Genomic DNA, 72089 nt, shown 5'->3' with positions numbered 1-72089 from the left:
ATTTGCCTATATGACAGGTCTATATCTATTGAAATTTTGACAAAACAACATTTTAACTTAATTTTTAGTTACCAGTTGCCTTATCTCTGCCTTTAGTTCTAAAAATGCAACTCCAGTTATTTGAGTAGAATTCTGAGCCATAGGCTATAAATGTTTTTTTTTCTTCAAAATTTAGGAAATGTATTTGCATATCTTTAAAAACTTATAAATTGGGATTGAGCAAAGTTGTGAAGCTGAAAACAATTTTGTCATACTTCCTTCAAGCAGAATATCTATTTTGCAAGGTTTCACTTTTATAAAACACATATTTTTAAAGGCCATCAAAGGTCAGGGCCCTCTAGAGGGAGAAGAAGTAGAGGTGGGTACTTCAAAATACCTTCCCAGGACATACTTTAGCCTTTAGACTCATCCTTGAAAGTTTCATTTTCTTAACCTAACCCCTTTCCTAGATAGCCAAAAGTCAATCAACTAGAATTTCACCAAATTTGATAACAAAAAGTTCTGAAAAGTGTGGGAAAGTATTAGTGAAAAAACCATCTGGGAGCTCTTTTTTTTTTTAACTGGCTTCACTATCCAGAAAGCCCAGAATCTGGAACTTCCATTAGGTGCAGCCCTAGCTTTAGATTATGTGTTCTTGTTTGCAGAGACAATCCAACAATTTTTATGATAAAAAAAATTGAACAGTTTATTACATTGACAACAACTTTTTCATTTCAGATATTCCTTTATTATAAAGGGAATTAATTAATAATAACGATGATAAAAAGGAAAAGAGGAGGAATTAGAGAAAGGGACGGATTTTATGTTTTTCACAGAATACTATTTGAAGGAAGATGTTTGTGTTGTGGAAAGTACAACACATTGAAATTTCTGTGTCTGGTACAATTTTTCCTGGAAAGCACATTTTTTGAACTTTTTTTGGTACAAATCTAAGTTTTAATGGTGTAATGCTGCGTAACTTCAAAATCTAAAAACATAGCATCTTGGTAAGCCACTTGAATTGTTACTTCCAATAAACTTGCCTCACTGGGTAAAAAAGTAAAGGTAAAGGATACGGCATTAGACTTTACAGTCCGTACCGGCGGTGCTGATCTCTGTTTCTTGGCCCTTCAGCCAGGAAGTGCAATGGGGGGTTGGGGGCCTTCCATCCTGTGCTTTCACACACCCCTCCTGTTTACCTTCCCCAGATTTCTCCGCGTACCCATTTAGAGCTGGGTCAACTCTGGCTAAGCATACAGAGTCACGCCACTGACCCCCGTCCCAAACTGAAGAATTGGGTACACTGGGATTCGAACCCACGTCCTCTCAGACAAGGGATCCCGAATCCAGCGCACCAACTCACTCGGCCTGGACGGCTCAAAACTGCTGCTGAGATCTTGAAGAGAGTACTTCCAACTCATACAGAACATGTCCCCATACATACATACTCTTACATACATACTCTTTCCCTCCACTGACTCCTAATGAGCCTTCAGTTGAGGAATTCAACATGAAGTATATGACCATGATTGAAGGTGTTGCAAAGCAGATATCTGATCTAGCTCAGGCTATAGCATCTATTTGCAAACTGCCTCCAAAGTTAGCACCAAAACATTCTCAAGATGCAGTCTGTAGCCTAAATAACTCAGTTAAAAAGCTAAATAGAGAAGGTTTAAGCCTTCCCATAATGTCAGCAGCTTCCAATAGTCTTGGCAAAGTAGAAAGAAAGTGCAAAGGAAATGAGTGTTATAACTAGGCTACAGAGACCTAGCTAGGTTAGTCTCTTCTTAGACAAATAACTAGTTGTAGTTATTTTCTAGTTCTAGTTTAAAAAAAAACAAAAATTCTAGTTTTGGGTGCATCTTGCTATCTTGAAATGTAGTGGACCTACAGAAGTGAAAGTTTTAGTAGTTAATACAAGGTCAAAGATATACTCTAGGAAGGTATTCCCAAGCTACTATGTCCACTCTTTTCTGATTTTTAAGTCTTTGAAATTTGCCACCTTGACTGGTCTGTGCGTATTGTATTAAAAAAAACAAAACAACAACAATGTAGTACCTTAATTTTAGTTTTCAGTCTCTTTCCCTTGATTCCCACTGATGCACTATTTTTATTTAATGCCAAACAGTTCACTGCTAGAAGACGATAGAAAATCACAAAAATATTCATAGAGAAAGAGTTCCTTGCAGCCATTGAAATGCAGAAAAGTAAAATGATATGTTTAAACAGTAAATGTATAAGAAAAGGCTAAATCAAGTTCTAGAAGCCAAGAATAATATTCTAGGAGTTCCAGAAAATCAGGTTGTAGAAGCTATGAATAATATTCAACCCTGTATTAGGCAAGGATATTTATACCTATTAACAAATACAATTCTTATCTTGTATGTTCATTTCTCTGGAAATATTCCTTCAGGTTCTAATCATTGAAAGAACATAACCTGCATGCTCTTCGCCAAAGACAAAGAGGGTGTAAGGAAGCACTCCACTTTTTGGCATTCTTGTTTAAAATGATATAATTGTTTTTGTTAATGTAAGGTAATTTAAAAAGAAACAAGTATCAAGGCACTCAAGATACTAATTATACTCTTAATAAAGCAGATGAACTGCGCTTTTTTTGAAAATATAATATTGTAAATCATTAACTATTTATATTCTAGAAATTTCTAATCGCCTAGAGTAGTCACGAGAAGCTGACTGTATTTGACTGAGTTGAGAAAACATGGAAACATCCGAGCTCTTTGGTATTACTGCTGTTAAAAAAGGTAATTGGTATTATTAGTGGTTCAGCTAAATGGTGCTTATTTGTGATGATTTAGCTTAAAAAAAGAGTATGTATTATGATTCTCCAATGATTTCTGCTACTTTTATGTAAAAAAAGAATAAAACAAACTATGAAACCTATATATTTTTATTTAAGAAAAGCTTTCAACAACGAAATTGTTCAAACTAATGTTCTGATTAGCTTGTGCTTTATTGTCTCAATTGATATGTGATTATTTACAAATTAGTGAAAAAAATGCTGCCTAAGTTAAGATTAAATTGGGGAAAATATTTTTATTTCACCATGGCTTTTTCTATTGAAAGAGTGTTTATAGAAACTTTGGAAGGAGCTCATTTGATTTTATGTTGAATGTTCTTGAGCTCTTTTTAAGAGTCAAAAGTGGTTGGAGGGCAACCAGCTTATCTCCCATGCCCATCAATTCTCCAAACACATCCAATCAGTATTTTGAAATACCTATTTTGTTCAGCATAGTTGAATGGTCCAGTAACAATTTTAATGGGAATCTCAACCCGCCAAAGATGTAGTTTCCACACTGTAGCGATCCATTCAAAGAATGTTTGGGGAATATTGAAATAAATAAAAACACTCCTGCCTAAGGCTGAGGATATTGAGATGAAAATTTGATGAAATGTTAAACATGAAGTTGAACTAATACAAACATACTATGTACATATATTTTTTTCAAAAGGGCGTATCAGCAATATCTTTAGAACAGCTTACCATATCAAGCATAAGTGTTCAACTGACCAAAAGTGAACATGTGCATATTACTACTACTCTCATTACTACGGCTTCTGCTGTTACAAATCACTAAGGCTACTACTGTGGCTTTCTACTTATACAATACTTCTACTTCTACTCCTCCAACTGTGATGCTAGTACTTTTAAAGCTAAGCTTATGAAGGTAATAATTTATAATTTGAGAGGGTGTATAGGTTAAATTACATTAAAACAAAAAACACGATTTTACATGATTGTCAAAAGGGTGTATCTCAGGAATGTATTAGGCCCTTATGTTTAAAGGAATGCTTAAACAGAAAGATCAATTGACAAAAAGGTAAAGTGTGTGTACATCTACTAGTACTACCAGGGTCATCATGTATGGGGAGGAGGAGGACGCCCCCCAATGTCTTTGGGCACTGGTTAAAAATGAGTTGGTATAATCATGGCGCAGAGTGCCATAATTTTTCTGACGCCACCATTTTTATGGCACTGCTAGTACTTTTAAAGCTAAGCTTATGAAGGTATTAATTTATAATTTAACCATTATAATTTAAACAATAATATATAATTAACCAAGTGACATATAGCAATGGTAATTCCTGTTGGTCTGTTTCTGGTTTTGCTACTTTAGGCACTTCCAGGTAAGCTAGGACGATGAAATTTGGCAGGCGTATCAGGGACAGGACCAGATTAAATTAGAAATAGTATTTTTTCCCGATTTGACCATCTGGGGGGGGGGAGTGGGGGGCCGTTTAATTCGGAAAAAATAGAAAAAGTGAAGTATTTTTAACTTACGAACAGTTGATCAGATCTTAATGAAATTTGATGTTTGGAAGGATATCGTATCTCAGAGCTCTTATTTTAAATCCCCGACCGGATCTGGTGACATTGGGGGGGGGGGGGTTGGGAGGGGAAACCTAAAATCTTGGAAAACACAGAGTGGAGGAATTAGGATGAAACTTGGTGGGAAGAATAAGCACAAGTCCTAGACACATCATTGATGTAACCGGAACGGATCCGCTCTCTTTGGGTTAGCTGGGGGGGGGGGGTTAATTCGGAAAAATTAGAAAAAATGAGGTATTTTTAACTTACGAATGGGTGATCGGATCTCAATGAAATTTGATATTTAGAAAGATATCGTATCTCAAAGCTCTTATTTTGAATTTCGACCAGATCTGGTGAAATTGGGTGGAGTTTGGGGAGGGGGAACCTAAAATCATGGAAAACTCTTAGGGTGGAGGGATCGGGATGAAACTTGGTGGGTAAAATAAGCCGAAGTCTTAGAAACATTATTGACATAATTGGAACGGATCCGCTCTATTTGGGGAATTGGGGGGAGGGTTAATTCTGAAAAATTAGAAAAAATGATGTATTTTTAACTTAAAAAAGAGTGATCGGATCTTCATGAAACTTCATATTTAGAAGGACCTCGTAACTCAGATCTCTTATTTTAAATCTCAACCGGATCCAGCGTCCTTGGGGAGGGGGGGACAGTAAATCTTAGAAAATACCTAAAACAGAGAGATCAGGATGAAACTGGATGGGAAGGATAAAAACAAGTCTAAGATACGTGACTGACATAATCGGATCTGCTCTCTTTGGTGGAGTTGGGGGGGGGGGGTAATTCCGAAAAATGAGGTATTATTAACTTACGAACAGGTGATCAGATCTTAATGAAATTTGATATTAAGAAAGATCCTGTGCTTTAAAGCTCTTATTCTAAATTCTGACCAGATCCTGTGACATTGGGGGGGGGGGGGTTGGAGGGGGAAACCGGAACTCTTGGAAAACGTGAAAATTGGGGTATTTTTATCTTACGAATAGGTGATCGGATCTTCATGAAACCTGATATATAGAAGGATCTATATAGATCCTTTTCAGCAATTTCGGCAATTTTTTCAATTATTCAGTATTTGGTAATAAAGATCACCAAAATACTGACATGTCGTCTACAGGGATCCTTTAATTTTTTCAGTAAGCACAGCAGTTTTACCAACCCCTGCTCTGTTTTTACCAATGGTGCCAAAGTTTTCTTATTGGACCAGTAAATAGCAGGAAAATAGTGACATGACATATACCAAAATCTCAATCTTGCCTGGTAAATGCAGCGGTTTGCCCAACTTGTGTAGTGATTTTCTGTTTAGTATTCAAAATGGACATTACACTAATTATTTGTAAAAAAAAGCAGTCAGTAAAAATGACAAGCCAGTTGGTAAAATTCCTTGCTCCCCCTCCAAACATTTTGGCTAGTAATGACCCTGGATTCTAGTACTTTTATTACTGCTATTTGTACCACCACTTCAATTGCAACCACTGCTAAGCCTAAGAGTATTAAAATGAAAATTTCAGGAAATGTCAAGGAGGAAGTTGAACTAAATTAAAACATACAATGAACACATAGGTAATCTAACAGCTTATTGTTTTGAATTTAAACTTCCAATGCTTGACGAGGGGAATGTTTAACTGACCAAAAGGCAATATTTGCATGCTGCTACTAGTACTAGTACTACTTCTGGTCCTACAGCTAGTACTATTTGCACTTCTATTACAATTATATTGAAGGGGAAGTTGAACTGAATCACAACATGTCGTCTGTATACAGGTTTTCAAAAGAGTATATCAGCAATTGCTTGGCGTGTGAAATTGAAATTTACAGGCTTTGTTGCAGGGGAAGGGATGTTGAACTAACCAAAAGGCAGTATTTGCATCTTACTATTACTAGTGCTGATATTACTACTGCTAATACTTCTAAAGCTTGGGTACTATTAACACTGCTACTAAAGCTACTAGTGTTAAGTCAAAAATTTCAAGGAATGTTTAAACAGTCTTGAACTAAATCAAAACACACTAAAACCTACACAAGGTGTCAAGAAGACTTATCAGCAGTGCATCAGGTACTGTTTACGGTATTAAGTTGAACCTTACGGTGTCTGTTGAGGGGAATATTGAATAAAAACCAAGATGGTATGTGCACACTGCTGCTAATGCTACTACTACTGCTACATATATACATATATACATGCTACATATATACATATATAGCTACTATCAAAGCTAAGCGTGTTAAGCTGGAGCTTCCAGGCAATGTTTTGTCAGATGTTGGACTAAATCAAAACAAACTATAAGTAAGTACATGGTCAAAAGGGTGTAGCTGGAATATATCAGGAATAGCTTACATTATTGAATTGGTACTTTTAGGGTATGTTCTGACAAATTTTGAACTAACCATAATTTACTGTGTGTATACTACCAATACTGCTACTGAGATTAGTGTAACTAGTGGGGAAAGTAGCGGGAATATATCCGGAACAGCTTACATTATTAAATTGGTACTTTTAGGGTATGTTGTGGCAAATTTTGAACTAACCATAATTTGCTATGTGTATACTACCAATACTGCTACTGATATTACTGTAAGTGGTGGGGCAAGTAGCTGGAATATATCCGGAACAGCTTACATTATTAAATTGGTACTTTTAGGGTATGTTGTGGCAAATTTTGAACTAACCATAATTTGCTATGTGTATACTACCAATACTGCTACTGATATTACTGTAAGTGGTGGGGCAAGTAGCTGGAATATATCCAGAACAGCTTACATTATTAAATTGGTACTTTTAGGGTATGTTGTGGCAAATTTTGAACTAACCATGATTTACTATGTGTATACTACCAATACTGCTACTGAGATTACTGTAACTAGTGGGGAAAGTAGCTGGAATATGTCCGGAACAGCTTACATTATTAAATTGGTACTTTTAGGGTATGTTGTGGCAAATTTTGAACTAACCATAATTTACTATGTGTATACTACCAATACTGCTAGTGAGATTACTGTAACTAGTGGGGCTATGTGGTATTATGGTGAATATTTCAGCAAACGTTTAAGAGGAGTCTAAAAAAAAAAATATTTGTAGGTTTGTACAAATATATTCAATCGACATTTTGTGGTAGCCATTTTGTTCAGCGTTGTTGAAAGGTCTAGTAACTATGTTTCTGGGGATGTGTATCCCCCAAATGCCTTTTGGCAAGTTCTATAAGTTTTGCAATTTGCCGATTGTTTACATGTAGTAAATGTTATTTGGAAAAAGGTCGTGTTTGACTTTTAGTGTTCAAAAAGAACAGGGACATTCAGGTAAAGCTTTCGGAGAACATCGAGGGGAGTTTCGAACTAAATAAAAACACGTTATATTCTTACAGATTGTCAAAAGGGGGAAATTGAGGAATGACTGAGGGTATTAAGTTGGAACTTTTTACGGAATCATGAGGGGGGATGATCAGTTGACCGAGGTTATAATGGGGGACGATCAGTTGACCAAGGTTATAAAGGGGGGTGGGGGTTTTGAACTAACTAAAAGCCATTTTGCGTATGCTACAACTCACTGTTGAAAAAAACCATAAAACAGAATTCTAATAAATAAAATTGTGTAAAATAAGGTAATCACTGGGAAATAAAGAATAATATGGCTGTTTTAGAGTTGCCCTGTAGCTAGAAGACCAGTTGAGCATTTTTATTTCGTTTATCATTTTTTTCGGTATTGAATCAAAATTTCTGATGATTTTGATTTTACTACGGTTAAATGGTAATACCCCTAGGGTTTTGGTTTAGGGTTTTAATATCTCAGGGCTTTGACAATGCCTAAATTTGGTATATCTACTAGTATATCTCATGAAGGAATTTTTTTTACCAAAAATAAATGTCATATTCTTTGATCAGCTCATCAAGAGCTATCGATTGCCGTCGAAAAAAAATTCTTTCTGTCTTAGTTCAAAAGTTGATTTTTTTTTTGCCGTAGGCCAACTTTCTAACGTCACCACTTAGAAAGGAGAGAAGGATAAGCTCCAATTTCTTTAGCAATGATAGAACTTTTAAAGTTTAAGAGGTACATCTAATAACATTTCTCAATCCCAATCTTAAATCCGAAAAAAAAAAAAAATGATAAACCCAGCCGAAATCACGGCAGCACTTTCGGACCCGTGGGAAAATGCCGCTTTTTTGCTTCTGTAAATTTTTCTATTTATCACTCAAAGAAGATATATTTGCTGTGGGACCGGATAACTGCCTCATATATGTAACACTTATAGATTGTAGTCCATCTTCAATTTGAAAGTGGTGCCTGTCTGCTTGACTGCTAGAACGGAGCTTTCAACTCCAAAGCAGAAACATGGTTTGATGAAACGGAGGCTTGGCTGCACAACTTCAGATACTCCTCTCTGACATAGGCTACACAACTCCACTTCACTTCGCAACCATAGGCTCTGGCTCGTGGACACGCAAAAACCATCCTTTTTGGCCCCAGGCAAGAGTTCTTGAGAGCTTTCCAAAATGTAATGCCATATTCATCAATCCGGCCTGAGGTCCACACATTTTCGTAAACTCCACACAGGTTAAACCCTCACCAGTTTCCAGGAATAAGCCGACATCGGCGGAATAGAAAAAAAAAGAAAAAAACGGGATAAAACCAAATTGTTGCTCTCGCAACACAATACACACTTTTTTTCACTCCCAACATTAATTTTGGCTTCATATATACCCCAACATAGAGCAATACTTTTCAAAAGGCTTTATTATATTATTTCGGAACAAGTTCCTTTTTTAATATTCCTCCTAATCCCATAATGTCAGGTTAGAGTACTAATCTTTTTTCAACCCCAACATTACTTTATGCAAAGTTCTTTTCTTAATATTCATCCTAATCCCATAATTTTCAAGTTGGAGTACCATTTTTTTTCGCTCCCAACGTTATTTTTTTACTTTATGCATACCCCAACACCGAGCAATACTTTTCAAAAGGCTTTGTTATATCATTTCATAACAATTTTTTTTAATATTCCTCTTAAGACCGTTTCTTCAAGTTGGAGCACACATGTTTTCTTTGAAAGCCAACGTTACATTTCGACTTTATGCATACACTAACCCCAAGCAGTACTTTTCAAATAGTTATGTATATTGATTTTGTCTTACACCTTCAGTAAACCTAGGTTAAGGATATAAGCATGCATTTCCCTATACAAATTGCTCAGGATCTTCAATATATACTAGACAACACGGCAGCCAGGGGACTTGAGGTGCTAGTGTCAATATAACAGGTACTTTTTATAGATTTCTTGTCACTAGGGGCATTTCTCAAGCCCTTTGTCCAGAAAGTGCAATAGATGAATTGAAGAGAAGCAAGACTAGAGCCTCGAATCCTCTAGAGGCTGTGTTTTCCATTATATGTTGAAGATCCCGAGCTATTTGTTTACAGAAATTCCTGCTTGTATCCTTAACCTAGGTTTATCGAAGGTGTAAGACAAAATTAATATGTAAAACAAATTTATTATAAGATTATAGTACAAAACCTATTAAGCATATCTATAATGAGATTTATCGTAAAATGACATATGGGAGCTCTTACAGGACGAATTCTGATGTTTAAAATCCCTTCCCTAGAAGGATCCCTTTTTTTCTCTCTTGAAGGGGCACTTTTTCAATTCTCTTAGTTCGTATTCATTGTTATAATAGTATTCATTGTTATAATTTATTTATATGCACAGACAATGGGACAGCGAAGAATGTTGTATATTTGCAAGTTTTACGTAGTTAACACACATATATATATATATATATATATATATATATATATATATATATATATATATATATATATATATATATATATATATATATATATATATATATATATATATATATATATATATATATATATATATATATATATATATATATATATATATATATATATATATATATATACTAGCTGTTGGGGTGGGGTGCACCCCAACACCTAGTTGGCGGGAGTGCTTCGTGCAGGGAATCGAACATTCCCTGTGTCCCCGTCGTCATTTATATATCCCCCCTGTTCCCCCCGGCATCCCCGTTGTAGTTGTGTCCCTGTGTCCTGGTCGTCATTTATATTTCCTGTGTCCGGGTCGTCATTTGTGTCCCGATCGTCATATATATTCCTGGTGTCCCGGTCGTCATTTGTGTCCCGGTCTGTAATTTCGTCAGTCGACAAACATGACGTCAGTCGACAAACAACAACATAATGACGTCGGTCGACAAACATGACGTCAGTCGAAAGACACACGAACAAACAACTTATATATATATATATATATATATATATATATATATATATATATATATATATATATATATATATATATATATATATATATATATATATATATACATATATATATATATTCACAGGTCTATATTCACAGGTGGGACACCAGGACACAATTACAACGGCGCGTAACGACTTATGTGCGCGGGGGGGGGGCTTGGGGGGCGCGAAGTTCCCCCACCAACAAGGTGTTAATGTGGCGCTTCGCGCCACACCAACAGCTAGTAGATAAATAAAAATATAAAAAATAATACTAACAAATCAATATTATAATAAAAATAATAACAGATAAATAAAAATCTAAAAGAAAAATTATAATATAGATGCAATATTATAATATCTCATATAATAATTGATTAATTAGTGAAAAATGAAAACTCGTTATGGTGAAACACTAAAAGTTGACTTCATTAGACAAGGCAGTGCTGCCAGAAGGTACAAGAAATAAGTCAGAACCTTGAAAAACTATTTTTACAGTGCCAAACGTAATCTCCGAGAACATAACCTCAAATATATTAAAAGAATTGACGAACAAAGACCTTTAGTTGCCAAAAAAGACCTTTAGTTGCCAAAAAATAAGCCAGATGACAATAAAACTGGCTAAGATTTAAGCCAGTGGATAATTAAAAAAAAATTATCACTAATCACCATCTAGGTAAGCCAGTCTGGGGAGAAATAAGCCAATATGGTAACAGTGTGAAGAGAGTTAATACTACGCTATTTCACATTACAGTCATTGTTATTGAATCATTGTCTCGCTGAAGCCGTGTGCGCGCATTTCAACCTTTTTTTGTGTGTGTGCAGTTTTGTGAGAGTAACTCTGAAAAATTCACATCTAGATGTTATAAAATCGTCATTTTAAATATTTAACCTTGAAATCTCTCGTGACCCCATTTGGAGTCACGACCCTTAGTTTACGAAAAATTAAGCAAAGAGAAAACAGGTTTTAATTTCGACAAAGCAGTGAACAAAAAATAAAATATAAAAACAAAACTACACTTTAACTAAAAAAAAAAAATACTAATTCGAATATTTCAGCCCCATGTCCGGGAGCCTTTCTTAACGGAAAAAAAAAAATTTACAGGCGACAAAAAAGAAGAAAAATGTTTTTTTTTTAAAACAACACAAAAAAAACCACGACAACTAAACACACGAAAAAAAAGAACAACTCACTTTAAAAACAAAACTCCCAGAAGTGATGGTAATAATTTAAGACATCACCAAAGCAAATGTTTATAATGAAACCCTTAGTTTAGGAAGGTCTGGCTTAAAGTTTGAAGCTAGAACCATCAGGACATGAGATGGTTGTTTTCACAAGACCGAAAAGAACGAATATAAATACTACTTTGTATAAAATAATAAATATTACTACTGTAAATATTGTTATTTACAGTAGTGCCATCTCTAATACTACTCCCATTGGCCATACTATTGCTTCTGCTGCAATGTCTACTGCTATTGCTAATTCTAAGCATATTAATTAAACTTTCTGAAAATGGTGAGGACGGGATTGAACTGAATGGAGACACGGTATTTACATATGGGTTATCAATGGGGTGTGTAGTGTATCTGAAACTCTCAAGGCTTGAGACTTTTACCATCAATTTTACCACTACTTCTGCCTCAACAGTGGAACTAAATCAAAGTAGCTTAAGTGCGTCTAGGTCGTCAATATATTCTGGCTGGATATCTTATATCTTAGGAATCTAATTTCCTAAATCAAATAATATCTTAATAATAATAATATTGTAATAATAATTATAAAAATAATATAAATATAATATTTGTTATTACATAAAATATAATAATATAAATAATATAATAATTAATAATAATATCTTATATCTAATATCTTAGGAATACAACAAGGTATAAAGTAAAAACTTACACGGAAAAGTTATATGTTAGTTAGAGTTAGTTAAAGTTAAAGTTAGTTATGTTGCTTCAAAACTAAATCATACGGCAATATGTGTATGCTGGTTGTCAATAAGACCCCTCATCAATACCTCAAGGCCAACTGAGAGTTTTAAGTTGAAATTTTCAAGGCTGATACTGTTAATAATTCTGCTCTTATAGTTGAAATAAATCAAAAGAGTAATTAAATCCAGTTTTTCAAAATAGAAAAGATACAATGTTTTAGGAATGGTAATTAAGTGCAAATTATGTTATGGTATTCAGAAACATTGAGAGTGTCAGTACTATCTTGCTTCAAATGATGGAACTGCTCTCTTTAACTTATTACTTATAGTTTTTTTTAAACTTCTAGTATTTTTCTTATATGTTTTCACTTTTGCTCGAGGAATAGGTTTCGAGAAGAGGCATAAATTAAAAAAAGGTTAAAAAAGTATTGATATTTGAAAGTAGGTCAAGTTGTCTTTGGTCAAAAGATAAGTATATGAAGAAAAAGAAGATATATTGCCTAAGGAGTGTTTTGATAAACTTTTCAAGGAGTCCAGCTATAAAATAAAAAAGGAGTGTTTTGATAAACTTTTCAAGGAGTCCAGCTATAAAATAAAGATGACAAATTGACTCAGAGCAAAACTAAAAGATCATAAAATACCAAAAAAAGAACAAATCAACACTAAAATAAAAATGATTTTCTTGTTGGTAAGGGGGGGGGGCATGAAATCTCTAATCATTTCAACGTTGAAGATTTCAATTGTATGTTTTTTGTTTTCTATTTTTGTTTATGTTTCACCCAAGGGGTGAGTCACCCATCCATTTTTTTCCGGTCATGTCCTAAGCTTCTTCCTACTATGGGTTGGGATTTGTTTTTTATGGGTAGCTATTACTTCAAGTATAGTGAATAAACGTTTTGACAGAACTTACTATAATCGGTCGTTATTTTCGCAACATTTTTTAGTTTTAAATTTACTTCTCTTTGAAACCCTTCTTGTTCTTATATTTACAAGGTCTTTAGATGCCAGAAGGCCCAGTTCATCTTTACTCATCCATAGAGTACCCTATTAAAATTGTGGCATATTAAATATTTATAATGCGTTTCAACGCATTATAAGAAACAAACGTGTTATGTGTTTTTATATTATGTTTACTCTGATTTTTTTTGTAGAAGCTGAAGATACATCCTCAAATGATGACAAAGATATTTTTGGAAGCACATATTCTATGTTATTAATGAAACATGAAACCAGTCTTTTTGCTGTTGCCCCTGACATTTCTACAGATTGTAAACTTAGTGCTGACCAGCTTAAACGGGAAACAAATATTGACGAGGATAAAGGTATGCTTCAGATATGATGATCAAATGCTATATTTATTAATTTATTTTATTTATTTTCTTTATTTCCTTCAAAAAATGAGGAGTACGCTACAATATAATATTAAAAAAAAACAAATGATAACACTTACAATCAAAACCTATCAAATATTGATCAAATACTTAAAAAAACAAAACAAAAACAAAAACACTTGCTAAATAGTTTAGCCTATAAATCATGAAGAGCCGGAACTGTTACTAAAAAACGGAAATAAATTGTGGCCTAAAAGGTAAATTTTCGCCTTATCTACGAATGTTTTATATTTTTTCTTTATACAGACTACAGGATCCTTCACATTAAGCTTTAAAACAATCTCAGTGTTACTAAAAGAAAGGGGAAAACCAAGTAAAAATTTACAAAATTTAAAATAAGACACTTTAATGGGCGAAAGATCAGAAGGTCTGAAATTTCCTAATAGGAGGGACGGGAACAATACGTGAGGCAGGGCAACAGTGCTATACATACGACCAAGGACGTCCCGACGGTAAAGACCCCGAAAACGAATTAAAAGTCCAAATACCTTGCGTAGTTTCATCTGAACTTGCTGAACCAGGACTGGTTTAAAATCTCTTTTCGAAGCAGCATAAGGTAATCCCAAATAAGTGACTATTGGCGACGACTGAAAAATAACACCATTGCCGCAATCGAGAGTCGCCCTGACATTATCCTCTAAACAATTTACAACAAAAATTGACATTTTTCAAAACTGATAGAAAGGCCCAAACCTTTTAAACAATTAATTAAAATATTGAAATTAGAAACAAGACTAGACTTAGACCGGCTTAGAAGGATAATGTCATCAGCATATGCAATGTAAGACAGATTTCGAGATAATGAAACAAAAGAGGAGGAAAGAGAACTAAGGGCAGTAGCTAAACAAGAATTGAATATATAAGGAGAAATAATTTCTCCTTGTCTAATTCCTCTACCCACTTGAATTAATTTGGACTGAGATGAAGACAAACTCGGACAGATACGGATCTTTAAATCACAAATACCAAGAGCGAAGGACTCGCATGACAGCTAGGGGCAATCCAGCATGGATTAAAATGAGCAGAGCAGATGCATGAGAAATGTTATCAAAGGCCCCTTTGATATCAATCAAGAGGGCGTATAGCGGTTGACCAGAAATTCTCGCCTCTTCGATAACTTTGCTGAAAGATGCATGGGCGTGGTCACATCCCAAACCTCTCTTGAAACCAACTTGATTAGAACCAGTGTCAAGAATTTCAAGAAGATCCTTCAAACACAACTCAAACACTTTCCCAATCATAGAACCCCTAGTAGTAAAGTGGATTACGATCTTTATTAGTTCTTTATTAGTTGAATAAAATTCTTTGAGATTTTATTCGTTTTTTTGCTGCTAATATAGCATTTTTTATTAGCTTTTTTATCATAATAAAGTTGAAGATTTGTTAAAATCTCCATTTTTTAGAATTTATAAATACCAAACAAAAAAAAGGAATAAAGAATATGCACTGTAATAGGAATGATACCTCAAATTGGATTTTATAAATTTGTAACCAAGGTAAGAGTAATTAAATTTTTAGTAGCCGTGTAAGGTTTGAACTGTTAAAAGCTGAGTTTCATACCATATAAAATAATGGCTAAAAAAGTATAAGAATTGGTGATTTTTTTTTGTGAATTTTATATTATTTTAGTTTTCCCAGCTACAACGCTCTATGATAATGGTATCAACAAAGAAGGTTGTGAATTATCCAGCATGCCAGGTCTTAAAAGAAGAAATGAAGAAATGTCTAAGTGTCTAAATGACGAAACGAATTTGAATTATCAACATCAGAGGCCAAACAGCACTTATGTATTTACTGAAAATGATGTGGAAAAACAGGAGGTTTCTCATACTAAGAAAAAACCTTTCGAATGTGATAGATGTGACAAAAAATTCAGCACAAGATCTAACCTATCTAAACATCAAAGGACTCACACTGGAGAAAAACCTTTTGAATGTGATATATGTGAGCGAAAATTCAGCCGAAGAGACCACCTATCTGATCATCAAAGGACTCACACTGGAGATAAACCTTTCGAATGTCATAGATGTGAGCAAAAATTCAGCCTAAGATCCACCCTATCTCGTCATCAAAAGACTCACACTGGAGAAAAATCTTTCGAATGTGATAGATGTGATAAAAGATTTAGCCGACGATCCCACCTATCTAATCATCAAAAGACTCACACTGGAGATAGACCTTTCGAATGTGATAGATGTGGGAAAAAATTCAGCGAAAAGCAGAGTCTATCCAGTCACCAAAGAACTCATACTGGAGAAAAACCTTTCGAATGTGATATATGTAAAAGATGGTTTTCTCATAGATCCACTTTGTCTCATCATCAAAGAACTCATACTGGAGAAAAACCTTTCGAATGTGATATATATGAGCAAAAATTCCGCCAAAGATCCGCCCTATCTTGTCATCAAAAGACTCACACTGGAGAAAAACCTTTCGAATGTGATATATGTGAGCAAAAATTCCGCCAAAGATCCGCCCTATCTTGTCATCAAAAGACTCACACTGGAGAAAAACCTTTCGAATGTGATATATGTGAGCAAAAATTCCGCCAAAGATACGCCCTATCTTGTCATCAAAAGACTCACACTGGAGAAAAACCTTTCGAATGTGATATATGTGAGCAAAACTTCAGCCTAAGATCCACCCTATCTCGTCATCAAAAGACTCACACTGGAGAAAAACCTTTCGAATGTGATAGATGTGACAAAAGATTTAGTCGAAGATCCCACCTATCTAATCATCAAAGGACTCACATTGGAGAAAAACCTCTCGAATGTGATAGATGTGAGAAAAAATTCAACCGCTGATCCGTTCTATATCTTCATCAAAAAACTCATGATGGAGAAAAACTCTTCGAATGTGAAATATGTAAAAGATGGTTTTCTCATAGTTCCGCTATGTCTCGTCATCAGAGAACTCATACTGGAGAAAAACCTTTCGAATGTGATAGATGTGAAAAAATATTCACCCGAAGATCCCACCATCTATTTCCAACCTATCTAATCATCAAAGAACTCTCACTGTCGCAAAACCCTTTTTGTATTTCAGTGTGTAAGGGTTTTGTATGTCCAGGAAACTTTCTTAATACAAATTATCAAAGAATTCAGTTTAGAGCAAAATTTTTTTGTATATTTACAATTTTGTTTCATCTGGAAAGTTTTGTCAACAATATATGTGAAAACACTTTTTTAAATGTCAGCAATGCATAATTATCAGCTTTTTAACATGTTTCTAATTACATTTGTAAAATATTTGCCTTTTTTAAAGCATTTTTATTAAATATAGTGCTATTTTTTGAAAGTTTCTTTTCTTAAGCATAGGAAAAATCACGCAAGAAGTCTACTATTCGCGTGAAATCGCACATTAGAGCACAAGATAACTGGAGTTGAATTTGACAGCTAACTCGATACTAGATGACGCTTACAAACTATTTTCTCTAAATTATCTTGTTTCCCACAATTTTTTCTTTAATTTCATTTCTGATATCTCCTTAGAATCTATACCTAATCCTTGTTTTAAAAGAAGTTGTGTTTTTAACCACAATTATATTCGATACATTTGAAGTTTGATGTGTTTTTGAAGAGTTGTTTACATCTGTCTTTTCTCATGGGGCTTGCAGAACAAAAGTCCGTAAATGTAAATTTTTTTAGTTCAACTTAGGTTTTGTTTATTCAGTGCCTAGCGATGCTTTAATGAGAAAGAATGAAGATCTACATGGTGTCCAAACTAAAATGTGATAAGCTAATACAAAGTTATATCAATATTAATTATAAGTTTTGCGATTATCTACATAAGGTCATACTAAGCTGCATTAGAACGAACATCGCAAATTCAGAACTTAAAAAACAATCATCTCTCCACTTTCTAAAAAACAGCAGGAAAAAAACACAAACTTGGACTACTCTCCTTTCTTTACCAGATCATTATACTTTTTTTTATTATTTTCTTTCTCCTTTCTTTATATTTACAATCTGAAAGATTGTCTTTTTTAAAGCCATCTATAGGATCCCCAGGAACTTCAGGGTTTCACCATAAAAAAAAAATAGTAAAAGAAAAAGCTGCTTGCACTGCGGTATTATATTTGCCACATTTTTCTACTCCTAGATTACATCTATGGTAAGAAAAGGCGAAATCCAAGACCAGCCTTTTTCAGTGAATACTTTATTTCTGAAACAAAAATAAAGAGAGAAGAAAAAACGAAAATAGTGCCAGTAGAAGGAAAAGACAAACTAGAACGATAAAAAGACAAAAACTTTCTTTTAGTCTTACCCATCAAGGCCACACCTCCTGCTTTTTAATTAATAATTTTTGATCAAGGAAGTTTTTTGGGCATCCTCCTGTTATCACCACTTAAATCATGGAAATTTAGCCACTTTGCCTTAAAGACCAACATTTTTTTATAACTTCAAACCCTTCCCCCAAGAAAGCCTCTTTCCACTTTCCAAAACGGAATCCCTCCAGTTTCCAAAAAACAGCAGGAAAAAAACACAAGCTTGGACTACTCTCCTTTCTTTACCAGATCATTGTCCTTTTTCTTTATTATTTTCTTTCTCCTTTCTTTATCTTTATCAATATGAAAGATTGGCTTTTTTAAAGCTGTCTCTAGGATCCTCGGGAACTCCAGGGTTTCACCATAAAAAATATAGGGAAAATAGGAAATCGGTTGCACCTAGGAATAATATTTGTCACATATTCAACTCCTAGATTACATCTATGGTAAGAAAAAGCTGAATCCAAGACCAGCCCTTTACAGTCAAACTCATTATTTCTGAAACAAAGAGAAAGAGAGAAGAAGAAAAAACGAAAATAGTGCCAGTAGAAGGAAAAGACAAGCTGAAACGACGGGGATATTTCGCCTTTATAAAACGAAATGTTTTCAACGCTAAGAAACAAAGCTAAAATCTAAACTAGTCTAAAATTAAGCAAAAATAAAAATAATATCTATTTGTACAGTTGTTGCTGCTGTGATCGAGAATTGAGTTGTATCAATGAGAACACTGCAACGACTAGATAAAATAATATTGATATAAAATTAATAATTCTGAAATTATTAATTATTGGATTAAATAATAATTCATGAATAAATAATTAAATATAAATAATAATAAATTGGATAAATTAAAAATCTATAGGCTTATAAAACTTATAAAACTGGATTATAGAATTAATAATTTAGTTGAGAAACAATCTTCTTACTTGCTTGTAATGGTGAAATTCTCGATATCGAAGTTTAGATATCTCTTGCAGCCTCTTTGTGGAATTTATTGAAATGTTTGGAATACAGGGTTTTTTACTTTCTTCTTATTTTCGGGGTAGATTCATTGACTATGTAGATTTTATTTGGAAGCATGGATTTGAGTCCTTCAATTATTATCTTGAACATTCAAATAGCTTTGATAAAACATTAAATTTACAGTTGAGTTTGAAGAAAATAACCGGCCTAGCGTTTCTTAATATTTTGTTAATTGAAATAGATAACCATTCGCTTTTCTCAATATATAGAACACCTACACATAGCGACAGATATTCAAATTTTTAATCGTGCCACCCAGTTTCAGTGAAAAGAGAAGTTGTAATTTCATTTGTTGATAGGGTTCTTGCATTTTTTACCAGGAATATCGTGATTAAGAATTACTATATTTAAACAAAAAAAATCTCGAAATTTTGACTGGATGCGTTTGGAAAATGAAGGGGCTTGAGAGAAGGGGTGTTTGCCCTCAAATCTCTTGTCACTCTTAAAAAGAGCACCAGAACTTCTATTTTTGAATTGAATTAGCACCTTTAAAAGTTTCAATGATATTTCTAGCCATTATAGAATGGTGCTGCCAATAATATTGCTTATATACCCCTTTGAAAACCTGCATGCGTATAGTTTTTTCCTTCAATTGAAACTCCTAAACGTTTTCTAAAAGTTTCATCTTAATACATTGAGCGTCATTATGTACATTACAGTTAGGTTAGATCAACAGCCCCTACAACAAACCCTGTTAGTTCCAACTTCAAATACGAAACTATTCGTAAGATCTGCTGTTACACCCATGTGACAACCTGCATACATATGATGTTTTGAGATTGAGTTCACCTTCCCCCTCACAATTCTCTGAAAACTTTACGTTCTTATCAATAGACATAGTTGTACTAGTGGCAACAGTATAAGTATTGCTACTACTAGTAGAAGTACTAATAGAAATAGCAGCAATGCCAGTAGCTGCCGTAGCATAAATATATTGCCATTTGTTCAGTTGAACATCCCTCTCATCAAGTACTGGAAATTTTCACTTGCTAAAGTTAGTCATTACTATGACATTCCTGGTATATCCTTTTGATATCCAGTATACTCATATACTTCTTAAAATTTGTGTCTCAGTACTCACAGCCTCTCAAATAGTTGCAATATAAGTAGTAGTAAATAGTGCTCAATTCTCTTTGATTGTTCTAATTAACCGCCCAGCATTTTGAGCTTTCAATTCACTTTCAAATGAGGACCAATGAATTTAATGACTCGTCAAAAATACTTGTACATTTTTCATAGCAGATTCTTTACCTTTATCTATTTGCAATTTTCTTACTTGTTCTATCCTTTAAGGGAATACACCAAAGTATTTATTAAAACAATCGATGACTTTAAGAATGTAATTAAAACTATTATTTTCACTTTTATACTGCTGCATATCAACCAAATCTGCTTGCCACTGGTCATTGATACTATGAATGTTAACGCGTCTTCTTTTAAATGTATGATAAGCTGGGTGGATTAAAGAATAACTAGTTCGATTTTGCAACACATCTTTGATTTTAGTATTTTGATACAGTAAAACTGTTCTTTTAATTTTCTACGTAAACCATCAATCCCTAAAAAGTTTAAATAATAGAGTTCTAAAAGCTGGTCTTCTACGCTACTCTTGCTGGTACAAATCCTACTTCCTTTTATCTGTGGGTTTGCTTTTTGCATCCTTTTTTTAAACGATTTTCCTGATATCACGAAGTGTACAAATACCTTTAATCATTGGCACTTCATCTAATTTTGAAACTGCCTGAGTTAAAGCCTCGGTTGCAATAAGCTATTTAAATCGCATACCATAAAACATTTCCTTGTTTATAAGAAAGTCTCAAGAATAGTAAATAACAAGCAACAAAATTCTTCAGGCTTGTTTATATTTAATATTTGGAATTTTGTGTAATAAAATCAGCTCTAATAAATGGCTGACAGTGCAGAAGTGATTAAAAGTGGTTTACAACGAAAATCCATATTAGTCAAGATAAAAAATAAACTATAGAGTTATAAATTTCATTAATTACTCTGAGCAGCAAAACTATTTTATATAAAATCTGTTGGTAGGAAATATGAACTACTAAATAAAATAAATAATCATCTTAATAATAATATATTACTTAAAGATAATCAGATTCAGTTAGAGCATAATGCAAAGCGTCGAGATGATAAGAAATCCTACACATTTAGCATTAATCCAGATTTAAAAACAGGGTTAGAAAATGAAATAATAAAGAAGAATAAAACCGTTTCCTGTTAACGAAATCAATTTAACACTATAAGAAATAAAGATAATATTGAACGTAATTAAAAAAATATCAAAATCAAAACACATTCCAACTGCTGGTAATTATAACAAAGTGAATAATAAACTAAAAGGCTGTTTCGATAAACAAGTTGAGACTTATAAGGTAGTGAATGAGGATACTCAAAAACTCATTAAAGATTTGAGTGGTTAAATGTCTGCTAAAAAAGATAGGAATATTTACATTTTGAATTTAATTATAAATAAGAAAAAAGCAAGAGAAGTTCCAGATATCTCAGATCATATGTTTCAAGAGGAAGAACACGATAATAATCCAAGTATTCAGTGAATTAGAGAAAATTCCCTTGCAGTTAATATTTCAATGAATGCAAATGGAGCTGCTTTTGGCCGACTTTTTGACTCTGTTGGTAGAGATTTAAAAATAAAATGAATCATAGAGGTGGCTAGAGAGTTCAAATTACAACGCGTGTAATATTTTATTATGAGAAGGATAATGAAAAACTAAAACCTATCCATTAGCATAGCTATTCTTAGATTTTTAATAAAAATAGTTACATTGAACAAAGCCATCTAAATAGTAATCAAAGAAATATTCACATATTAGTCACAAACAACAACCCAGATCAGGCTTAAAATTTGAGAATCGCTGGAATTGATTATCGAATGAAAATATTACCAAATTATGTGGGAGGCACTTATAAAGAGTTGTCTGTTTTTGTTGAAAAATAAAACAGCCCGCATTAATATTAAAAAATGATAATAAGCGCTTTCTTTGGTCTATACTCGCTTTTTTTATCCTGCTAAAAATCATGTAAATAAACTACCAAACTATTAAAAACATGAAAATAAATTCAACTTTAAAGGGATTACTAATTTATGAATGGATGTTCAAGATATTTATAAATTGAAAATAAATATAATATAAATATTGTTTATTAGAAATAAGTAAAAATAAAGTGATTAGAGCTCATATTCCTAAAATTAAGATTAACGGAAAAACTGCAACATATGTGATTAATTTACTCTATTTTAATAATCATTATTTTTGTTAAAGATTTAAGTGAATTATTTGCATTTCAAAAACTAAAAATGGGTATAAAATTCGTCTCTGTACAATCTGTGGAAGCCACATTAATGAACAAGAAAAATTTGAAAAACATAATAAAAAAGAAAATTACAAAGATCCTGACATAAATATACCAAATCCAGGACCTGAAATCGCGTTTAGAAATATAACTAAACAAATGAAAGTACCCTATTGCATAATAGCTCATTTTTAATCGTATAATGAAGATTTTAATCAAAAGAAAGGTAAAAAGACAATTAAAGTAGCAGATCAAAAGTCATTTGCTTATTGATTCCAAGTATGTTTTTTTTTCAATAGAACACAAAAAAAATGTTACGAATACTTTGGTAAAGATCCTAGCAGGCATTTTGTAACTATCATAACAGAAGTACATAAAGAAATAGCCAATGAGTATGAAAATAGACTGAGAGATCATGGTTATGCACAATTAAAAGTAAGATAAAAATTGAATAATAAAACTACTAAAAGCTGTCATAAAAGTGAAAAGAAAATAGTAGATAATAATACTCATTCCGATTACGACAATTTGACTGGTGTTATACGTGGATTTACTCATGCGGAATGTAATAAAAACTTTAAAATTGCTAAACATATCCCTATTGTAATGTATAATCTCTCTAAGTATGACTCCGATTTATTTCTTAGAGAATAAGCATCTGATCCACATATCCACAGAAATGATCAACAAATCCACAGAATTTTATTTCAAGTTTATTTTCAAACATTTACGGAAGAAGAAATAGAAAAGAGATTATTTGTTTATCGTAGAAGCTTTAATTATTATGGAAATGTTAGTAATAATTCGTTAGTATCTAAATTTACATTTAGTGCTTCAGGTTTATCTACTTTCGCTATGTTATTTATTCAATTTATTCAAATACAAAAAAAACACACATAACACCAATAATAATGAAGATCCTAGAAGTGAACTTGTTAAGGACCATAACAAAAACAAAATTGAAAATGAAGAGGAGAGAAGAAAAAAGAAAAGAGCAAATATGGGTAATTAAAGCAAATTGAATAAACATTTAGAAAATTATAATGTCAAAATTCTAGTACATTGTTATATAGCATGCGAAAACTTGTGGATAGCTCAACACTGGAGAGTATTAAATTCCATTGAAGTATAGATTTATAAATGGGTGATCGCTGGGCGGAACTAGAGACACACTTGGGGACAATGAAGGACCGGTTGGATGAACGGAGACAGTGGCCATCAGTATTATAACCATTAAAATAAGATAATAAATGGGGAGAAAGATTTTTATGGTAAGCGGAGTATGTAAGGTATGGATTTAATTTTTTGATGATTTGTCCAAAAGGGATAATACCAAAATCGGAGAACAAGTCCGGAAACAAGATAATAATGGGGAGAAAGATTTTTATGGTAAGCGGAGTATGTAAGGGATGGATTTAATTTTTTGATGATTTGTTCAAAAGGAATAACACCAAAATCGGAGAACAAGTCCTAGGTGGGATATAGTCGGGGCAACCGAAAAACTGCTTTGACGGCACGGTTTTGGGCAGATTTTAATTTATTGGTAGCTGAAGGATAAGTATTAACCCAAACAGATCTGCAGTATGAGATATATAGGTAAATGAAAGAGAAATAAAGGGTGACAAGGATATCAGGAGGAAGAAAATAATTCACACGATTAATCATACTTACCTGTCGCAAGATCTATGTGGACACCAAGAAACTTGGCAACTACGACCTGCGGGATGAGATTGGTAGAATATTTTAGGCCAAGTGCTTAATGAGCTTCATTTTTTGTAAGGGGTTCGAAATAATACAACCCAACTTTTCTTGCTGTTAATGGTCACGTAGTTAACGAGACACCACTCATGTACTCTATTCAGAAGGGTTTGAGAAAAGGTGAGGACCAGTGATGAAAAAGTTGCTATCGTCAGCAAAAAGTACTGGGTGCACTGATGGACCCAGGTCCATTACCAAATCATTGATATCAAGTAGAAAAAGTATTGGCCCAAGAATAGAGCCCTGTGGGACGCCCCTCCGGACAGGTAGGGGATGTGAAGTCACCCCGCCCAGACTCACACTCTGTACTCTACCAGAGAGATAAGAGCCGAACCATGAGAAAGGAACTCCACGAATCTTTAGGTTGTTGAGTTTACTTAATAAAACACTGTGATCAACCATGTCAAAGGCCTTTGAAAAATCCAGAAATAAGCCCAATACAGTATTTTTAGGGTCAAGTTGGGAATTTATAAACTGTGTGGCATCTATTAGTACATGAGCAGTTGAAAATTTGGCACGGAATCCATATTGATGAGGAGAAATAAAAGAATCTGAAGAATGAATCCCAAATAAAAAGGGAAAAAGATGTCGGAATATAATTATCTCGAGCACTTCAGATATAACTGGGAGAACTGAGATTGGACGATAATTGCTTATCTCAGATGGATCGCCCTTTTTATGAATTGGGATAACAATTGCTGATTTAAATATTTCTGGGAAGACTCCATTGGTCATAGACAGGTTTGCTATGTGCACAATGGGTTCACAAACATAGGAAGATACGGTCCTAAAAAGCTTATTACTTATGCCAAAGAAATCAGGTGTACTACTATTAGAGAGATTCGATAACTTGAAGCACCTCTTTACAATCAGTTGGAGAGAAAAACATGGATCTGGGATTCTTGCTAGGATGTACTGACTAGGAGAAGGAACAGGAGCTAGCATTTGGAATATTAGTGAAATTATTATTAAAAGCATCCGGTACTGAAATTGGGTCAATTAATCCGTCACTGATGTCCTTAAGGTTAATAGGTACAGATCTTGAATTTCTTTTTTTTTAAACAATTTTAATATTGTGGACCAAATTTTTTGCAAGCTCCCTTTGCAGTGAGAGATTTTTGATTAATAATAATCTTTCTTTATCTTCCTGAACGAGTTTGGTATATACATTTTTGTATTTTTTATAATTAGTCAGGTCAATAATGTTACTGGTTTTGCAAGCTAACTTATTTAGATCATTTTTTCGGTATGAAGAGATTATCAGGCTATTGGACATCCAGGGGCGGATATGGGTAGTTTTTTGGTTTGATTTACGGACTGGAAATGTTGAACTAATAAGATCACTCAATCCCTGTGTATAACTACTTGTGGCTGAATTAACATCCTGACAATCCAAAGCCTTGGAGCAGTCGAAGGATTTCAAACAATGCGTGAACCGGTTCATATTCACAGTATTATATATTCTATTAGACGTAGGGGTATTTTTCTTGAGGGTTGAGTAGCTGGTAGGGAGGGTATGGAAAGATAAATTGGAAAGTTATCTGACAGGTCAGAAAATATTATTTTGGACGACAAGTGGTTTCCCAGGGAAGTGGATACAAAAATGTTGTCAATTACAGTAGCTGTAGACCTCATTTGATCGACTCTAGTAGGAAAAAGGATTGTGGGAAGAAGACCACTTGAGGTAAATGTTTCAAAGAAGGTATCGCAATCATTATTATGGGTAACATTTAATAAATTGCAATTCAAGTACCCAAAAACTATTGCCTTCTTTTGTGGTAAATTACTAAAACTAGAAAAATCATCAAACAAATTACAAAAGAAAGGTGTCGGAAATGAGGGTGGTTTGTAAACTAATTAAAAAATAAAAGAATTCCAGTCTACACTTATTTCTACGATTATTGAATAAATGCATCTATTATTTATAGGTTGTGAGAATAAGGATTCACAGTCTAACAGCCTGGTGAATTTTAGACGACCGGGTGTAAAGAGAAATGCCGCCAGAGGACTTGGTTAATTTTCTTTCAATATGAATAGCTTGAAAGTCAGGGAGGGAAATTCATTAGTATCATCAATTTCTGAAAGCCACGTCTCCATTATTCCGATTACTTCGAAAGGGCAGTAACCATTGATTAAAATTAAATCTTTAAAATTAGCCCACTTATCCCGTAAACTTCTGATGTTAAAGCAAATTACATTAAGTTTGGTCTCTTCCATTAGCTTAGGTTTCACATTTTTCACAAAATCAAAAGTGTCGGGATATTCATAGCTAATTTGGTTTAAAGGGCTATCGGGGCTAGCTAAGGGGTTGGTGGGCAAATTATTTTGGTCATCGTAATAGTTAAAAACAACATTATTGCACAGTGATAAACTCGTGAGAAACGTAAAATCTTGTATAGTACTTGTGTAGTCCAATTCATTCATTTAAGGTTTGGGGTTTTCTTTCTGCTGTTAACAATATCACGTAGAATAGGGCACTGTAGGTAATAAGAAACATGAGATAAATCACAGTTAGTGCATTTGGGCTGCATTTGACAGGGCGAAACACATGCTGCCTCATGAGGACCGGCACATCGAAAGCATTTCGGGAAAGAACTTTCATACGCCACCTGTAGGTGGTTGGGTGAACGGCACTTGTTATAGCATCGTGGAAGATCGTTAAAACAGATACTCGAATTGATTCATACTCAATCCGAATACCATCTTTCAAAGCATGGTCGAGTGACCTGACATCCATAAAACAGAGCTTTACAGAGGATCGAGAATATTGTTAACATTATTTGACGCTGCCTTAGCACCAATACGCTTTGTTGGCTTGATATCATTGTTAACTGTATTCCAAAATTCCAGCTTAGCAGAAGAAATGACTGATCCGTCAAAAAAATCAACGGCACACTTAATTATCACTTCATCGTCTATTCCAGATTCGAAATTAGTCTGTATGAAATTTAGCAGGGGCGAGTAAACCAGTTTCCTGTCACCCACCGACTGCATGCTATCGCTGTCTGCATCAGACATAATTCACATAATTCAATAAAAATACGCAACTCCAATTCTCGAAACTCTAAGTTTGATTATAGTCTAAAAATAAGGTTAAATGACTTATCTTTTGGAGGGGTGAAAAATCCAAGAAAATTGATTATAGATTGTCTGAGTAAATCCAAAGTAAACTTTTCACACAATTTGAAAAGGTAGATATAGCTTGAGAAGTCCACAAAATAGACTAAAAAGTTCTTTGGCCAGAAGAGGAAACCAAATTTCGTCTATAAACCAATTTAATCACAATCAAATCAGGTAATAATCACATTTCAGGCATTCAGGTAATAAATTTGTAGCTGTTAAATAAATTCAGTCTCTAATTAATTCAATATATGATCCTTTTTCCACACTGGTTCAGATTCAGTCTCTAATTAATTTGGAAAATAATCCTTTTTTTCACTACTGGTTAAAACTGAGATTAATCCTTTTCACAGAGAAAATAAGTCTTAACAGGTTGAAGACTAAATGAAGATTAAAATTTGCCTTTTGAATTTCTATTGGTTTTTTCTTAGAAAATATCTTTTGACCTTTACTGTTGCTTTGAAATCGTTTTGATTGCAAGAGCTCAATTATTAGTTTCAGATTCAGTTCAGTTTGCGTTTCAATTTGGCAAGCAACCCCTTGCTTTTCTTATTCTTGGGAGAGTTCTGATTGAAATACTTAAAAAACATCTAGGAATACTAGGAAAAAGGGCTGAATGTAAAACTGTTTATTCATTGTATTTAGAATTGCTTGCTATGTATAAATTGGGTGAATTGACTAAAGAAGGAATAATCAAACGAGAAAACGAATTTTGGAAAATATTACAGTTTTTTCCTGTGAAAAATATATGAAACAGGTAATATTAAATGGGTATATATATGGCACAAAGTCTTAAATATTTAACAGATAAATAAGACTCGTGTTATATACACTCAATCTGAAACAGGTTTCCTGAGTGCATGATCTGAAAGAAGTCTTGTATTCTGCTAAAATTGTACATTTTTCAAGAATTAAATATTCATCCCTTCAAAAGCAACAAAAACATTATTCGAAATATTAAAATTTCACTGGGGTGCTTCACAGCTAACATTTATAGCTTATTATCTTCTAAAGCTTTTCTTATAACTGTATCGGTTTTGACGATGCTATTATAGTTCCCCGTGCAGAATGCTAGTCCAGGAAAATCACACACTAATTAATATAAACTTATCTATCTTTTACCGTTTGTTTTGACTTCACCAAACTTATGAAATATATAATCAAAATAACACTTTTTCTTATTTTGAGGATAACTCTTGAAAAGATCTTGTAGGTGTGCGTAAACTTTTCTTTTATAGCTTTCATTAGTAGGGTTAAATAATCTTAAATTTACACTTAATATGTTTATGTTTTATGATTAAATCAACATCTTTTCCGAATCGCATTCTTCTATTTTCTTTGCTAATGCTTGTTTAACTTTTATGTCCAGCTGGATACATCCATAGCTTTTTGTAAATTGTAAATTAGCTTGAATTTCAGTTATAAACTGTTAATTACTGTCTTCTTTTTCTCGTCTTTTTTATTCAGTGGGTTCTTGGTGCAAGGAGCTTAATTATTTTCATCAGTTGATTCAACTATTTTGCTCCACAGCATCAATAAGCTCTGTTGTTCTGACTTTCCTGAGTTCAAGATCGCGCTCATGTATTTATTAAGGTCCCTATTGCTGAAAATCTTGTTTTTCATCTGAAAGAAAAAAAAACTATTAATTACTCTAGAACGAAAGCTCCTCCTACTTGGCCTCCAAAATCCTGCCGAAGATTTTTGGAGGACGTCTGGAAGCAGACGTCACATATAAAATATCGTAGAATAAAAAACTCCTCCTACTTGTCATCCTAAATCCTGCAGAAGATTTTTGGAGGACGTTTGGATAAGTATTTTCACAAATAAACATTAGCACTTAAAAAAATCACAAGGATATCTAATACTTTAAAAAAATAAGTCATACCGTGACTAATATAAGTCTATAACAGTAAAATATCTATTAAAAGAAATAAATAGAATTGAAATATAAATGAGTGAATTATATTGGAAATGCTTTATACCGTTATTTTATAGCAGAGTTTAAGCAACACAAAGGGCTTTTTTAGAAAAATTTGTCAAAATGACATTAGTTTTTTTAAATTTTTTAATAGAACTTTAATAGAATAAGTCATATCGTGACTAAAATAAGTCTATAAAAATAAAATATCTGTTCAAAGAAATAAATAGAATTGATCTCTTGAAACATAAATGAGTGAATTACATTGGAAATGCTTTATATCGTTATTTTATAGCAGAGTCTGCCTGTGAATGAAAAAGAACAGAGATTTAAGGAAAAAATTGGTATTTTTAAGGGTTTACTCTCATTTTCAAGCTGGGATGTTCTACTGAAATAATATTGAAGATGCTCAAAGGTTTGCCCATTAAATTTCTTTAATTAAGGTCATCGGCAAGTTTTGATATGGGAGGAAATTTTTTAGACATACTGTTAATCACAATTTAGAAAAAGCTGGGTTCAAAAAATTAAATTAGAGTAACTATCATTTTGCTCTAAATATTTTTTTGGTTTGTTTTTAAACAACTCTTTCACCTTATTTTGGTCGCAAGATCGAATAGATTTACAAATTCTTTTTAAATTTCTCACAATTTTCTTTGTAGTTTCCTAAAAAGATTTTTGATCCTTTATAAATCATAAATTTTGATTATAGTAAAAAAATTACAGATTTTCTTAGACCCAAAACTTTTGGGAATTAACAAGTATTACAATTACCTAATCCCACCCATTTTTCGCAAAATTAATGGCTTTTTTATCTGATTTGACCAAAACATCTGAAACTGTCCATAACTATACCTACCTCCTTTTTTAGGTTACTTAATAACGCCACAATTCCTTTTGCGATAAAATGATGCGATTAATGTTTATTAACGGTAAAAAGAAATAAAAGAAAGGGCATTATTCGAGCTTCGAGTAAATCAAACACGTCTTTGAATGTTTTTAATAAACGAATAAAATCAATCCTCCACACCACTAAGCAAGATTTTGGCTAATAACACCCTATTTAGGGCTCTGATGCCACCAACACAGTCCTTACTAAGGTGATGATTATTGTACCTTCTCTTGTTCCCCTGTGGGATGAAAATGCTTTAAAAGTAGATACATCACCTTCATCAACAAGCATTGGATCTCTTAGGTTCTAGGCAGAATATTTCATAATTTGCAAAAAAAGTAATGGTTAAAACTGTTTTCTACATTCATAAATTATCAAAAGTCGCTTTTTGTAACAATGTCAAGAAGAAAAAGCCATCAAATGTTGAAACTTGCGTTTTTCGCTTATTTAGTGCTTTTTTATTCTATATCTTTGCGCAACACTGCTTAGCACTAATCTCTATCCAGTAAAAATATAAAAATATCCAGTAGGCTGTAAAAATATCCAGTAAAAATAAAACATTGAATCTAGAAGCCTAAATTTGAGTTAAGGTATGCAATTCTACTTTTTATTGCAAAAGTAATCTTATTTGTTCTATTTCAGAGTACTTTTTCATTTTTGATAGTTCTGCTCTGAGCTTTTATTCTGATATTTTTGTTTTTAGACAGATTTTGGTAGATAGCCTATGCCTTGGGTAAAGACCTCTTTTTGGGAAAGTCACTTTTTTCGCATTTCAGAAAAAGAGATAGGTTTTTGGACTTTCCTGTTTTTCTTAAGCATGACACAATGCATGGGTAGAGTCAATTGCCTCTCACTAGAGCCAGCCTATTTGGAGTAATTATTCATCATAAATTCTAAATGTGGTCTCTGTTTTGACAATTAAATAGAAAGAAAGGTAAAATTCTAGTTAGCTACTTTTGGCTATCTTAGAAAGAAGCTAGATTAAGAAAAGCAAAGTTTTAGTAGGCTAATGAATCCAGGGCTGAAAACATACTCTGAGAAGGTATTAGGCCTACCAAGCTTCCATGTTAATCCTCTTCTGATTTTTAAGTCTTAGAAATGTTCTTACTTGACAGTTACAGTATTTTAACTTAATTCTCATTTATCAGTTTCTTTTTCTCTGGCTTTAGTTCTGAAAATGCAATTCCTGCCATTTAAATAGAATTTAAGCCATAGGCCTATCAATGTTTTTTTTTTCTCTAAATTTAGAAGTTGTATTGGTAAAATTCCAGTTCATTGACTTCTTGCTATCTTGGAAAGGGTTTAGATTAGGGTAATGAAACTTTCAGGAATGGGTCTACAGGCTAAAGTGTATCTTGGGAAGGTATTTTAATGCACCCATCTCCACTCCTTCTCCCTCTAGAGGGCTCTGAAATTTGCCAACATAACAGGTCTATACCTATTGAAATTTTGAAAAAAACAACAATTTACCTTAATTTTCAGTTACTAGTTGGTTTTTCTCTGCCTTTAGTTCTGAAAATGCAATTTCTATTATTTGAGTAGAATTTTGAGCCATATGCCTAACAAGGTTTTTTTCAAAATTTAGGAAATATATTTGCATATCTTTAAAGCTTATAAAATGGAATTGAGCAAAGTTGTGAAGCTGAAAACAATTTTTTGTGCTTCAATTAAGTAGAAGATCTATTTTGCAAGGTTTCACTTTTATAACACAAATATTTTTAAAGGTCATCTAAGGTCAGGGCCCTCTAGAGGGAGAAGGAGTGGAGATAGTTGCTTCAAAATACCTTCCCAGGATATACTCTAGTCTGTAGATTCATCCCTAAAAGTTTAATTTTCCTAATCTAAACCCTTTCTGAGATAGCAAGAAGTCAATTAACTAGAATTTTACTGATGTATCTTGAACCTTATAAATTGAGATTAAACAAAGTTGTAAAGCTGGAAACAGTTTTCTTGTAAGCTACTTTATTTAAATAAAAGGTACATTTGTGAGGTTTCACTTTTATAACAAAGATTTACAAAAGTCATCAAAGGTCAATACCCTCTAGAGGGGAAAGGGGGGGAGGAACTTGAAAATACCTTCCTGAAATATACTTTAGTCTTTTGACCCTTACCTGGAAGTTTCATTTTTCTTAACCTTACTGCTTTCCAATGTAGCAAAAAGTAGCTGAACTAGAATTTTACTGAAAGAAAAAAAATACTTAATATTTAAGACTGATATAAAATGAATATCAATCAATCAAAGCTGCATTTCTAGAATCAGAATATTATCAGCTTTTTGTTAATATACCAAAAAAACTGAAACACTGAAAAGATATATAGACCCACATCAAAATAGTATAATTGGTATTTCCAAAAAGATGTACTTCTAGGTATGTCAATAAACTAATAATTTCAAGTGTTTTATCTTAAATAAGGTATCCCTCCTTCTATGTTAATTTTCTCATTGGCTTACAGCTATCATTCCTTGTAGCTTGTACTTTACTTTTAATCAATTCCTCTCTGATTAAATATCAGGCCTAGAAATTCTTTCCTTGTAGCTAGTCAGTTCATTCCTTGTAGTTTGTGCTTTACTTTTAATCACTTCCTCTCTGATTTAATAGGCCTAGACGTTCTGAAAAGTGTGGGAAAGTATTAGTGTACAAACCATCTGGGAGCTTTTTTTTGAACAGGCTTTACTATCCAGTTTGCCCAGAATCTGGATCTTCCATTAGCTGCAGTCCTAGCTTTAGATTATGTGTTCTTGTTTGCAGAGACAATCCAACAATTTTTATGATAGAAAAAAAAATGACCAGTTTATTACATTGACAACAACTTTTTCATTTCAGATATTCCTTCATTGTAAAAGGAATTTATTAATAATAACAATGATAAAAAGAGGAGGAAATAGAGAAAGGGAGGGATTGCAAAGCACAACACATTAAAATTTTTGTGTCTAGTACATTTTTTCCTGGGAAGTACATCTTTTTAGCTTTGTTTGGTACAAATCCAAGTTTTTAACATTGTAATGATGTTTAACTTCAAAATCCAAAAACATAGCATCTTGCTAAGCCACTTGAATGTTTACTTCCAATAAACTTGGCTCACTGGGTAACAACTAATATGCTCACATGTTAGATGCTAGATGAAAACTGAAATGCAGGGCTCCCACTCTGCTTCTGTGGAAGAAAACATGAATTGAATTTCAAATATTCTAAATATATTTAATATTGCTATGACCCTAGTTGGTTTAGCTCTGTGGCACAGTTTGTTGATTAAATTACCAGGGGCTTTCCCCTTGGGGACCATGACACCTGTATGCTTGGTGTGCAGTTCATTTTTAGCTTGTTTTGACTGTGCTTGCTTGAGAGTGCTTTTCAACCTATTTCTACCCTGTTTGGTCACTTAGCACAGTACCTGCTTCAGATTTATTTTGCATGCTTTAGATGGGCTTGCCTAGCATTGACTGAGGGTCCCCTCTCTTCTTATATTTGTATTATTTGTTTGACTTTGTTGTTTATTTTTGACCTATGGGTATTTTATTTGTCATGACTGGACCAAAACAGTTATTGGAAAAAACTGTTTGATCACCTCCAAAAAGATGATTGAAAAACTGTTTGAACACTTCCATTATAGGTCAATGCTAAAAGACTGACCAGATGGCTCTATTATCATAATAGCCACGAACTAATCAGTAGCTATAGCTATATTTTTTTTGTTAGACATAGCAGTAAATGGTTGTAAGGTAAAGTTGGTGTTTGGTCCTAACTCCAGTCCCAACTCACATGTTCCCAACCAAAGATAGTAAAGGAAGAACAGGTACTTAGGTGCCCAAATTGTAATGGAAAGCATGCTGCTAACTCCAAGGAGTGTCCAATATTCTTGGAAAAGAAAGCTATTGATACTTACTCATTCACCAATAATTTCCCCAAGAAAACTGCTGCTGAGGTATTGAAGAAAGGACTTGCAACTCATACAGAACATGTCCCCATAGTACATACATACTCTTTCCCTCCACTGACTCCTAATGAACCTTCAGTAGAGGAATTCAACATGAAGTATATGACCATGATTGAAGGTGTTGCAAAGCTGCCTTCTAAGTTAGCTCCAAAATGTTGTCTCTAGCCTGAATAACTCAGTCAAAAACCTAAATAGAGAAGGTTTAAGCCTTCCCATAATGTCAGCAGCTTCCAGTAGTCTTGGCAAACCAGAAAGGAAACACAAAGGAAATGAGTGTTATAACTAGGCTAGATAATTATAGTTATTTTCTAGTTCTAGTTTAAAAAAAAAAAAAAAAGTTCTAGTTTAGAGTGTATCTTGCTATCTTGAAATGTAGTGGACCTAGAGAAGTGAATGTTTTTGTAGTTAATACAAGGTCATAGATATACTCTAGGATGGTATTCCCAAGCTACTATGTCTACTCTTTTCTGATTTTAAAGTCTTTGAAATTTGCCACCTTGACTGGTCTATGACTATTGTATTTAAAAAAAAAAAAAAAAACAATTTAGTACCTTAATTTTAGTTTTTAGTCTCTTTCCCTTGATTCCCACTGATGCATTATTTGTATTTAATGCCAAAGCATTCACTGCTAGAAGATGATAGAAAATCACAAAAATATTCATAGAGAAAGAGTTCCCTGCTGCTATTGAAACACAAAAAAGTAAAATGATATGTTTAAACAGTAAATGTGTAAGAAATAGGCTAAATCAAGTTCTAGAAGCCAAGAATAATATTCTAGAAGCTCCAGAAAATCAGGTTGTAGAAGCTATGAATAATATTCAACCCTGTATTAGGCAAGGACATTTATACCTAATAACAAATATAATTCTTATCTTGTATGTTCATTTCTCTGGAAATATTCCTTCAGGTTCTAATCATTGAAAGAACATAACCTGCATGCTCTTTGTCAAAGACAAGGAGGGTGTAAGGAAGCACTCCACTTTTTGGCATTCTTGTTTAAAACAATAGAATCGTTGTTGTTAATATAAGGTAATTTAAAAACAAACATCTTATAAACACTTTTTCAAACCTGTTGTAGTACAGTGCATTGGTGCTTTGCTTGACAATACAGAGCACCAGGGTCAATCCCCACTGCAGCAAGACTTGGTGACAAGCTTGCTACTTGTCCCTGTAAAAAAACGCCAAGCAACTGAAACTTAGACTCAATGCCCATGTGCCAGCAATGGCTCGGCAGGATCTTTATCCTTTTTTTAAGACAGTTTTTCTAAACTTTAATGTTAAGATGGGGTCATTGAAAAAGAGAAATTATAAAAGTGAATAAAAAAAGCAAAATGTTTGAAACTGTATCTAACACCTGTGCTTTGGTCATTCCTTTCCTATTGCTCCCTTATTGAAGTTGGATCTACAAAAAGCCTGATTTCCCCAAACCCTTGATCTCTTTATTCTAAAGTATCAAGGTTCTCAAGATACTAGTTATACTCTTAATAAAGCAGATGAACTGCACTTTTCTTTTGAAAATATGATATTGTAAATAATTAATTATTTATATTCTAGAAATTTCTAATCGCCTAGAGTAGTCAAGAGAAGATGACTGTATTTGACTGAGTTCAGGAAACATGGAAACATCCAAGCTCTTTGGTATTACTGCTGTTAAAAAAGGTAATTGGTATTATAAGTGGTTCAGCTAAATGGTGCGTATTTGTGATGCTTCAGCTTTAAAAAAAGAACATTTATTCACCTTAATCCATCTGAGAGCTTTAAGGTCTTCCAGACCTGTAGTGCTCTTGAGTTGATGACTGCCAGTCGAACCTCCACTGCTTCTTCTCCCACTCTTTGTCAAGTTGGTTTTTGAGGGACTGGATAGAGGGAGCACTGACAGTTGAATCTGTCAGTTGATTCTAATGGCTTAGGACTCTTCTCTAAAAGAATGTTTGGCGAGTTTTAGATCGGGAGCTTGACTTAGGTAGCTTCTTAGAGTCTCCTCTTGTTTCGTTCTGCCTGGTACTAAGAATGCCGCCAAAGATTGCTGACTTTTCATTCTGTAGCTTGTAAGTAAGCATCGTATTGCTGCGCAAGCGTTGGTAAACCAGAGTGGGTAGTTTGAGGTACTTGAGGCGGTCCTCAAATGAGGTTGATGCTAGACTTTATATGCATTTTGTTGCTTGTCTCTGTACATTTTCAATGAACCTCACATCTTGTTGATAAGAAGGACCAGCAAGACACATGCCAAAATCGCGATGGGGTCTGACGAGAGCCTTATATAGTTTTATAAATATAGCCTGTCTGCTGTTGATGGTTCGTTTTAGTAGTCCAAGATTGGAGCTTGCACGGGAAACAACATGCTGGACATGGCTGTGAAATTTAAGTTTATCATCAATAATGACACCAAGATCCCTTTCTTCTGCTCTGTTCTCTAGTTGGTCTCTTACTTTGGCGGTGGGGTTGTAGATCGTGTAGTGTGCCATTAGGTTATTGGGTCCAAGGTGTAATACACAGCACTTTCCTACATTAAATTGGAGAAGCTAGTCTATTCCATATTTTCATTCTCCAATGACTTCTGCTACTTTTATGTAAAAAAGGATTGACAAAACTATGAAACCTATATATTTTCATTTAAGAAAAACTTTCAGCAACAAATTGTTCAAACTAAAGTTCTGATTAGCATGTGCTTAATTGTCTAAATTGATATGTGATTATCTGCAAATTAGTGAAAAAAATGCTGCCTAAGTTAAGATTAAATTAGGGACAATATTTTTTTTTATACTTGTTAAAAAATGAGTTGGTATAATCATGGTGCACAGTGCCATAATTTTTCTGACGCCACCATTTTTTTGGCACTTGGTATTAACCAAGTGACATATAGCAATCGCAAATTCTGTCTGTCTGTGTTGGTCCCGGTTTTGCTACTTTAGGCTCTTCCAGGTAAGCTAGGACAATGAAATTTGGCAGGCGTATCAGGGACTAAACCATATTAAATTAGAAATAGTCATTTTCCCGATTTGACCATCTGGGGGGGGGGCGGTTAATTCCGAAAAAATAGAAAAAATGAAGTATTTTTAACTTACAAACGGTTGATCAGATCTTAATGAAATTTGAAGTTTGGAAGGATATCGTGTCTCAGAGCTCTTATTTTAAATCCCGGCCAGATCTGGTGACATTGGGGGGGAGTTGGGAGGGGGAAACCTAAAATCTTGGGAAACACTTCCAAGAAGAGTGGAGGGATGAGGTAAGAGTGGATGAGGAAGGTGATGGAGGGATGAGATGAGGAAGAGTGGAGGGATTAGTATTAACCTAGTGACATATAGCAATCGCAAAATTCTGTCGGTCTGTCAGTGTGTTGGTCCTGGTTTTGCTACTTTAGGCTCTTCCAGGTAAGCTAGGACGATGAAATTTGGCAGGCGTATCAGGGACTGGACCATATTAAATTAGAAATAGTCATTTTCCCGATTTGACCATATGGGGGGGGGGCGGTTAATTCAGAAAAAATAGAAAAAATGAAGTATTTTTAACTTACAAACGGTTGATCAGATCTTAATGAAATTTGAACTTTGGAAGGATATCGTGTCTCAGAGCTCTTATTTTCAATCCCGACCGGATCTGGTGACATTGGGAGGGGGAAACCTAAAATCTTGGGAAACACTTCCAAGAAGAGTGGAGGGATGAGGATGAACCATGGTGGGAAAAATAAGCACAAGTCTTAGATACATGATTGACATAACCGGAACGGATCCGCTCTCTTTGGGGTAGTTGGGGGGGAGGGTCAATTCTGAAAAATTATGAAAAATGAGGTATTTTTAACTTATGATCGGGTGATTGGATCTCAATGAAATTTGATATTTAGAAGGATATCGTGTCTCAAAGCTCTTATTTTAAATCCTGACCTGATCTGGTGACATTAGGGAGAGTTGGGAGGGGGGAACCTAAAATCACGGAATGCGCTTAGAGTGGAGGGATCAGGAGGAAACTTGATGGAAAAAATAAGCAGAAGTCTTAGAAACGTGATTGACATAATTGGAACGGATCTGCTCTATTTGGGGGATTTGGGGGGGGGGAGGAGGGTTAATTCTGAAAAATTAGAAAAATGGCGTATTTTTAACTTACGAAAAAGTGATCGGATCTTCATGAAACTTCATGTTTAGAAGGACCTCATAACTCAGATCTCTTATTTTAAATCTCAACCGGATCCAGCGTCATTGGGGGGGGGAATCTTAGAAAATACTTGAAGCAGAGAGATCAGGATGAAACTGGATGAGAAGAATAAAAACAAGTCAAAGATACGTGACTGACGTAAACGGACCGGATCCGTTCTCTTTGGTGGAGTTGGGGGGGGGGGGGTAATTCGGAAAAATGAGGTATTTGTAACTTATGAACAGGTGATCAGATCTTTATGAAATTTGATATTAAGAAGGATCTTGTGCTTTAAAGCTCTTATTTTAAATTCGGATCAGATCCTGTGACATTGAAGGGAGTTGGAGGGGGAAACTGAATTCTTGGAAAACGTGAAAATTGAGGTAATTTTATCTTACGAATAGATGATCGAATCTTAATGAAACTTGATATATAGAAGGATCTTATGTCTCAGATGCTCCATTTTCGACTCGAATTGGATCCGGGGACTTAGGGGTTTGGAGGAGGAAACATAAATCTTGGAAAACGCTTAGAGTGGGGAGATCGGGATGAAACTTGATGAGAGGAATAAGCGCAAGTTTTAGATACGTAATTGACATAATTGGAACGGATCCGTTATCTTTGGAGGAGCTGGGGGGTATTTTTTAACTTAAGAACGGTTAACCGGATCTTAATGAAATTTGATATTTAGAAGAAATCCATGTCTCAAAGCTCTTATTTCAAATCCTGACCAGATCTGCTGACATTGGGGGGAGTTGGAAGGGGAAATTGGAAATCTTGGAAAACGCTTAGAGTGGAGGAATCGGGATGAAGCTTGGTGGATAGAATAAGCATATGTCTTAGATACGTGATTGACGTAACCCTACTGGATTCGCTCTTTTTGGGGGAGTTGGGGGAGAGGTTCAGTGCTTTGGCGAGTTTGGTGCTTCTGGACGTGCTAGGACGGTGAAAATTGGTAGGCAGGTCAGGGAGCTGCACAAATTGACTTGATAAAGTTGTTTTTCCAGGTTCGACCATCTGGGGGGCTAAAGGGAGAGGGAAATTTAGAAAAAATTAGGTATTTATAACTTACGAGTGGGTGATTGGATCTGAATGAATTTTGATATTTAGAAGGACATCTTGACTCAGAGCTCTTATTTTAAATCCCGACCGGTATTAAGCCTCTTATTTTCTTTTAAGGCCGTGATTAACTGAACTTGAAAACATCGAGCTTCAAAATTGAAGTTAGTTTAGGCTTCTGTCTTTTAATTCTCTAGAGACCGTCGATTGTCAAAACTTCAAATAGTACCAATTATCAAGTCTTGTGAGAGGTTTTGATAGACAGCTTCCTTTGGAGAGATAGTAATATATTTGGCTGGGTCTTGCAAAGCTTGGTTACCGACCAAGGGAAAAGAGAAAATGAGCAAAAGAGCACTATCATTCTCAAATACAAAATGCCCATGTATATGAAATTGTGACGGCATGCACAGAGTGCATTTGCCGTGGGAGGGACTGCAAGTTACAATCTTTGACCTGTGTGTACATATAGTAATGGTTACTAAGAAGTGTAAAGACGTTTTCAGGGGGATTTTTTGGTTTGGGGGGATATTTGAGGGGGAGGGTTACCGGGGAGGATTTTTCCATAGAGGAACTTCTCACGGGGGAAGAGACTTTCAATGGAGGGGGCGCAGGATTTTCTAGCATTATTTAAAAAAAATAATGAAAAAATAAACATGAAAGTTTTTTTTCTACTGAAAGTGAGAAGCAGCATGAAAACTTAAGACGAACAGAAATTATTACGCATATGAGGGGTCTACCTCCTCGTAATACCTCGCTCTTTACGCTAAAGCATTTTTAGGAATTTTCAACTATTTATTCTGCGGCCTTTGTGATTCAGGGGTCTTTCTTAAGGAATTGGGACAAAATTTAAGCTTTGATATCAAGAGCGAGGTATCGACGAGGGGTGAGCCCCCTCATATACGCAATAAAAACATACGAATATTGAAGTTCGCTACGTAATTCAATTCGTAAGTTACGTATATTTTTTACTTACGGAAACGTTCGTGAAAATTGTAAGTTATAGTTGCCTTTTTAAGTAATCAAAAAATAGGAGGGCAACTAGACCTCCTTTCCTCGCTCCTTTTTTCTCAAAATCTTCCGATTAAAACTGTGAAAAAGCCATTTAGCCCCAAAAAATTAATATGCAAATTTCGTTTTAATTATTTATGTATGGAGAGCCAAGATCAAACCATGCATTAATTCAAAGACGTCCAGAAATTAAACAAAAAAACAAGTTTTTTTAAATGAAAGTAAGGAGCGACATTAAAACTTAAAACGAACAGAAATTACTCCGTATATGAAAGGGGCTTTTCCTCCTCAACGCCCCGCTCTTTACGCTAAAGTTTGACTCTTTCTCTTAACTCTACATTTTAAAACAATAAAAAACTTTAGCGCAAAGAGCGGGGCGTTGAAGAGAAAAAGCCCCTTTCATATACGGAGTAATTTCTGATCGTTTTAAGTTTTCATGTTTCTCCTTACTTTCACTTAAAAAAATTTTTTTTTGTTTAATTGTAGATGTTTAATAGGAGCTTGAAACTACAGTAGGATTCTCTGATACGCTGAATCTGGTGGTGTAAATTTCGTTAAGGTTCTATGATTTTTACGGGTTGTTTCCTCCTCACCTGCGCTTCCAAACTTAAGTCTCTAGATCGCGCACGAAAAATGCAGGATCAAAAATCCCTTGGCAATCCTTCCATTCGTCGCAATCCAAGTTTCTACCACCAGTCACGATCCGGTAGGGCAACGGGGTTCTGCTCCGCCTCAAGGTTTGTCGCTTGACCTAAATATATTGACTTGTCTAGTTCTTCAGCGTACCGCATTATTAGGTATTTTGGATATTTACATCTACCAAGCTCCAAAAACTTTTTACAAAGGCGCTGTCTATGTGTGGTAACACTTTTAAGATGTATACCTCGCTTTGATTTAATTTTCCCCATGATTTCGGCTGTGTGTGCACAACTTTACTGAAGGCTCCTGACTATTTCTCATTTCTAGGTTTCTTCATTGCATTGAAATAATTTATGAAAATTTCACACTCTATTAACAAGCAGCTGATTATACCAGCTTGTCATTTTGGTCTCTAGGGGGTATTATCGGCGATCTGAAAAGATTCTTTGGCAACCGACTTGTAAAAATTCCAGCTAGCTGAAAATATTCTAGGGGACTGTTAGAAAACAGGAAAATAAATCGAAAAATGGTTCCAATCATCTTACAGATTATTGTCTTTTGCTCATGATAGTACCGATTTTGTTCTAAAAGCAATATCCTTTATCGAGTACACTTGGGAAAAAGACCTAGACATTTTCTAAGATTTCTAAGCAATTAGAGGAAATAGAGCAAAATCCTTTCAAACATTTTGTAGCATCTTCAAGAAGCTATGGCCTGATATTCAAAGCGGCATCTTCCGCCAATGAATACTTGAGTACTTTTTAAATGTAAATTTTCAATTTAACATGGGATTTTCGAGTTCCATCAGTTCACTTAACCACGGCCTTAAATCAATCTATTGATTCTTAGAATTTTGTTAGAGCTCTTACCATATGAGCTCTTGGGTCTTAGCTCTTCTGGCCTGGTCACAAGTGTCATATGAGCTCTTAGCTCTTGTTTTTTGTTTTGTTAAATAAAGATCACCAAAATACTGACATGTCGTCTACAGGGGAGACACACATAGTAAATTTTTTTATAAACTTTTTTCAGTAAGCACAGCAGTTTTACCAACCCTTGCTGTGTTTTTACCAATGGTCCCAAAATTTTCTAATTGGTCTAGTAAATAGCAGGAAAATAATGACATGACATATACCAAAATCTCAATCTTGCCTGGTAAATGCAGCGGTTTTACCAACTTGTGTAGTGATTTTCTGTATAGTATTCAAAACAGACATTACATTAATTATGGGTAAAAAAAAGCAGTCAGTAAAAATGACAAGCCAGTTGGTAAAATTCCTTGCTCCACCTCCAAACATTTTGGCTAGTAATGACCCTGGATTCTAGTGCTTTTATTACTGCTATTTGTACCACCACTTCAATTGCAACCACTGCTAAGCCTAAGAGTATTAAAATAAAAATTTCAGGAAATGTTAATTTAAAGGAAATGTGGAATTTAAACTTCCAATGCTTGAAGAAGGGAATGTTTAACTGACCAAAAGGCAATATTTGCATGCTGCTACTTGTGCTAGTACTACTTCTAGTCTTACAGCTAGTACCATTTGCACTTTTACTTCTATTACAACTATATTGAAGGGGAAGTTGAACTGAATCACAACATGTCGTCTGTATACAGGTTTTCAAAAGAGTATATCAGTAGTTGCTTGGCCTGTGAAATTGAAACTTACAGGCTTTGTTGCAGGGGAAGGGATTTTGAACTAACCAAAAGGCAGTATTTGCATCTTACTTTTACTAGTGCTGATATTACTACTGCTAATACTTCTAAAGCTTGGGTACTATTAACACTGCTACTAAAGCTACTAGTGTTAAGTCTAAAATTTCAAGGAATGTTTAAACAGTCTTGAACTAAATCAAAACACACTAAAACCTACACAAGGTGTCAAGAAGACTTATCAGCAGTGCATCAGGTACTGTTTACGGTATTAAGTTGAACCTTACGGTGTCTGTTGAGGGGAATATTGAATAAAAACCAAGATGGTATGTGCACACTGCTGCTAATGCTACTACTACTGCTACATATATACATATCTACATATATATATATATATATATAGCTACTATCGAAGCTAAGCGTGTTAAGCTGGAGCTTCCAGGCAATGTTTTGTCAGATGTTGGACTAAATCAAAACAAACTATAAGCAAGTACATGGTCAAAAGGGTGTAGCTGGAATATATCAGGAATAGCTTACATTATTGAATTGGTACTTTTAGGGTATGTTCTGGCAAATTTTGAACTAACCATAATTTACTATGTGTATACTACCAATACTGCTACTGAGATTAGTGTAACTAGTGGGGCAAGTAGCGGGAATATATCCGGAACAGCTTACATTATTAAATTGGTACTTTTAGGGTATGTTCTGGCAAATTTTGAACTAACCATAATTTACTATGTGTATACTACCAATACTGCTACTGAGATTAGTGTAACTAGTGGGGCAAGTAGCGGGAATATATCCGGAACAGCTTACATTATTAAATTGGTACTTTTAGGGTATGTTGTGGCAAATTTTGAACTAACCATAATTTACTATGTGTATACTACCAATACTGCTACTGAGATTAGTGTAACTAGTGGGGCAAGTAGCGGGAATATATCCGGAACAGCTTACATTATTAAATTGGTACTTTTAGGGTATGTTGTGGCAAATTTTGAACTAACCATAATTTACTATGTGTATACTACCAATACTGCTACTGAGATTACTGTAACTAGTGGGGCTATGTGGTATTATGGTGAATATTTCAGGGAACGTTTAAGAGGAGTCTAAAAAAAATTATATGTAAGTAGGTTTTCAAAAAGACATATAAATAATATCGTAGGCAATACAATAGTGCTGCCTAAATAAATAGCAATGCAGGCATAATATAACGTTCATTTATTTGCTTTTTCACCAAGGAACTTTGAATAGATGATTTTATTGCAGAAACATTGGATGCGGCTGTTTTGATTGGAAATTGAAAGCTTTAGTTCAATATTTAAGAGTAAAAAAAATTGGAGGGCAACCATCCCCCTTCCCAAGCCCATCAGTTTTCCAAACTTATCAATCGACATTTTGTGGTAGCCATTTTGTTCGGCATTGTTGAAAGGTCTAGTAACTATGTTTCTGGGGATGTCTATCCCCCAAATGCCTTTTGGCAAGGTCTATAAGTTGTGCAATTTGCCCATTGTTTACATGTAGTAAATGGTATTTGGAAAAAGGTCGTGTTTGACTTTTAGTGTTCAAAAAGAACAAGGACATTCAGGTGAAGCTTTTGGAGAACATCGAGGGTAGTTTCGAACTAAATAAAAACACGGTATGTTCGTACACATTTTCAAAAGGGGGAAATTCAGGAATGACAGAGGGTATTAAGTTCGAACTTTTTAAGGAATTATAAGGAGGGGGACGATCAGTTGACCAAGGTTATAATGGGGGACGCTCAGTTGACCAAGGTTATAAAAGGGGGCGGGGGTTTTGAACTAATTAAAAGCCATTTTGTGCATGCTACAACTTACTGTTGAAAAAAACCATAAAACAGAATCCTAGTAAATAAAATTGGTAAAATTGTGTAAAATAAGGTAATCACTGGGAAATAAAGGATAACATGGCTGTTTTAGAGTTGCCCTGTAGCTAGAAAACCAGTTGAGCATTTTCATTTCGTTTATCATTTTTTCAGCTTTCACTGAAATTTTTTTAATGATTTTGATTTTTCTACGCTTAAATGGTAATACCCCTAGGGTTTTATTAGTTTAATTAACAGATTATCTTTGGTAATTTTGTTCCTAGTGTAATATCTCAGTGCTTTGACAATGCCTAATTTTGGACAACTATTTTGTAAAAATAAACTTCAAAACTTAACTCTTGTTTTTCTGGTTTTTGTTTGGTCATAGTTGATTCAATTTATGGGTGCATGGGCTGAAACAAGAGAGGCACATTGGCAGAATTTTTGGGAATTATATAATTCGGGCTGTATATTTTCACATAAGGGAGAGGTTTTTATTGGGGGGGGGGTAAAGTATTGTAGTGCTGCATGCAAAATATGTCGGTTACAACTAGTATATATATTATGAAATTGAAATTGTTTTTGTTTTTTTTTACATTTCCTTGTCAATAGCCCATAATCAAGACCGTTACCCAAATTTTCGCTCACAGACCTTGTATATCATTACTGTGAAATTACTGACAGTAAAAAGCCTATATATTTTTCTGAGTTGAGATAGTAAAAAGAAAGCTTAGTGTTGCACTATACCCCAGAGAAGTAACTTCCCAAAAGATGCTTGTATTATCTTAGCTTACTGTTACTATATGCCTAGGTTTGTTCTTTATTAGGTTTCAGCTGCATCTGTTCAAACTTACATAGTCCCCATTTATGATATAATATATCGATCCTTGTTTTAGCTACGGGCTAGAGTAAATCTATATATATTATATATCTTCTATATATATAACAATAATTTGTCTGTGTGTGGGTCTGTCGAGTGACGTCATGTTTGTGTGTTGACTGACGTCATGTTTTCGACTGACGAAATTACAGACCGGGACATCGGGACACAAATGACGACCGGGACACCGGCACATAGGGAATATAAATGACGACCGGGACACTCAAAGAGAAAGCGACCGGGACACAAGGAATGTTCGATTAGCAATCACCATCAACAAAGCACCGGGACACAAATGACGACCGGGACACAGGGAATATAAATGACGACCAGGACACTCAAAGAGAAATTACAGACCGGGACACCGGAACACAAATGACGACCAGGACACAGGGAATATAAATGACGACCGCGACACTCAAAGAGAAATTACAGACTGGGACACCGGGACACAAATGACGACGGGGACACTGGGAAACAACAACAACGGGGACGCCGGGGGGCACAGGGGGATATATAAATGACGAGGGGGATACAGAGAGTGTTCGATTAGCAATCACAATCAACAAAGCTCAAGGGCAATCATTAGAATAATGAGGTATAGATCTGAATACAGATTGTTTTTCCCATGGACAATTATATGTTGCATGTTCAAGAGTCGGTAAACCTGACAACAGTGCTGCAACAAGTACTCCAAATTTTTACTTAAGTATCAAGTATTAAGTACTCATTGTTTTTTTACTTAAATATCAAGTAATAAGTACTTTCCAAAAAAGTATCAAATATCAAGTACTTGCCAAAATTGTACTTAAGTATTACTTCAAGTACTACTTCAAGTATTTATTCTATGTGTATATATTTATTCTATGTGTATATAGTCGTTACGCGCCATATTAGTTACGCGCCATTGTAGTTGTGTCCCTGTGTCCCACCTGTGAATATAGATAGATATATGTATGTTTTTAACTACGTAAAACTTGCGAATATACAATATTCTTCACTGTCCCATTGTCTGTTCATATAAATAGATTGTCGGGTTTACCGACTCTTGAACATGCAATATATAATTGTCCATGGGAAAAACAATCCGTATTCAGATCTATACCTCATTATTCTAATGATTGCCCTTGAGCTTTGTTGATGGTGATTGCTAATCAAACATTCCCTGTGTCCCCGTTGTCATTTATATATCCCCCTGTATCCCCCGGCCTCCCCGTTGTAGTTGTGTCCCTTTGTCCCGGTCGTCATTTGTTTCCCGGTGTTTTTTTCTTTTTAGTTTTTTAACTTTTTTAATTTTTTTCCTTTTTTTAAGTTTTTTTTCTTTTTAGGTTTTTCTTTTTTTAGGTTTTTCTATATATATATATATATATATATATATATATATATATATATATATATATATATATATATATATATATATTCTGATATCAAGTCTATGCTAACTTTTTTAAAGCTATTCTGGAGGCTTCTTACCCCCCTTCCCTTGCCTATAAAATGTCCCCTGTCATTCTTCTTTTGGAAATCTTAATCAAGAATCAGAATTTCCGTTTTATCGTTTTTAACCGTTTTCCTTGTTTGGCTGGTACCCACCCAACGAAGTCCAAAAAGTAATCTTAACCAATTTTCAACACAACGGTTTGAAAGCAAAAGACTTCAAAACAATTAAGTGCAGTCAAAAAACTCCTGATTGGATCAGACAGATCACATGACAGAATTGACACAGTGCACGTAGAGTTGAACTTCTGGTGATTAGTGTTCCCTCAAATCTGGCACGTTTGAAAAAATACACGGCTATTCTGAAACATGTGGGAATTATAAAAAAATAATAAAAATATTTTTTCCCCTTATTTGGCTGGTAGACACCAAACGAAGTCCAAAAAATAATCTGAACCAATTTTCAATACAACGACTTGAAAGAAAAAGACTATCGAACAATTAAGTGCAGTCAAAAACTTCTGATTGGATCAGACAGATCACATGACAGGATTAAAACAGTGCACGTAGAGTTGAACTTCTGGCGATTAGTGTTCAGTCAAATCTGGCATGCTTGAAAAAATACAGGGTTATTCTGAAACATGTCGGAATGGTGGAAAAAATATTGAAAATAGAAAAATGAACTTTGGATTGGCTTTAAAACAGATAAAAGGTAATAAAGTAGTTAATTCTCTGATTCAATAAGTAAAAACCTTAGCAACAAAAAAAAACTCAAATGTAAAAGTAAGGAACCAAGTGAGTCAGTTGCAGACTTTTTTAATAAGAGAAATCTAAGCTCAATAAAAAGGAGCAGCAAGAGGGTCGTAAACGTGAATAAAGTAGATAGTTTTTTTTTACATAAATCATCACTGGAAGACCGAATCCAAGAAGGCATATCTATTATACAAAATCGAGTAATTATTTTTCTGTTTTCGTGCCATCTAGGAAGCCGGAGGAGGAATGTGCAATATCTAAAATAAGCCGCACGTAGAGTATGGCGATTTTTCTTGCGAAACAGATGAGACATGCATGATAGAAACAAAATCACAGGGGCACAATAAGCATTATAAATTATGCACAAACCGTTGCAGTTGTAACGTCTTTTGTTTGGGGATATTTTTCCGTAGGTGACGCTTAGGTTTTTCACGGCTTGATTCACTAGGGATGAAAAGGTAGTGGAAAGTGTTGGACCGAAACACAGACCAAGCCAACTAACTAAAGAAGAACATGGCAGAATTGCAGTCCCAGCAACGAATGGAGCGACCACATAAGGGCTCTTAAAACAAATAAACTCGCATTTAGACGCATTAACTGACAGTTGAATCTTAGATAGTTCATTGGTTAATATAGTAAAATTGGAAAGCAATCCACAGCGAGTCCGGGGAACAAGAAGAACGTCGTCTGCATATGCAATAGAAGACAAACCAATATTACCGTAAGAAACATAATTTTTAAGGGCACGCAGGCACGATGCAAGCACATATCTAAATATACTAGAAGAAAATACGGCAGAAGTTGCAACCTATCCATTTCTAGCAGCAGTTTTCACACCATGAAGTGGCAAAAACCATGAGACTAAGTAGAAAATCTTCTGAGAAAAAAGGAATAAAACAAGAGCTAAGAGCTCATATGGCACTTGTGACGAGGTCGGAAGAGCCAAGAGCTCATATGGCATGAGCTCTAGCAAAATTATAAGAATCAATAGATTAATTTAAAAGAAAAATCGGAGGCTTAATGACGGTCGGCATGTAAAATAAGAGCTCTGAGACACAGGGTCCTTTTAAATATCAAAATTCATTAAGATCCGATCACCCACTCGCAAGTTAAAAATACCTCATTTTTCTAATTTTTCCTCCTCCCTTCTCCCTTAACCCCAGATTTTTGAATCGGGGAAATCAACCTAATCAAGTCAATTTGTGCAGGTCCCTGATACGCCTATCAATTTCCATTGTCCTAGCACGTCCAGAAGTACCGGACTCGCCAAAGCACTGGATTCTCCTAACTACCCCAAAGATAGTAGATCCAGTCCGGTTTCGTCAATCACGTATCTACGACATTTGCTTATTCTACCCACCAAGTTTCATCCCGATCTCTCCACTCTAAGCGTTTTCCAAGATTTCCGGTGTCCCCCTCCAACTCTCCCCCGATGTCACCAGAACTGGCCGGAGTTGAGAATAAGAGATCCGAGACATGAGTTCCTTCTTAATATCAAATTCAAAAATACCTCACGAACGGTCACCCGCTCTTAAGTTAAAAATACCTCAATTTTTGTAATTTTTCCGATTTAACACCCCCTCCAACTCCCCCATAGAGAGCGAATCCATTTCAGTTATGTCAATCACGTATCTAGGACTTGTGCTTATCCTTCCCACCAAGTTTCATCCTGATCACTCCACTCTAAGTGTTTTCCAAGAATTCCGCCCCCCCCCCCCAATCCTCCCAATGACACTGGATCCGGTTGGGATTTCAAACATGAGATCTGAGTTACGAGGTCCTTCTAAGTATGAAATTTCATCCGACGAAATTCAAGATCCGATCACTCCTTCGTCAGTTAAAAATACCTCATTTTTCTAATTTTTCAGAATTAACCCTTCCGCCAACTCCTCAAAAGAGAGTGAATTCGTTCTGTTTATGTCAATCCCGTATCTAGGACTTGTGTTTATTTTTCCCACTAAGTTTCATCCCGATCCCTCCACTCTAAGCATTTTCCAAGATTTTAGGTTTCCCCCTCCAATGTCACCTGGTCCGGTCGGAATTTAAAATAAGAGCTCTGAGACATGATATCCTTCTAAACATCAAATTTAGTTAAGACCCGATCTAATTTTTCCAAATTAACCGTCCTCCCACTCGCCCCCCCCCCCAGATGGTCGAATCGGGGAAACAACTATCTCAAATTTAATCTGGTCTGGTCCCTGATACGTCTGCCAAATTTCATCGTCCTAGCTTATCTGGAAGTGCCTAAACTAGCAAGACCGGGACTGACAGACCGACAGAATTTGCAATCACTATATGTCACTTGGTAAATACCAAGTGCCATACAAAGTAATTTTTCTCTGGGGATGGAATATTTGGTTCAAGGTTGGCTTCAGTATGACTAATTTTGGAAAAGGGTTATTTTTAGGCTTTGGGCAAGCCATGGGTGGAAGTAGTTATAGACCCTACTAAACTGAAGGAAAACTCGACTTTCTTAAAACTTGAAACCACCTACCCCTCGCCCTATTTTATATAGGACTTGTGATATCAGAGCTCGATATGAGCCCTGATTCTAGTCATCTTTGGTCTAGCTTTCATTTGGATCCGTTGCTCCATTCGCACGTTATACTAAATTAAATCGAAAGCTTGACTTTTTCAGCACTTAAAACCCACTCCCCCTCGTTCTATTTGAGCTAGGGTTTTCATCTCAAAACTTGATGCCTGCCACGGTCTTAGGCACCTTTGGTTCAATCTTCACTGAGATCCATCGATCTCTCGCAAGTTACACTGAATTAAATGAAAAACTCAACTTTTTTATAGCACTTAAAAGCCCCTCCCCCTAATTAAGCTAGGGTCTTTATCTTCAAACATTATGTGTCTTATGGTTTTGGCATCTTTGGCTTGACTTTCATTGAGATCCATTACTTCATTTGCAAGCTAAACTGAGTTAAGCAAAAAGCTCAATTTTTTAGCAGTTAAAGCCCCATCTCCTCGCCCTAATTAAGCTTGGGTCTCCATCCCAGAACTCAAGGTATATATAATCTTAGGCATCTTATTCAATTTTCATCAAAATTCATCTCTCCATTTGCAAGTTACAGTGAATTAAATGAAAAACTCGAATTTTTTTTAACACCTAAAGCCCCATCGCCCTAATTAAGCTCAATTTTAATCCAAATAGTTCAATTTTAATACAAATCTGATTGGCGGTTCTCCCGCTATACTCGATTGCACAGACGGGCGGACAGACAGACAGATCTCGAAAACGTATCTTGATGGATATTTTCCACCATCCAAATAGGTAATGATGCCTGGATGATGATATGCTATTGCTTTCTTTTTTTTGATCCAGTGAGCCAATATGGCTACCTAAGTCCGTCCGTCTGTGTAATCACGTAAAGGGGGTGAACCGCTGGTTGGATTTGGATGACAATTTTGATGGCCAGATTTGGCGCCAAGGATCATGAGACACATCAAGTTGAAAGATGAAGGCCCTAGCTCAAATAAAACAGAAGGGAGAGGGCTTTAAGTGCTAAAAAAAAGTTTTTCCTTTAATTCAGAGTAACTTGCGACTGGAGAAATGGATCTGAATGAAAATTGCACCAAAGAGGCCTAAGACCAAGAAACATATCAAGTTTTGAGATAAAGATCCTAGTTCAAAATTAACAAGGGGGAGTGGGTTTTAATTCCTGAAAAATTTAAGTTTTCTGTTTAATTTAGTATAACTTTGCAAATGGAGTAACGGATCCAAATGGAAACTAGATCAAAGATGCCTATGATCAGGGCTCATATCAAGTTCTGGTATTGCAAACCCTATCTCAAATAGGGCGAGGCGGAGAGGGTTCCAAGTCTTAAGAAAGTTGAGTTTTCCTTTAATTTAGTAGAGCTTATAACTTATGAATGGAGTGACAAATCTGAAGTCAGACTCGTCTGAATACCTGAATTTGCTTGAACAAATTAGAAAAAATATCACTGCATTGGATCCAGCTAGAATTCCCTTGACTTTTTTATTGCAGACAACATTTAGATGGGCAAAGATTCATAGCTTCAGTAGTTTTACCAATAATATGGTCCTGAAGATGATGAAATGGTAGAAATCTGGTTCAGTTGACGAGATGACAAACCTTAAGCTCTAATGTCAGAAATATAAGCCCAAACAGACTACAGTATGCAACATTTAGCACATAACCAGGGATTTTAGCTCACTGTCGACCAGTGAACTGTGATATAATTTCAATTTCCTTTGTTATATAACTTTAAAACAAAAATTAAACCAAGTGTTAATCATACTATAATTTTTTTCGTCAAAAACAAAAACCTTATTTCATATCCAAAAACAGGGCATGGAACTATATCTGAGTTTACTCTAAATCTAAAGCGTGATGTTTTCTTGTACATTGCCAAAGCAGACACACACAAAATTTTCGTGTCAAAGGTAAAGTATTTGAAAAACAAGTACATTTAAAGTATTTTAAGTAATAAGTATTTCGTAATCTTACTTAAGTATCAAACAGTTCGTGGTAACGAACTGTAGTAAGGAGCGACCCGGCTCAATAGTAACCAAAACTCTAAAAAATTGAATTTTGATATCAATAGCTACATCAAAAGAATCGCATTTTAATGCTGATTTTAAATATATAAGTTTCATCAAGTTTAGTCTTACCCATCAAAAGTTACGAGCCTGACAAAATTTGCCACAAATGACGACCGGGACACAGGGAGTATAAATGACGACCAGGACATGAGTAAAAAAAAGGTAAAAACTACAAAAAAACTAAAAAGAAAAAAAAACTAAAAACTAACAAAACTAAAAAAAAATAAAAATAAAAAAAAAACTAAAAAGAAAAAAAGGGGAAAAATATAAAAATTTATTTCATCACATACCATTTCAAACCATAAAATACTTTTCAAAAGGCTTTACTATATTATTTCAGAATAAGTTCTTTTCTTATTATTCCTCCTTAATAAATATTGTTCATAATATCTGAACAATAATTCATTTATTGTGTTACACCTTCAGTAAACCTAGGTTAAGGATACAAGCATGCATTTACCTACACAAATAGCTCAGGATCTTCAGTATATACTAGACAACACGGCCGCCAGGGGACTTTAGGCGCTAGTGTCAATATAACAGTTGCTTTTTATAGATTTCTTGTCCCTAGGAGCATTTTTCAAAACCTTTGTCTCGAAAGTGCAATAGATGAACTGAAGAGAAGCAAGACTAGAGCCTCGAATCCTCTAGAGGCTGTGTTTTTCAGTATATGTTGAAGATTCCGAGCTATTTGTTTAGAGAGATTCCTGCTTGTATCATTAACCTAGGTTTATCGAAGGTGTAAGACTAAATTAATATGTAAAACAAATTTATTATAAGATTATTGTACAAAACTTATTAAGCATATCTATAATGAGATTTATCGTAAAATGACATATGGGAGCTCTTACAGGACGTATTTGGATGTTAAAAATCCCTTCCCTAAAAGGATCCATTTTGTTCTCTCTTGAAGGGGTACTTTTTCAATTCTCTTAATTCATATTCCTTGTTACATCTTGCCTTATACACATTTTTCTTTGGAGTTTCATTACTTTCTTCTCTAGTGTATTTTGAGATGTCTCTGTAGAGAAATCCCTCTTCTTACCCTCTTATTTTGATGTTTCCTTTTTTTTGACATAACGAACCTCTTTTTGCGTGACCTTCCTTGTGCCCTGTGAAAATTTCTCTTCATATCTTCTCCTCATTTCTTCCAGACTCTTCCTTTCTATTGTAGAGTTTACGATATCTAAATTTGTTGTACTAACCTCATAAGAATTGATGAAATCCTGATAATGCCCTTTATATATAGAACAGTCGCAATAAAAAGATCTCTAACTAAATATGTTCATCCATGTTAACGCAAAGCAGACTTTTTTCAAACTGAATCAAAGTTTGTCTGGGGTTACATAGGAAATCCCCCAGGAAGGGCCTAATATATCGAAATTAGTTCTACGAATCCTCTAGCGGTGAAATTGTAAATACCTAGACTAGCGGTATGAATCCCAATCGACACAAACTTTTACGTCTGTTACAAGTTCTTTTAAGCTCCGCCAGTATGGGAAGAAGGCCAAAAATGTTTTGGATATTTGGCTAATTCTCTATTTGTCATTACTAAGGCAAAGTCAAAAAGGTGTCGGATTATGCTGATCTAACCCTTAGCACATCATAGAGAGATGTCGGATAATGCCGTAATGGAGCATTGGTTTTATAGGAGTGTACGCAAGTGTGAAAAGTATCGTTAAAAAGCTGTAAAAGAAAAAAGTTATTGTCAATTAATGTTGCGAATGCTTTTGACAGGCCTAGCTTGGTGTGGAAGTGTAAGCAATGTTGAAAACTGTTTCAACTGCAAAAGAAAAAAACAAGCTGTTGGACATTGATATTACGAAGGCTTCTGACAGATGTAGCCCGGTGTAGGAGTGTAAGTAAAGATGAAAACAGGTTAAAGTGTTGTAAAAGAAAAAGCTATTGTACATTAATATTGCAAAAACTTTGAAAGGTGTAGCTCGGTCTAGGAGTGTAAGCAAAGTTAAAAGTGTTTAAAGAGCCGTAAAAGAAAAAAAGCCATTGGTTAATGAGCAATAAAAGAAAAAAGAGTGTTTGAAGTTAATGAAATTATGTCTTTCGACTCATGTAGCTTGGTGTAGGAATGTAAGCAAAGTTGAAAACTGATTAAAGAGCTGTAAAAGAGAAAAGTTATTGTAAGTTAATATTACAAAGCCTTTTGACAGATATAGCTTGGTGTAGGAGTGCAAGCAACGTCGAAAAGTTGCTAAAGAGTTATAAGAGAAAAAAGTTATAGGAAATCCATGTTACAGAGGCTTTTAACAGATGTGGCTGGGTATAGGAGAGTAAGCAAAGTTGAAAACGGTTTCAAGAGTTTTAAAAGAAAAAAAAGTACATTAATATTGCGAACGCTTTCGACATGTATAGCTCGGTGTGGGAGTGCAAGCAAAGTTGAAAACTGTTTAAAGAGGTGTGAAAGAAAAAAATTTATTGATTAATGAGCAAAAAAAGAAAGATGGGGATGAAGTATTCAGAAGCATTGAGAGTGTCAGTACTGTCTTGCTTCAAATGATGGAGCTACTTGTCAATAAAACCCCTCATCAATACCTCAAGGCCAACTGAGAGTTTTTAGTTGAAAATTTCAAGGCTGATAATGTTAATAATTCTGCTCTTATAGTTGAAATAAATCAAAAGAGTAATTAAATCCAGTTTGTCAAAATAGAAAAGATACAATGTTTTAGGAATGGTAATTAAGTGCAAATTATGTTATGGTATTCAGAAGCATTGAGAGTGTCAGTACTGTCTTGTTCAAATGATGGAGCTGTTCTGTTTAACGTAAAACTTTTAGTTTTTTTTTTAACTTCTAGTTTTCTCTTATATGTTTTCACTTTTACTCGAGGAATAGGTTTCGAGAAGAGGCATAAATTAAAAAAAAAGGTTAAAAAAGTATTGATATTTGAAAGTAGGTCAAGCTGTCTTTGGTTAAAAGATAAGTATAAGAAGAAAAAGAAGATATATTGCGTAAGAAGTCTTTTGATAAACTTTTCAAGGAGTCCGGCTATAAAATAAAGATGACAAATTGACTCAGAGCAAAAACTAAAAGATCATAAAATACCAAAGTAAGTCAACAGTAAAATAAAAATGATTTTCTTGTTGGTAAAGGGAAAGGCATGAAATCAATCTACATTTCGACGTTGTTGATTTCAATTGTATACTTTTTGTTTTCTATTTTTGTTTATGTTTCACCCAAGTGGTGAGTCACCCATCAATTTTTTTCTGGTCATGTCTTAAGCTTCTTCCTACTACGGGTTGTGATTTGTTTTTTATGGGTAGCTATTACTTCAAGTATAGTGAATTAGCGTTTCAACAGAACTAACTATAATTGACCGTTATTTCCGCGATATTTTTTAGTTTTAAATTTGATTCTCTTTGAAACCCTTCTTGTTCTTATATTTACAAGGTCTTTAGAGGCCAGAAGGCCCAGTTCATCTTTACTCATCCACAGACTACCCTATTAAAGTTGGGACATATTAAATATTTACAATGCATTTCAACGCATTATAAGAAACAAACTTGTTATGTATTTTTATATTATGTTTACTCTGATTTTTTTGTAGAAGCTGAAGATACATCCTCAAATGATGACAAAGATATTTTTGGAAGCACATATTCTATGTTATTAATGAAACATGAAACCAGTCTTTTTGCTGTTGCCCCTGACATTTCTACAGATTGTAAACTTAGTGCTGACCAACTTAAACGGGAGGCGAATATTGACGAAGATAAAGGTATGCTTCAGGTTTGATGATCTTGTGTATTTCTGTTTTTCCAAATGAAAAGGTGTAGCTTACTTTTCTTTTGCATCTGTTTGGGGCGTATAAATGTGTCTTTGATAAATCTGGGCGTACTGGTTGCACTAAAAAAAAAACATTTAGTAAGTAGTAGACAAGGTTGGATTCAACTAGGGCATAAAACTATCCATCCCAATGAAACCCCTCTATAAAACGACATACTAAATTTTCTTTCGAGCTTTTTTCTAGCTTTTACAATTCTAGAACTATTTCAAAATTTAAAACATATGATGTAATTTCTGTTGTTTAGGGTGCAGTGATTTAGCTATGTGTACAAGGAGTGTGAGCGATAAAAGTAATATGCCAGTTTGTCTTTCCCTACTCACAGCAATTTTTTCAAACAAGGCTTTGGTTTCACTTTCTTTTATGGTAATATTGTCACCAAATAAGTGGATACTGTATATGGAGTGCAATCAGCCTTTTTGCTGCAAGGATCATTTTAGAAATAAATAAAACACGCATTGTTCATAAATTTTAACTGTTCCAAATTGAAAGCGGATTATGATCTTTATTAGTTCTTTATTAGTTGGATAAAATTATCTGAGATTTTATTTGTTTTTTTTTGCTACTAATATAGTATTTTTATTAGCTTTTTTATCATCACAAAGTTGAAGATTTGTTAAAATCTTCATTTTTAAGAATTTATAAATACCAAACAAAAAAAGGAATAAAGAATTTGTACTATAATAGGAATGATGCCTCAAATTGGATTTTATAAATATGTAACCAAGGTAAGAGCAATTAAAATTAAATTTTAGTAGCCGTGTAAGGTTTGAACTGTTAAAAGCTGAGTTTCATACCATATAAAATAATTGCTAAAAAAGTATTGCTAAAAAAGTAGCTAAAGTGATTTATTTTTTGTGCATTTTATATTATTTTAGCTCTCCCAGCTACAACGCTCTATGATAATGGTATCAACAAAGAAGGTTGTGAATTATCCAGCATGCCAGGTCTTAAAAGAAGAAATGAAGAAATGTCTAAGTGTCTAAATGACGAAACGAATTTGAATTATCAATATCAGGGGCCAAACAGCACTTATGTATTTACTGAAAATAATGTTTTGAATATAATGTTAGAAAATAATGTTAAGAAAAAACGTTTTGAATGTGATAGATGTGACAAAAAATTCAGCAGAAGATCTAACCTATCTAATCATCAAAGGACTCACACTGGAGAAAAACCTTTTGAATGTGATATATGTGAGAAAAAATTCAGCGAAAAGCAGAGTCTATCCAGTCACCAAAGAACTCATAGTGGAGAAAAACCTTTCGATGGTGAAATATGTAAAAGATGGTTTTCTCATAGTTCCGCTTTGTCTCGTCATCAGAGAACTCATACTGGAGAAAAACCTTTTGAATGTTATATATGTTAGCAAAAATTCAGCGAAAAGCAGAGTCTATCCTGTCACCATAGAACTCATACTGGAGAAAAACCTTTTGAATGTGATATATGTGAGCAAAAATTCAGCCAAAAGCAGCATCTATCCAGTCACCAAAGGACTCACACTGGAGAAAAACCTTTTGAATGTGATATATGTGAGCAAAAATTCAGCCAAAAATCCACCCTATCTCGTCATCAAAAGACTCACACTGGAGAAAAACCTTTCGAATGTGTTAGATGTGATAAAAGATTTAGCCGAAGATCCTACCTATCTAATCATCAAAGGACTCACACTGGAGATAAACCTTTCGAATGTGATAGATGTGGGAAAAAATTCAGCGAAAAGCAGAGTCTATCCAGTCACCAAAGAACTCATACTGGAGAAAAACCTTTTGAATGTGATATATGTGAGCAAAAATTCAGCCAAAAGCAGCATCTATCCAGTCACCAAAGAACTCATACTGGAGAAAAACCTTTTGAATGTGATATATGTGGGAAAAAATTCAGCGAAAAGCAGCACCTATCCAGTCACCAAAGAACTCATACTGGAGAAAAACCTTTCGAATGTGAAATATGTAAAAGATGGTTTTCTCATAGTTCCGCTTTGTCTCGTCATCAGAGAACTCATACTGGAGAAAAACCTTTTGAATGTGATAGATGTGGGAAAAAATTCAGCGAAAAGCAGAGTCTATCCAGTCACCAAAGAACTCATACTGGAGAAAAACCTTTCGAATGTGAAATATGTAAAAGATGGTTTTCTCATAGTTCCGCTTTGTCTCGTCATCAGAGAACTCATACTGGAGAAAAACCTTTCGAATGTGATAGGTGTGAGAAAAAATTCAACCGAAGATCCCACCTATCTAATCATCAAAGAACTCACACTGTGGTAAAACCCTTTTTGTATGTCAGTGTGTAAGGGTTTTGTATGTTGAGGAAACTTTCTTAATAAAACTATCAAAGAATTCAGTTTAGAGCAAAATTTTTTTTGTATATATACAATTTTGTTTCATGTGGAAAATTTTGTCAAAAATATATTTGAAAACACTTTTTTAAATGTCAGCAATGCATAATTATCAGTTTTTCAACATGTTTCTTATTACATTTGTAAAAGATTTGTCTTTTTTTAACAGTTTTATCAAATATAGTGCTTTATCATAGTATAGGAAAAATTACACAAGAAGTCTACCATTCGTGTGAAATTTTACGTTAGAGCACAAAATAACCGGAGTTGAATTTCACAGCATACTTAAGACAAGATGACGCCTACAAACTATTTTCTCTAAATTTTCTTGTTTTCCATAATTTTTTCTTTAATTTCATTTCTGATCAAACAATTCGTGGTAACGAATCCAATTCAAAAGGTTATATGTGAATTTTTGCTCACATATATCACATTCCAAAGGTTTTTCTCCTGAGTGAGTCCTTTGATGATTAGATCTTCTGCTGAATTTTTTGTCACATCAGTAATTCAATCATTAAAAAAGGAGATTAACGACAAATCACACCATCAGATTCAGCGTTTCCAGCTGTTATCTACCAAAATGTGGAATTTTTATTTTTTTGATTTTCGACAGATCACGGATGCGTGTTTATTTGTTTTTAGTTTTTTTATATCCTTGGAATCTATACCTAATCCCTGTTTTGAAAGAATTTTTGGTTTTAACCAAGATTATATTTGACACATTTGAAGTTTGATGTGTTTTGAAAAGTTGTTTACATTTGTCTTTTCCATGCGGCTTGCAGAATAAAAGTCCATAAATTTGATGAAACTTATATCAAATATATCAAATGATATATATATATATATATATATATATATATATATATATATATATATATATATATACATATATTTATATATATATATATATATATATACATATATATATATATATATATATATATATATATATATATATATATATATATATATATATATATATACATATATATATATATATATATATATATATATATATATATATATATATATATATGTATATATATATATATATATATATATATATATATATATATATCAAATCGTTTGTGGTAACGAACTGTAGTAAGGAGCAACCTAGCTCAATAGTAACCGAAACTCTAAGAAATGGAATTTTGATACCAATGGTTAGATAAAAAATAGCATTTTTACGCTGATTCTAAATATATAAGTTTCATCAAGTTTAGTTTTTCCCATCAAAAGTTACGAGCCTGAGAAAATTTACCTTATTTTAGAAAATAGGGGGAAATGCACCCTAAAAGTCAAAGTATCCTAACCAAAATTACGCCATCAGATTCAGCGTATCAAGCTCTTATCTACAAAAATGTGGAATTTTTTTCCCAGAAGACAGATCGCGATTGTGTGTGTTTATTTATTTATTTCTTTTTTCCCAGGAGTGATCGTAGGTAGGTAGGTATGCGTTTATTTAATCAAATAAAATTACTATAATTGCACTTACAATCAATAATATGATGCTCAATTTAGGGACCTAAAATGTCCCTGTTCAGCAGCAAAACTACAACAAATAAATGATAAGTATTCATTCAAAATAAAAGAAATACGGAAAAAAAGACGAAACACTATGCAATCTCTAAACAGCCATCTCTCATCATAAAAAAAAGAAAAAAAGGGATAAATTTTTAACCAATATAATTTACAATTTATTAAAAAAATATTTTTTTATTCTTACTTTAAATAACATAAGGCTTTCAGACCACCAACACTCTCTGGAATTGGGTTCCAAATAAAGACACCTACATGTATCATCATAAACCCAGATCGCGTTGTATGCCTGATTTCACTAGTCAACTGATCAGAGCTCCTAGTAGAATAATTGTGATAATTTGAATTATATCGATAAAAACTTCTAAAATACTGAGGAGACATTTCATTTAAAACCTGGCATATAAAATTAAAATCTGCTGAGACTTAATAAAATCAATATTCAAAATATCCAAATCTCTAAAACAATCTCTTGTACTACCACACGCAAGATACTCACCCAAACTTCTAATTGCCTTATTCTGCATAATCTGGACCCTTTTAACATGACTAGAAAAATTGCTTGCATACTTTGAACAACCATACACTAAATAAGGATGGACAATTGAATAATAAATTGCTTTCAGGACATGTAGAGGAAAAAAAAATATGAAATCTTCCTTAAAATACTAACTTGGCGATCCAGTTTTGAAGATGAAACTTTGCAACGATGAATCCAACTAAAATTTACATCAAAATAAAATCTGTGTGTAACTGAATTAAAAATAATAATAGATAAATATAAATATATAAAAAAAATAATAACAGATAAATAAAAATCTAAAAGAAAAATTATAAAAAAAAAATGCAAAATTATAATATCTCATGATAATAATTGATTAATTAGTGAATAAAAACAAAAAAAAAAATGAAAACTCGTTATGGTAAACACTAAAAGTTGACTTCATTAGACAACCCAGTGCTACCAGAAGGTACAAAAGTAAGTCATGACTGATGGTTAAGCCAATATGGTAACAGTGTGAAGAGAGTTAATACCACGCTATTTCACATTACATTCATTGTTATTGAATCATTGTCTCGCTGAAGCTCTGTGCGTGCTTTTCAACCTTTTTTTGTGTGTGTGGAGTTTTGTGAGAGTAACTCTGAAAAATTCAGATCTAGATGTTAGAAAATCGTCATTTTAAATATTGAACCTTAAAATCTCTCGTTACCCCATTTGGAGTTACGACCCTTAGTTTACGAAAAATTGAGCAAAGAAAAAACGGGTTTTAATTTCGACAAGGAAGTGAACAAAAAATAAAATATAAAAACAAAACTACACTTTAACTAAAAAAAAAATAATCCGAATATTTCGGCCCCACGTCCGGGAGCCTTTCTCAACAGAAAAAAAATTACAGGTAACAAAAAGGAAGAAAAAAAGTTTTTTTTAAAACATAACACAAAAAAACACGACAACTAAACGCACGAAAAAAAAAATAAATAAAGCAGAACAACTCATGTTATAAACAGAACTCCCAGACGTATGGTAATAATTTAAGACATCACCAAAGCAAATGTTTATAATGAAACCCGTAGTTTCTGAAGGCCTGGCTTAAAGTTTTAAGCTAAAACCATCAGTACATGAGACGGGTGGTTTCACTAGAATGAATGAATGAACTTTATTACCCGTAAAGTATAAAAAACACAAAGTACGGAGTATTATAAATAAATAAACAAAAACAAATACGATAAACAGCGAAGAAAAACAAAATTCAAACTAACAAAAGACAATATGGACTAATCAACCAGTATCAATATGGAAAAAAGGCTGCAGAGGGTCATAAACGTGAATAAAGTTGACAGTCTTTTTACATAGATTATCACTGGAAGACCGAATTCGAGAAGGCACATCTACTAAACCAAATCGAGCAATTATTTTTTTGGTTTCGGTGCCATCTAGGAAGCCGGAGGAGGAATTTGCAATATCTGAAATAAGCCGTACGTAGAGTATGTCGATCTTTCTTACGAAACAGATTAGCCATGCCTGATAAAAACAAAAGCACAGGGGCGCAATAAGCGTTATAAATCATGCACAAACCGTTGCGGTTGTAACGGCTTTTGTTTGGGGATATTTTTCCGTAAGCGACGCGTAGGTTTTTCATGGCTTGATTCATTAGGGATGAACAGGTAGCGGAAAGTGTTGGGCCGAAACACAGGCCAAGCCAGCTAACTAAAGAAGAACATGGTAGAACTGCAGTCCCAGTAACGAATGGAGCGACCGCACAAGGGCTATTAAAACAAATAAACTCGCATTTAGACGCATTAACTGACAGTCCAATCTTAGATAGTTCATTGGTTAAAATAGTAAAATTAGAAGCAGTTAAAAAACTTTTAATTTAATTTAGTTTCATTTAATTTAATTTCTGAACGTTTTTTAATTAATGCGTGTTTTGAATTTGGCTCACCGCACATGAATAATTAAAATGAAATTTGCATATTAATGTTTTTTAAGGCTAAATGGCTTTCTAATAGTTTTGACCGGGCAATTTTGATAAAAAAGAGGTTGGGGAGGAATCCTAGTTTTTTTTTTTTTTTAACGAACGATTTTATTGGTAATAAATATACGTAGCATACGAATTAACTTACGTGACGAAATTCTATATTCGTATATTTTTATTACGTATATGAGGGGGTTCTCCCCCTCGACAATACCTCGCTATCAAACAGTTCGTGGTAACGAACAGTAGTAAGGAGCGACCTGGCTCATTAGTAAAAAAAAAAGGATAAAGATCCTCCAGAGCCATTGTTGGCGCATAGGGCGTCGAATCGACGTTTCAGTTGCTGTATGTTTTTACAGGAGCAAGTAGCAAGCTTGTCGCCCAACCTTGCTGCGGCGGGGATCGAACCCTGGGCCCCAGATTGCCAAGCAGAGGACCAATCCACTGTGCTACAACAGGATAAATCTCTAAACTCTAAAAAAAGGAATTTTTATAACAATAGCTACATCAAAAGAATTGCATTTTAACGCTGATTTTAAATGTATATGTTTCATTAAGTTTAGACTTACCCATCAAAAGTTACGAGCCTGAGAAAATTTGCTTTATTTTAGTTAATAGGGAGAAACACCCCTTAAAAGACATAGATTCTACATCATCAGATCCAGCGTATCAGAGGACCCTTCTGTCGAAGTTTCAAGCTCATATCTACAAAAATGTAGAATTTTGCATTTTTTTCCACAAGATAGAATGTCGTGAGAGGGCTCATTCTAACGGAAATTCGAAGTTCTAGTGCCCTTTATAAGTGACCAAAAAATAGCCATTTTGTTCAGCATAGTCGAAAAACCAAATAACTGTTTCTTTGGGGACGACTTACTCCCCCCAAGTCCCCGTGGGAGGGGCTACAAGTTACAAACTTTGACCAGTGTATCCATATAGTAATGGTTATTGGGAAGTGTACATACGCTTTCAGGGGGATTGTTTGGTTGGGGGGAGGGGTTGAGGGGACAGTGTTACGCGGGGGGAACTTTCCACGGAGGAAAAATTCAAGGGGGAAAAATTTCCATGAAGGGGGCGCAGGATTTTTTAGCATTTTTTTTTAAGGACAATGAAAAATAGAATATCAAAAAGTTTTTCCCTTGAAAGTAAGGAGCAGCATTAAAACTTAAAATGAACAGAAATTATTACGCATATGAGGAAATCACCTCCTCCTAATACCTCGCTCTTTACGCTAAAGTAATTTTATTAGTTTCAACTATTTATTCTACGGCCTTTGTGATTCAGCGGTCATTCTTCAGGATTTGGGACACAATTTTAGCTTTAGTGTAAAGAGCGAGGTATTGACGAGGGGATGAACCCCCTCATACATATAATAAAAACATACGAATATAGAAGTTCGATGCGTAAGTTGCGTATATTTATACTAATAAAAACGTTCGTAAAAATTAAAAGTTCTAGTTGCCTTTTTAAATAACCAACAAATTGCAGGGTAACTAGGCCTACTCCCCACTCCCTTTTTCCCAAAATCTTCCGATCAAAATTATTATATATAATTATTATATATCTATTATATATATATATACATTTATATATATATATATATATATATATATATATATATATATATATATATATATATATATATATATATATATATATATATATATATATATATATATATATATATATATATATATATATATATATATATATATATATATCTCGTATTTATATTATGTATCTATTATATATCTCGTATTGACCCAGTGGTCCTAGAATGTCGCGAGAACGCTCATTCTAACGGAAATTAAAAGTTCTAGTGTCGTTTTTAAGTGACCAAAAAATTGGAGGGAACCTAGGCCCCCTCCTCCGCTCATTTTTCCAAAGTCACTGGATCAATATTTTGAGATAGCCATTTTGTTCAGCATAGTCGAAAAAATCTAATAATTATTCCTTCCGGGACGACTTTATCCCCTGTCCCCGGGGGAGGGGCTGCAAGTTACGAACTTTGATCATTGTTTACATATAGTAATGGTTATTGGGACGTTTACAGAGGTTTTCAGGGGGACTTTTTCTCGTTAAAGGGGTGTCGGGGGTTACATGGGAGGATCTTCCATGGAACAATTTATCATTAGGGAAGAAAATTTCCATGAAGGGGCTGCAGGAATTTCTAGTATTATTTAAAACAAACTGAGAAAATAAATAAAAAAAAGTTTTTATTGGTGGAAGTAAGGAGCAGCATTAGAACCTAAAATGAACAGAAATCATTACTTATATAAGTGGGTTCGTCTCCTCCACAGTACCCCACTCTTTATGCTACAGTATTTTTAGTAATTTCAACTATTTATTCTACGGCCTTTGTGGTTCAGGGGTCATTCTTAAAGAATTAGGACCAAATTGAAGCTTTAGTGTAAATTAAATAAGTTTTTAATAATAAATAAGTTTAAAATAATTTTTTTTATCTGAAAGTAAGGAGTGATATTAAAACTTAAAACGAGCAGAAATTACTCCGTATAAGAAAGGGACTGTTCCCTCCTCAACGCCCTGCTCTTTACGCTAAATTTTGACTTTCTCTCAACTATACTTTTTAAAACAGTAAAAAACTTTAGCGTAAAGAATGGGGCGTAGAGGAGGGAACAGTCCCTTTCATGTACGGAGTAATTTCTGTTCGTTTTAAGTTTTAATATCCCTCCTTACTTTCAGTTAAAAAAAAACTTGTTTTTATTTATTTAATTTCTGAACATTTTTGAATTAATGCATGTTTTGATTTTGGCTCTCCGCACTTGAATAATTAAAATATAATTTGTATATTAATTAATTTTTTTTGTTAAATGACTTCCTCATAGTTTTGATCGGAAGATTTTGGGAAAAAGGGAGTGGGGAGTAGGCCTAGTTACCCTGCAATTTGTTGGTTATTTAAAAAGGCAACTAGAACTTTTAATTTTTACGAACGTTTTTATTAGTATAAATATATGCAACTTACGCAGCGAACTTCTATATTCGTATGTTTTTATTACATGTATGAGGGGGTTCATCCCCTCGTCAATACCTCGCTCTTTACACTAAAGCTAAAATTGTGTCCCAGATCCTGAAGAATGACCGCTGAATCACAAAGGCCGTAGAATAAATAGTTGAAACTAATAAAATTACTTTAGCGTAAAGAGCGAGGTATTAGGAGGAGGTGATTTCCTCATATGCGTAATAATTTCTGTTCATTTTAAGTTTTAATGCTGCTCCTTACTTTCAAGGGAAAAACTTTTTGATATTCTATTTTTCATTGTCCTTAAAAAAAAATGCTAAAAAATCCTGCGCCCCCTTCATGGAAATTTTTCCCCCTTGAATTTTTCCTCCGTGGAAAGTTCCCCCCGCGTAACACTGTCCCCTCAACCCCTCCCCCAACCAAACAATCCCCCTGAAAGCGTATGTACACTTCCCAATAACCATTACTATATGGATACACTGGTCAAAGTTTGTAACTTGTAGCCCCTCCCACGGGGAATTGGGGGGAGTAAGTCGTCCCCAAAGAAACAGTTATTTGGTTTTTCGACTATGCTGAACAAAATGTTTTTTTTTTTTTTTGTCACTTATAAAGGGCACTAGAACTTCGAATTACCATTAGAATGAGCCCTCTCACGACATTCTATCTTGTGGAAAAAATTGCAAAATTCTACATTATTGTAGATATGAGCTTGAAACTTCGACAGAAGGGTCCTCTGATACGCTGGATCTGATGATGTAGAATCTATGTCTTTTAAGGGGTGTTTCTCCCTATTAACTAAAATAAAGCAAATTTTTTCAGGCTCGTAACTTTTGATGGGTAAATCTAAACTTAATGAAACTTATACATTTAAAATCAGCATTAAAATGCAATTCTTTTGATGTAGCTATTATTATTAAAGATTTATCCTGTTGTAGCACAGTGGATTGGTCCTCTGCTTGGCAATCTGGGGCCCAGGGTTCGATCCCCGCCACAGCAAGGTTGGGCGACAAGCTTGCTACTTGCTCCTGTAAAAACATACAGCAACTGAAACGTCGATTCGACGCCCTATGCGCCAACAATGGCTCTGGAGGATCTTTATCCTTTTTTTTTACTATTGAGCCAGGTCGCTCCTTACTACTGTTCGTTACCACGAACTGTTTGATAGCGAGGTATTGTCGAGGGGGAGAACCCCCTCATATACGTAATAAAAATATACGAATATTGAATTTCGTCACGTAAGTTAATTCGTATGCTACGTATATTTATTACTAATAAAATCGTTCGTTAAAAAAAAAAAAAACTAGGATTCCTCCCCAACCTCTTTTTTATCAAAATTGCCCTGTCAAAACTATTAGCAAGCCATTTAGCCTTAAAAAACATTAATATGCAAATTTCGTTTTAATTATTCATGTGCGGTGAGCCAAATTCAAAACACGCATTAATTAAAAAACGTTCAGAAATTAAATTAAATAAAACTAAATTAAATTAAAAGTTTTTTTAACTGCAAGTAAGGAGTGACATTAAGAACTTAAAACGAACAGAATTTATTCCGTATATGAAATGGGTTGTCCCCTCTTCAACGCCTCGTTCTTTTTGCTAAAGTTTGACTCTTTGTCTCAAGTCTACTTTTTAAAACAATAAGAAAATTGCTGATATGCTTCAGATTTAATGATCTGCTTTTGTACTGATAAAAGTGTCGTTAAATAGTTTACATTTACCGTACCTATATTGTTTAGTGTTTTCATAATCTTATATTGTTTAGTGTGACTTGAGGTAGGTTCTCAAATTGCTATATGTATATGCGGAGAGATATTATCTACTGGGTTTAAAGAACCGAACTTTTCAGGAACTTTGCCTTACTACTTTCACAAACAATGTAACTGGTACACAGAAAAATCAGTCATTTAAAATCCATAATATTCATAAAAATTTCCATAAAAATTTCGCTATATCTTATTTCCCTCACATCCTGAGAATTAGCAGGAAGGGCTATAGTTATAACTCTAATGAGGGTGAGATGAATTGATGAGGATAAAGGTATGCATCAGATTTGATGATCTTGTGTATTTCTGTTTTTTAAGTGAAAAGATGTATCATACTTTTTCTTTTGCATCTATTTGGGGCGTAAAAATGTGTCTTTGTTAAATCTGGAAGCACTGGTTGCATTGAAATAGAACATTAAGTAAATAATAGACAAGGTTGGTTTCAAATAGGACATAAAACTATCCATCCCAATGAAACCCCTCTATAAAACGATATACTAAATTTTATTTTGACCTTGTTTCTAGCTTTTATAGTTCCAGAACTATTTGAAAATTTAAAACATATGAAATGTTTTCTGTTGTTTATGGTGCAGTGATTTAGCTATGTATACAAGAAGTGTGAGATTTAAAAATAATATGCCAGTATGTCTTTCCCTACTCACAGCATTCTTTTGAAACAAGGCTTTGGTTTCACTTACTTTTATGATAATATTGTCACCAAATAAGTAGATACTGTATATGGAGTGCAATCAGCCTTTTTGCTGCAAGGATGATTTTAGAAATAAATAAAACGCGGATTGTTCATAAATTTTAACTTTTTCAAAATTGAAAGCTGCTTACGATCTTTATAGTTCTTTATTGGTTAGGTAAAATTCTTTGAGATTATATTCGTTTTTTTTTGCTTCTAATATAGTATTTTTTATTAGCTTTTTTATCATCATAAAGTTGAAGATTTGTTAAAATATTCATTTTTAAGAATTTATAAATACCAAACAAAAAAAGGAATAATGAATTTGTACTGTAGTAGGAATGATGCCTCAAATTCTGTTTTATAAATCTGTAACCAAGGTCAAATAATGGCTAAAAAAAAGTATAAGAATTGGTGATTTATTTTTGTGAATTTTATACTATTTTAGTTTTCCCAGCTACAACGCTCTATTATAATGGTATCAACAAAGAAGGTTGTGAATTATATAGCATGACAGTTCTTAAAAGAAAAAATGAAGCAATGTCTAAGTGTCTAAATGACAAAACGAATTTGAATTGTCAATATCAGGGGCCAAACAGCACTTGTGTATTTTCTGAAAATAATGTGGAAAAACAGGAGGATTCTCATACTAAGAATAAACATTTCGAATGTGATAGATGTGACAAAAAATTCAGCAGAAGATCTAACCTATCTAATCACCAAAGAACTCACACTGGAGAAAAACCTTTTGAATGTGATATATGTGAGTGAAAATTCAGAGAAAAGCAGCACCTATCCATTCACCAAAGAATTCATACCGGAGAAAAACCTTTCGAGTGTGATATATGTGAGCAAAAATTTAGCCAAAGATACACCCTATCTCGTCATAAAAAGACTCACACTGGAGAAAAACCTTTCGAATGTGATAGATGTGAGAAAATATTCACCCGAAGATCCAACCTATCTAATCATCAAAGAACTCACACTGTGGCGAAACCGTTTTTGTATGTCAGTGTTTAAGGGTTTTGTATGTTCAGGAAACTTTCTTAATAAGACTTATCAAAGAAATCAGTTTAGAGCAAAATTTTTTGTATACATACAATTTTGTTTCATCTGGAAAATTTTGTCAACAATATATGTGAAAAAACTTTTTTGAATGTCAGCAATGCATGTTTCTAATAACGTTTGCAATAGATATGCCTTTTTTTAAACAGTTTTGTCAAATTTAGTGTTATTTTCTTGAAGATTTCTTTTCTAATGTATAAGGAAAATTACACATGAAGCCTAACATTCGCTTGAAATCGCACGTTAGAGCACAAAATAACCAGAGTTGAATTTCACAGCATACTTAAGACAAGATGACGCCTACATGCTATTTTCTCTAAATTATCTTTTTTTCCATAATTTTTCTTTAACATTTCTGATCAAACAGTTCGTGGTAAAGAACCCAATTGAAAAGGTTATATGTGAATTTTTTCTCACATATATCACATTCCAAAGGTTTTTCTCCTGAGTGAGTCCTTTGATGATTAGATAGGTTAGATCTTCTGCTGAATTTTTCATCACATCAATAATTCAATCATTAAAAAAGAAGATTCACGACAAATCATCACATTCAGCGTTTCAGAGAACCATATAGTAGAGGTTTTCAGCTCTTATCTACCAAAATGTGGAATTTTTTATATTTTTTGATTTTTTAAATGATTACGGATACGTGTTTATTTGCTTTCTTTTTTATCTCCTTAGAAACTATACCTAATCCTTGTTTTAAAAGAATTTTTGTTTTTAACCAAGATTATATTTGACATCTGTCTTTTCCATGTTGTTTACACCTGTCTTTTCCATGCGGCTTGCAGAATAATAGTCCATAAATTTCAATTTTTTAAATTCAACTTAGGTATTGTTTATTCAGTGTGTAGCTCTCTGCTTTATTGAGAAAGAATGAAGATGGTGTTTGAAGATCTACGTGGCGTCCAAAATAAAATGTGATATGCTAATAAAAAGTTATTTTAATATTAATACTAAGTTTTGTGATCAAAGAGTTCGTGGTAACGAACTGCTGTAAGGAGCAACCCGGCTCAATAGTAACCGAAACTCTAAGAAATGGAATTTTACCAATGGTTAGATAAAAAAATTGAATTTTTACGCTGATTCTAAATATATAAGTTTCATCAAGTTTAGTTTTTCCCATCAAAAATTACGAGCCTGAGAAAATTTACCTTATTTTAGAAAATAGGGGGAAATGCCTCCTAAAAGTCAAAGTATCTTAACGGAAATCACACCATGAGATACAGCGTATCAAGCTGCTATCTACAAAAACGTGGAATTTTGTTGTTTTTTTTTCAAGAAGGCAGATCACGAATGTGTGTTTATTTACTTATATCTTTTTTCCCAGAGGTGATTGTATTGACCCAGTGGTCCTAGAATGTCGTGAGAAAGCTCATTCTGACATAAATTAAAAGTTATGGTGCCCTTTTTAAGTAACCAAAAATATTAGAGGGCACCTAGGCCCCCTCCCCCGCTCATTTTTTCCCAAAGTTACTAAATCAAATTTTTAAATAGCCATTTTGTTCAGCATAGTCGAAAAAATCATAATTATGCCTTCCAGGACGACTTTATCTCCCCAGTCCCTGGGGGAGGGGCTGCATGTTACAAACTTTGACCATTGTTTACATATAGTAATGGTTATTGGGACGTGTGAAGAGGTTTTCAGGGGGACTTTTTCTCGTTAATTTGGGGTCGGGGGGTTACATGGGAGGATCTTTCCATTGAATAATTTATCATGAGGGAAGAAAATTTCCATGAAGGGGCTGCAGGAATTTCTAGCATTATTTTTTTTTTAATGAGAAAATAAATAAAAAAAGTTTCTTTTGGTGGAAGTAAGGAGCAGCATTAGAACCTAAAACGAACAGAAATTATTATGTATATAAGTAGGATCGTCTCCTCCACAGTACCTAACTCTTTTCGCTAAAGTATTTTTAGTAATTTCAACTATTTATTCTATGGCCTTTGTGATTCAGGGGTCATTCTTAAAGAATTAGGACCAAGTTGAAGCTTTAGTGTAAAGGGTGAGGTATTGACGAGGGGGAGAACCCCCTCATATACTACTACTGCTACTAATAACTATCTGCAGCACCAAGCCGCCTGAGGCCAACACAGCTACGCACGCTCCTCCTCCAACCTAATCTATTTAAAACCTCCCTCTTTACACCCTCCCAGGAAGTTTCCATTTTCTTTAGATTTTTATTTATGACATTCTGCCAATCCAGACAAGGACGACCTGCTTTCCGTTTAGCCCCAGACGGTTGGCCAAAAAGAACAATCTTCGGTAATCTGTCATCCTTCATCCGTAGAACTTGGCCTAGCCATCTCAACCTTTCTTTCAATATAGCCCCAGAAAAAGGGATTGAACCACACTTTTCGTACAGCCTATTGTTTGAAATACGGTCAGTCAGCCGGGTACCCAGAACAATCCGTAGGCAATTTCTCTGGAAAACATCTAGTAAATTTTCATCTGCTTTTCGGAGAGCCCATGCTTCAGAGCCATATTTGACCACTGTAGCTTCCAATATTCTAATCTTGGTTTGTGGACTTATCTTTCTATTCTTCCAAACTTTTTTTTAACTGTGAAAAAACACCCTGAGCCTTAGCTATTCTACTTTTAACAGCTTCACTGCTCCCACCATCTTTACTAATAATACTACCAAGGTAACTGAAGCTCCCAGCCTGATCAATCTTTTCGTTACCTAATGTCACCTGTTCATCTTCACTTATTCCTTATTCTATATTACAAATATAGAATTTCGTTATGTAAGTTAATTCTTATGTTACGTGTATTTATTACTAATAAAATCGATCGTAAAAAATAGGCTCTAGTTGCCTTTTTAAGTAACCAAAAATTGAAGTTCAACTAGGTTTCCTCCCCAACCTCTTTTTTTATCAAAATCCCCAGGTCAAAACAATGAGAAAGCCAATTTGCCTTAAAAGAACATTAATATGCAAATTTCGTTTTAATTATTCTTGTGCGGTAAGCAAAATTCAAAACATGCATTAATAAAAAAACGTTCACAAATTAAATTAAAAAGCAGTTTTTTTAACTGCAAGTAAGGTGTGACATTAAAACTTTAAACGAACAGAAAATATTCCGTATATGAAAGGGATTGTCCCCTCTTCAACGCCTCACTCTTTACGCTAAAGTTTGACTCTTTGTCTCAGCTCTACTTTTTAAAACAATAAAAAAATTGCTGGTATGCTTCAGATTTAATGATCTACTTTTGTACTGTTAAAAGTGTCGTTAAATAATTTACATTTACCGTACCTATATTGTTTAGTGTTTTCATATTCCTATATTGTTTAGTGTGACTTGAGGTAGGTTCTCAAATTGCT

The 72089-nt window shown here is 34.1% G+C and overlaps 3 protein-coding genes across 6 annotated transcripts in view; all 3 read left to right on the top strand.

Annotated features, from left to right (window-relative positions):
* Window positions 1-17223, top strand: part of LOC136034031 (zinc finger protein 436-like) — an 18654-nt gene extending 1431 nt beyond the window's left edge. For 3 of the 4 annotated variants that reach the window (XM_065715093.1, XM_065715094.1, XM_065715092.1), the window contains exons 2-4: window positions 2637-2741; window positions 13688-13858; window positions 15557-17223. In XM_065715093.1, coding sequence (XP_065571165.1) covers window positions 2699-2741; window positions 13688-13858; window positions 15557-16734 — 1392 coding nt within the window. In that variant the 5' untranslated portion in view covers window positions 2637-2698 and the 3' untranslated portion in view covers window positions 16735-17223. The remainder of the gene's footprint in view (window positions 1-2636; window positions 2742-13687; window positions 13859-15556) is intronic. The other variant, XM_065715091.1, reaches the window with a different exon arrangement.
* Window positions 17224-31049: 13826 nt separating this feature from the next.
* On the top strand, window positions 31050-58261 carry LOC136034030 (zinc finger protein OZF-like). Its single transcript, XM_065715090.1, is given in 4 exon segments — window positions 31050-31169; window positions 35726-35830; window positions 55682-55852; window positions 56797-58261. Coding segments are annotated over 3 exon segments (1629 nt in total). The 5' UTR covers window positions 31050-31169; window positions 35726-35787; the 3' UTR covers window positions 58212-58261.
* Window positions 58262-68213: 9952 nt separating this feature from the next.
* Window positions 68214-72089, top strand: part of LOC136033512 (zinc finger protein 782-like) — a 5835-nt gene continuing 1959 nt past the window's right edge. The window contains exon 1 of the mRNA XM_065714259.1: window positions 68214-68466. Coding sequence (XP_065570331.1) covers window positions 68214-68466 — 253 coding nt within the window. The remainder of the gene's footprint in view (window positions 68467-72089) is intronic.

Source organism: Artemia franciscana, chromosome 12 (genome assembly GCF_032884065.1).
Source record: "Artemia franciscana chromosome 12, ASM3288406v1, whole genome shotgun sequence".
Taxonomy (NCBI): Eukaryota; Metazoa; Arthropoda; class Branchiopoda; order Anostraca; family Artemiidae; genus Artemia; species Artemia franciscana.
Note: the sequence above shows the minus strand (reverse complement) of the source record. Positions and strands in the feature narration are given on the sequence as shown.